This window comes from Pongo pygmaeus, chromosome 7, assembly GCF_028885625.2.
Source record: "Pongo pygmaeus isolate AG05252 chromosome 7, NHGRI_mPonPyg2-v2.0_pri, whole genome shotgun sequence".
NCBI lineage: Eukaryota > Metazoa > Chordata > Mammalia > Primates > Hominidae > Pongo > Pongo pygmaeus.
Window position 1 is genome coordinate 57746336 of NC_072380.2, and position 72089 is coordinate 57818424.

The following is a 72089-nucleotide window of genomic DNA, read 5'->3' on the forward strand; positions in this document are numbered from 1 at the left end:
ACAAAAATTAGCCGGGAGTAGTGGCTCACACCTGTAGTCCCAGCAACTAGGGAGGCTCAGTTGGGAGGACTGTTTGAGCCCAGAAGATCAAGGCTGCAGTGAGCCGAGATCATGCCACTGCATTCCAGCCTGGGTGACAGAGGGAAACCCTGTCTCAAAAAGAAAAGTAAAAAAGAAGTGTAAAATGCAATCTCATTGTACGTAATGTGCATACACGGCCCTGATACAGTTGAAAGCTTGTTTCATTTTCTTTATTGTGGTTTAATCCAATTTAAATTAAAATATGAAATGCTTAACAATCATAAAATCAACATACGCTGTGGTAAACAAAAGAGATCTATACTAGTATTTACAACTCTTTAATTTGTTTAAAAAGGAGGTAATATAACCTTTTTAACACACATTTAAATCTTTTGCCTCTGGGAGATGTATCAATTAACACACAATATTCAAGGAAATCAGTGCTGTATAGATATTTTTGGTCTATTAAGTTGCAATTTATAATACAGAACTGACAAAATACTGAAGCAGAAACCATAAGTTACAAAGTAGTAACTCTCACAGACAGTAATTAGAACCCCTGTCCTACATGCCTCTCCAGATATAGCAACTTACATTCTTCCAGAAAACAGGTTCTTTCCCTGACTAGGAAATTCACATGTCTTTCCAAACTAAACAAACACTTTTCCACTCAACCCTGGTTTTTAAAAACCATTAGAACTTTTGGTTTTACAAGTTACAACTAATTAGCGTTCCTTTAAAAAGAAACTATTTTCAAAAGATAATGCATTATACATGTTATATTAACTTACAGTGTATTTGATTTCAAGCAGAGAGATAGTTACTAAAGACATCAAATAAAATTTTTTTAAATATTTAATTCATTAAATAATTCCTACAGATCAATCTTCTAAAAGCCTTAAACTACACACTGAGGGGAAAAGAACATTGACCAAAGTATTAGCTTCACTCTTCAGGAGCTCACCTTAGGCAACAGTGTCCATCACTCTTACACAATTTACTGATACTCAGTTATTCTATCAACATTACAGAATAAGTTCAATTATTAAAATCTACATTCAAGCCAGGTGTGGTGGCTCACGCCTGCAATTCCAGCAATTTGAGAGGCCGAGGCAGGCAGATCACTTGAGGTCAGGAGTTTGAGTCCAGCCTGGCCAACATTGCAAAATCCCATCTCTACTAAAAATACAAAAATTAGCAGAGTGTCGTGGCATGTGCCTGTAATCCCAGCCACTCAAGAGGCTGAGGCAGGAGAATCCTTTGAACCCGGGAGGTGGAGGTTGCAGTCAGCCACGACCATGCCACTGTACTCCAGCCTTGGTGACAGTGTAAGACTCCATCCAAAAAAAAAAAAAACTACATCCAGAGGAAGAGAGATATAAGAAACAAATCATCAAAATCAAGGAAACTCAGGTAAACTTATGTCAGGAGGTGACAAAATTGTAGCATGTGTTCAAGTCTTAAATGTGGTTATTAAGTTAATGCTTAGTGTCCCTCCGATTGTATCAGAAAGGGCAAAAGAAACACCACTCTTATCCCCCACCAAAAACAAACAAAAATAAAAGATAATAGGTTAAAATTAAGATCAAGCTCCACCTGATAAAATTAAGAGACTGAGGGTCATGTATAAAAAGAAAAGTGAGTTTTGCCATGGAAATGGGTTGAAGGGTTTACGGACCCATTATATACTTATATGAGACTGAAGTAATTTTTTCCACAAATTGACAGAACAATGACCCACACAAAATTGCTTCCTGCTTTGCTGCCAAAACACCAGGCAAAAATGGGCAACATGTTCTTCATGTCTGAGGGCAGCTCTGACTGCACTGGTACTATGTCATATGTTAGTTTCAAACCATGTTAATGTCATAAACTGGCAGGCATTGCATCTTGTCAATTATTAGCCAGTTCATTATTAACATTACTGAGTGAATGTTATATATGGTATAATTCATTACAGTGTAAATAGCCATTTATATCCTGGGGAATTCCTCACCAAGACTATATGGAATATTGTTGATCAGTGGAGGAGACCCATTAAGTAGCTTTATCCCATTGCCCTTAACTCTTATATTGTTCATTTTATTCAAGGTATCATGCAATGAGAGTTAGCAATATAATCACTGCAAAAATTATCCTTATAGGAAAACATAACCTACTTTTTATGAATTGGAATAACAAAATATTAAGCAGAATCACTTGTTACAAAAAAAGCATCACAATCCTATCATTTGAGGTATAAGTTTCCACCTAACATCATTGAGAGCTGTGACTAATTCAGTCTCTATGGCAAGGTAAAATTTTTAATACATTCTAAAGTTTGCAATGTTAACTATATTTTCACACAGGTTGAAGTTGGCATATTTCATGGGTTTTAATATATGTCAAACAATGCTTACTGTGAATATCCATGAGTGCAAATAAGAGACAGATAAGTTAGCAAAGAGATCTGGGTCAGCTGGGCTTGATGGCCCATGCCTGAAATCCCAGCACTTTGAAAGGCCAAGGCAGGAGGCCTACTTTAGGGCAGGAGCTTGAGACCAGCCTGGGCAACATAGCAAGACCCCATTTCTTAAAAAAAAATCAATAAATAAAAATTAGCCAGGCATGCTGGTGCATGCCTGTGGTCCTACATACTCTGGAGGCTGAGGTGGGAGGATCACTTGAGTCCAGGAGATGGAGGCTGCAATTAGCCAAGATTGTACCACTGCACTCCAGCCTAGGTGACAGAGTGAGACTCTATCACTAGAAAAATAACAAAAATAAAAAAGAGAGAGAGAGATCTGGTTTTCTTTGTGACAATGAGGCTCATAGTAAAATGTTTCCTATAAATTAGAATTCCACAAAGGAGATGTTGGCAGATACTTTTGTGCTTTGATTTGTTTCATTGTCTCTCCACAGCCATGTTTGGGGGAGTTCACTGGTGACAATTTTTAATGGAAAGAGGCTCTCACTTTGCGGCCCTTCAGAGGCTGTGGTGGGCGGTGATTGCTCACTAGAAAAGCTGCTGCTTCACCCTCCGCTGTGCACAGGAGACTGCGAAATTTGGCCAGCTGTAGAAGAAGAAAAGAGTTAGCTTCAGCATAGAAATTCCCACCAATATTAACGAATTACCCTGCATAAAGAATTAAGATATATCTATAACCAGGAACAAAAAATACTGCAATGAAAATTTTCTGTTACATGTCATATATAATAAAACAACTCTTTTGCTAAATTCTCATCACTGTACAAATACCTACGGGTTCCAAAATTAAATGTATAAGCATTTTTAATTTAAGACCAGCCTGGCCAACAAGAGGAAACATCTAGAGTGTGGTTTATTTCTTATGTTCTTATTTTCTTATTCCTAAAGAGGAAATATTTAGAAATCAGAGAATGTTTTTCAATGTTTTTCAATGTTTTTCAATCTATAAACACACACACATACATACATTTTATGACAAAAATGAACTCAACTATATATGCTGTTTTGAAACCTAATTTTTTCACTTAGTATATATCCTAGCCATCTTTGCATGCCAATACATATCAACCTACATCACTACTTTTTGTTGCTGAAAACTTTTCTATAATAAATATGTTTTATAAATTTTTAACAATCCCTTGGTGGCTTAATATTATTTATTAAGATTTAGTACAGGTCTAAAGTGAAGTTGGAAAAATTAAAAATTTTATCTTCTCAAAAATATGCACCAAAATTATACTGTCAATTAATAAAAGAAAATCTTTGGTGTTTGTTTTATTTTGATGAAGACAAATTATTAGGAATGAGAACCTACATTCTCTAAATTTTGTTAACCATCTAATCTCAGAGTCAAGCAAATTCACATCCTTTCGGTTTTCATCAAATACCTGATGCCTAAAATGTTTCTTGTACAGTACTAACCAGGACAGGGGCAGAGGAGAGAGAGGTCCTTTATAAGAAATAGGCAACAGTTTATAACCATGCTCTATGGCAATAGGATCAACCATCATATATACAAGCAACCATGTTTTCCACATGTGATATTTTGAGGGTTTTGTTTGTTTGTTTGTTTTTTGAGACAGAGTCTCGCTGTGTCACCAGGCTAGAGTGCAATGGCAGGATCTCAGCTCACTGCAACCTCCACCTCCCAGGTTCAAGCAATTCTCCTGCCTCAGCCTCCCAAGTAGCTGGGACTGACTACAGGCACGTGCCACCATGCCCAGCTAATTTTTGTATTTTTAGTAGAGATGGGGTTTCACCATGTTGGCCAGGATGCTCTCGATCTCTTGACCTCATGATCCGCCCTCCTCAGCCTCCCAAAGTGCTAGGATTACAGGCGGGAGCCACCGCACCCGGCCATTTTGAGGTGTTTCTTTTTAAGTACAGATATGGGAAGGAGACAAATGTTTACAACGTACTATTACTCATGTTTCATTAGACCAGATCATTATAGCTAAAACCACATGAGGCTGAAGAGAATCTCTGGTCAAGTCAAATAGCAGAGGCTAATAAAATCTAACCTCTGAGACCATAGGAAAGATACCTAGCCTTCTGCAGATCATAACAATCCAGGTCTGTCTGAAGTGGTCATTCCAGGTGGCTGTGCAGGAATTCTGAGTCCTGAATTAAAGCATGGGTCCACAGGCCTCATCAAGCAACCTGCCTCCACAGTGATACCGCTGAGTCTTCTGAAGATGTTGGCTTTATTTTTCTCCCACAACCCTAGCTCCTGCCCCTCTGGGAGTTCAACCCCTCTGAAAGTTGATCATGGCTCCCTGTCCCAGCAGCACTTTCAGCTCACCAGTCTAGAATTGGATCTGACTTCAGCTCTTTCTCTGCCCAGCCTGTGTATTTTGGTAAGAGTCCCTAGACCTGTACTGATATCTCGCCAAACCCCTTCCCCTTATAACTGGGTCTCACAATCATTTAGCCCAGTTAGGTCGACCCTGTATTTGCCAGTCCCCATTCAGATTTGCTTCTGTTGGCTCTGGGTGTCCTCCAATACTGCCCTGGCCTTAAAATGCACATCTCTGGCTGGTTCCCACCAGTCTTGTCCCCTTATGTGGTTCCAGGCCTTATTCAGGCAGCAAAGCTGCACCTCTGTCACTAAAGCTGACTCAGTACCTACAGGTTCCCAGTAGAAATGTTCCCAGTTCAGCCTTGAGGCTGAAGCAGGTATGACCTGTTTTGCTGGTTTCCTTGACTCTAATGCTGAAACTGTAATTTCATTGTGTAGCAACTCCAATAAGCTAAAATACTCTTCTATGGTTCTGTAAACAGCTTTATGCCACTCTCATGCTCAAACCTCTTTGATAGCACTCCACTGCCTGCCAAAATTTAGTAATAATAAAAATAAGTTCTGTTATGGAACATAATGGACTAGGCACTGTGTTAAGTGCTTTACATTACCTCAGTCAAAATACCCCTGTCAATAATATATAATTATCCCCTTTTACAGATGAGAAACTTGAGGGGTAGCTGAGAAGTTTCAATAAATAAGCCATCTTGACAAGCCATGCACTAACCACAGAGAAACTTGTTTTCTGTTTCCTTATTTTCCCCTATCCTTTTAATTTACTTTTTATTATGTAAATGTTCAAAAGTACACAAAGGTAGAAAAAGCAACATCATAAATCACCAGGAATCCACGACCTAGCTTCAACACACAGCCAATTTTTCCATCCATTCTCCCACCAAAGCTCTTTTTCCATTTGCCATCCTACCCAAACTAGGCTATTTTTAAGCAAATTCCAAACATCGTATCATTTTAGTGTAAATATTTCCAAATACATCCCTATAATACATCACATTTCTAACATTTTTGTAGGCACCCAAAACAAATGTGTCAGCATGGCTTCCAAGCCCCTTGCCCACGCAGTTCTAACTAACCTTCCTAGATGGATCTATTACGTGCACACGCATGTCTCACTCTAAGCCAGTTTTGGGAGGGGTGGTCCCAAAGCACCTGAATGAAAATACTTTTGAGTTCATTCTTAAAAATTCAGATCCCTGGACCCTACCCCAAACTTGTGAACTGGAATTTCTAAAAAGGCCCAAGGAATCACTTTTTTTTTTTTTTTTGAGATAGAGTCTCGCTCTGTCACCCACGCTGGATTGCAGTGGCATAATCTCGACTCACTGCAACCTCCGCTTCCTGGGTTCAAGCTATTCTCATGCCTCAGCGTCTGGAGTAGCTGAGATTACAGGCAGGTGACACCACGCCCAGCTAATTTTTTTTTTTTTTTTTAAATGGAGACAGGGTTGCGCTATGTTGGCCAGACTGGTCTTGAACTCCTGGCCTCAAGTGATCCTCCCACCTTAGCCTTTCAAAGTGCTGGGTGAAAGATTCTCCCCGGGGCCTGAAAGTTTAAGGGAATGAATAACTTCTCCCTCCTCAGGCCCAGTCCCAAGGTGCAAGGCCACTTGCTCCAGCAGTGTGCATCAGCAAGATAGCAGAAGCAGGAAGAGAGCTGGCTGGGAGACACATACCCTCTGAAGACTGAGAGGGAGGCCGTCCAGGTACTATGCAGCAGTCATGTCAGACTGGGACACTCCTGTTTACAGAGGACTATAAAACCCCTGCCCCAACCTCACTTGCGGCTGACGCCATTTTAGGCCTCAGCCCGTCTCCACCCCGGCACTCATTAAAACCTCGTGTTGCTCCACACCACCTCGTGTTCTGTTGGCGTGCTCTCGGGGTTCGAAGTGCTACAAGAGCCTTGCATCTGGTATCAGTACCCGCCCTACTGTCCACAGCAGCCCCTCTGAGCTGCTGTGAGTGTTATTGTGTCTGGAATTGGCAGGTTCTTGGTCTCACTGACTTCAAGAATGAAGCTGCGGACCCTCGCCGTGAGTGTTACAGTTCTTAAATGCAGCGTGTGATGTTCGGATGTGCTCGGAGTTTCTTCCTTCTGGTGGGTTTGTGGTCTCGCTGGCTTCAGGAGTGAAGCTACAGACCTTTGCGGTGAGTGTTACAGCTCATAAAGGCAGTGTGGACCCAAAGATTGAGCAGCAGCAAGATTTATTGCAAAGAGCAAAAGAACAAAGCTTCCACAGTGTGGAAGGGGACGCCAGCGGGTTGCCACTGTGGGCTCCAGCAGCCTGCTTCTATTCTCTTATCTGGCCCCACACACATCCTGCTGAGTGGTCCATTTTACAGAGAGCTGAGTGGTCTATTTTGACAGGGCATTGATTGGTGCATTTACAATCCCTGAGCTAGACACAAATGTTCTCCAAGTCCCCACCAAAGTAGCTAGATACAGAGTGCCGATTTGTGCATTCACAAAGCCTGAGCTAGACACAGGGTGCTCATTGGTGTGTTTACAAACCTTGAGCTAGATACAGAGTGCCAATTGGTGTATTTACAATCCCTTAGCTAGACATAAATGCTCTCCAAGTCCCTACCAGACTCAGGAGCCCAGCTGGCTTCACCCAGTGGATGCCGCACCAGGGCCGCAGGTGGAGCTCCCTGCCAGTCCCAGAGCCATGCGCCAGCACTCCTCAGCCCTTGGGTGGTCGATGGGACCGGGCACCGTGGAGCAGGGGGCGGTGCTTCTCGGGGAGGCTCGGCCGCACAGGAGCCCACGGAGGTGGGGGGGAGGCTCAGGCATGGCGGGCTGCAGGTCCTGAGCCCTGCCCCGCGGGAAGGCAGCTAAGGCCCGGCGAGAAATTGAGCACAGCAGCTGCTGGCCCAGGTGCTAAGCCCCTCACTGCCCGGGGTAGGCGGGCCGGCCCACCGCTGCGGTGCCCACCGAGTCCACGCCCACCCGCAACTGGCGCTGGCCCGCAAGCACCGCCGGCAGCCCCAGTTACCGCCCACGCCTCTCCCTCCACACCTCCCAGCAAGCTGAGGGAGCCAGCTCTGGCCTTGGCCAGCCCAGAAAGGGGCCCCCACAGTGCAGCCACAGGCTGAAGGGCTCCTCAAGTGCTGCCAAAGTGGGAGCCCAGGCAGAGGAGGCGCGTAGAGCGAGCAAGGGCTGCGAGGACTGCCAGCACACTATCACCTCTCATTATCAGTCTTTCCACTATGGAGGAAAAATACGACAATCCTTTACTTACTATACTTATATAGAAAAATCCTGTTATGGAAACTTAATCAAGGAATGTGTTGAATCAGGGAAAAGTTAATATAAAGTAAAAAATCTAGGAGTATCTGGCAGTCGTAATGGGACTATTTGTCCAAAAGGTAAGCAGTGGCTTTGCTTCACCACAAATGGACAACGGGGAGTAAAAACTCAAGTGCTAGAGGATACAAGGAGAGAACAGATTATAGCCAAAACAAAAGCCAACAACTCCCCTCCAAAATCACCCGTGGCATTTCCATCCCTTTATACAAAACTACAAGCAGATGTATCACTTCCCAAGGCAGGAAAAAACTTGTTTGTAGATCTAGGAGAACGCATCGTCCTTACCATGAATGTGTCCAATTGCTAGGTATGCAGGGAAGCCCGTATGAGTCAACAGTGGCCACGGTATGGGATAGACATTCCCCCTTACTTACTAGCATCCCAAAACTCCAGCCTCACTTTCACTCCTCAGGAATGCGCACAGTCCTGGACACTTCCAGTAACAGGGACGGTGTGCATATCCCGCAAGTGGAATGATAAAACTCATCATGCCAGAGGTGAAAGCCCCTGTCACCAAACCCTAACAGTCAACGCCTCCACAGCAGAGGGGTGGCCAAAATTACCCCACGGAGCTTGGTCTCCTTCTAACTTAAGCTACCTCAATTATGTCTTGTCAAAAAAGGCCTGATACTGTACAAACACCACAACCCTTATGAGGCATACCCCAGCCTAAGTGCACTGTGGGACAATCCTATGAACACCAGCCTCCAATGGATTGCCCCTGACGGATTCCTTTGGATATGTGGAACCCAGGCATACTCATGGCTACCTTATCCCTAGCAAGGTACTTGCTTCCTAGGCACAATTAAACCTGGATTCTTTTTACTTTCAAAGCAGGCGGGCAACATCCTCGGAGTCCCTGTGTATGATAACCTAGCCAGAGAAAAACGATCCTTGGAGGTAGAAGGGAGCCAAAGATGGCAAGAGGACGAGTGGCCTCCGCAACGGATCATGGAATATTACGGTCCTGCCTCTTGGGCTGAGGATGGTTCATGGGGGTTATTGCACTTCCATATATATGCTAAATAGAACAATTAGACTACCAGCTGTTCTAAAGATAATCACTAACCAAACCGCCTCAGCCCTAGAAATGTTCTCGTAACAAAACAGGCTACCACTAGACTACTTACTAGCAGAAGAAGGTGGGGTCTATGGTAAGTTTAATATCTCTAATTGCTGTCTTAACATAGATGATAACGGAAAAGCGGTTCTAGAAATCGCTTCAAACATCAGAAAAGTAGCCCATGTATCAGTCCAAACCTGGGAGGGATGGGACCAAACAAACCTTCTAGGAGGGTGGTTCTCTAATTTAGGAGGATTTAAAATACTGGTAGGGACAGTAATCTTCATCACTGGGTTCCTCCTGCTTCTCCCCTGCGTTATCCCACTATCCACCAAACAATCCAGATGATGCTCCTGCTACAGCGACATGATGGATACCAACCCTTCACTCAAGAATACCCCAAAAATTAAGTTTTTCTTTTTCCAAGGTGCTCACGCCACCCCTGTGTCATGCCTGAAGTAGTTATTGAGAAAGTCATCGCTTTTCCTTTTTTCTATAACCAAATAGACAGGAATGAAAGATTCTCCCCGGGTCCTGAAAGCTGGGCAGGGGGTGAATAACTCCTCCCTCCTTAGGCTCAGTCCCAAGGCACAAGGCCACTGGTGTCAGCAGTGTGCATCAGCAAGATACCAGAAGCAGGAAGAGAGCTGGCCGGAAGACACATACCCTCTGAAGACCGAGACGGAGGCCATCCGGGTACTACGCAGCAGTTACATCAGACTGAGACACTTCTTGTTTACAGGAGACTATAAAACCCCTGCCTGCCCTGTCCTCACTTGGGGCTGACGCCATTTTAGACCTCAGCCCGTCTGCACCCAGGCATTCATTAAAACAGCCGGTTGCTCCACACCACCTCGTGTTGTCTGTTGGCGCGCTCTCGTGGTTCGAAACAATACAAGAGCCTTGCATCCCTGGGTGCAGACGGGCTGAGGCCTATGGCGTCAGCCCCAAGTGAGGACGGGGCAGGAGTTTTACAGTCCTCTGTAAACAGGAAGTGTCCCAGTCTGATCTGACTGCGACATAGTACCCAGACTGCCTCCCTGTAGATCTTCAGGGGGTATGTGTCTTCCCGCCAGCTCTCTTCCTGCTTCTGCTATCTTGCTGACACACGCTGCTGGAGCAAGTGGCCTTGCGCCTTGGGACTGGGCCTGAGGAAGGAAAAGTTATTCATTCCCTTAAGCTTTCAGGCCCCGGGGAGAATCTTTCAGTGGGATTACAGGAGTGAGCCACTGCGCCCAGCCTGAGAAAGAGCTGTTATCCAGACTATATAAAGAACTCTTGCACACAACCCAATGTAAAAATGGACAGATAATCTGAACAGATACTTAACAAAAGGAGATACATACATAGCCAATAAGCATATAAAAAATGTTCAAAATCATTGGTCACCAGATAAATGCAAATTAAAATCACACACATACCCACTAGAATACCTAAAGTTAGAAAAACTGACAATGCCAAATGCTTGCAGGGGTATGAAGCAACTAGAAATCTCATATGTTGTTGGTGGGAATTTAATATGACACAGCCACTTTAGAAAACAATATAGTAGTACTTTACTCAGCTGGGCACAGTGGCTCATGCCTGTAATCCCAGCATTTTGGGAGGCCAAGGTGGGCAAATCACTTGAAGTCGGGAGTTTGAGACCAGCATGGCTAACATGATGAAATCCTGTCTCTACTAAAAATACAAAAATTAGCTGGGTGTGGTGGCGAGTGCCTGTAATCCCAGCTACTCAGGAGGCTGAGGTAGGACAATCTCTTGAACCCGGGAGGTGGTGGTTACAGTGAACCAAGATCACACCACTGCACTCCAGCCTGGGCAACAAAGCGAGACTCCTTCAGAAAAAAAAAGGAAAAGAAAACAATATAATAGTACTTTACAAAATTAACCAAACATGACCTAGTAATTCCAGTCCTAGGTATTGACACAAGACATATACAAATGTGTCCACACAAAAGTGAGCAAATTACTCCTAATATCCATATATGGATTGCTATTATTCATAATGGCCAAAAATTGAAAGCAAGCCAAATGTCTATCAACTGTGAAATATATTTTTTAAAAATATAATATATCCATACCATGGAATATTACACAGTAATAAAAATTAATGAAATGGGTCAGGTACCATGGGTCACACCTGTAATCCCAGCACTTTGGGAGGCCGAGATGGGTAGATCAGTTGAGGCCAGGAGTTCAAGACCAGCCCAGCCAAGATGGTGAAACCCCATCTCTACTAAAAATACAAAAATTGGCCGGGCGTGGTGATGCATGCCTGCAGTTCCAGCTACTCAGGAGGCTGAGGCAGCAGAATCACTTGAACATGGGAGGCAGAGGTTGCAGTGAGCCAAGATCTCGCCACTCCACTCCAGCCTGGGCAACAGAGCCAGACTCTGTCTCAGGAAAAAAACAAAATAAAATGGGTGAATCTTAAAAAGATTATACCAGTAAAAGAACTCAAACACAAAAATCTACTGTATGACTCATTTAAATTCTAGTGACAGCACATCAGTAGTTGCCTAGGACTATGGTGAAGAAGGTAAAGGACTGCAAAAGAGCACCAGAAAATTTTTGGCTGAGATCTCTATCTTTTATTTATTTATTTTGAGATATAGTCTTGCTCTGTTACCCAGGCTGGAGTACAGCGGCACAATCTGGGCTCACTTCAACCTTGCCTCCCAGGTTCAAGCGATTCTCCTGCCTCGGCCTCCTGAGTAGCTGGGATTACAGGCACGCACCACCATGCATGGCTAATTTTTGTATTTTTAGTAGAGATGGGGTTTTACCATGTTCACCAGGCTGGTCTCGAACTCCAGACCTTAGGTGATCCACCCGCCTTGGCCTCCCAAAATGCTAGGATTAGAGGTATGAGCCACCGCGGTGGTTGAGAACTGTATCTTGATTGTAGTAGTTGTAGCATGTCTACATACAGTTACCAAAATCAGCAACCACACACTTAAAATTCATGAGTTTCACTGCATGCAAATAATATCATAATAAACAAAAGAGAGTTGTTTTTCTTTAAAAGGAGAGTAGAAACAAAGCCAAGTATTTTGCACATTGAATTTCAGCTAAGTAACCCAATTTTGATGATTTAGGATAACCCAAAGAGACTTGGCAAGAGAAGCTGTCCCTCCAGAGAAAATGACAGACTTGTCTTCAAAAGGATCAGAAAATAGTACATTTATCACTCACTGGCATGGCAGTTAAGAATTTAGTCCTCAATGAGTGACTCTGAGAGAGAAAAATGGACTTAAATCAAGAAAAAGAAAATGAAAAACATCTGATTTGCCCCTTAGGTCAAACTGTGACTTGGCAAGAAATTGTGGAGAAAACCCTAGGAAAAAATCCGGAAAACACTACACTTAGTATTCATATCTCCTTAGGCATTTCTTGATTGTGACAGTATCTCAGACTTACCTTGTTTTTGATGACCTTGGCAGTTTTAACGACCTTGAGAATACTGACTATTTTATAGAATGTCCCCTGACTGGGTGTTGCCTGGTATTTTTTCATGGTTAGATTGGGACTGAATTTTTTTTCTTTTGCTTTATTCTTTAACTTTTAAAACCACCACAATATCAGATTTTAATAAATTGAATTGTTACTCAAATAACTTTCTCAATTTGGTTAAAAACTAAAATACATGAAAGTGTTCCTACTATAGGAGATTTAAGTGAATGCTCCAAAGTGAATTAACAATCACTTCAGAACTCTAAAACACAGCTATTATTTTATATACTGCTCTGCATAAAAGCCACATTGATAATAGTAATCCATTGAGCCTCAAATAAGACAAAGTAGTGAATCCTCAGCTAGGCACTCACAATTCCTAAACTTGCAGGTAGATATTTTTAATAAGGTTAACTTTATTATTTTTAAGGAACTAAACTATATATTTTGATATATTCTCTTCCAAATCACTGGTGGATTGAAAACAAAAAACAAAACTAAACAAAAAGTTATTTTCCAAGTGGCTTTAAGAAATAACAGCGTCCTTGAGATAGAGGGAAAACATGATTCCCTTATTAACTACCCTGATGCTATAGTTTATTCATTCTTAATGTTATTCAGTTCAAATTTAATAAAGAAATATAAAAGTAAACCATTTAGCATGTGACAGGGAGAAAAATGAATTTCCTTATTAAGGACTCTGAATCAGTAACAGGTCATTTTTCTCATGATACAATGATAGAAAAAATTCACAGGAGTTTTCATGTCAGTCAAGCTCTGGATTTCTATATAGACCTTTGTAAAATGTTTTAAAAAAGTATACACTAGGTTATTATTTGCCTTTAATCCTAAAGACAAGGTCAACAAGGAGAAACACCCAACAAAAGGAAGGATGTGTTCAGTGTCCCAAGGGGAAATGCTGCCTGAAATGATCTCGGTAAAGGTGGGCCAGCTCTGGTATCATTAGGAGGAAAAATAAACAGGTAGGCAGGTGGGCAAGCCCAGTACATGTGTACTTTATTAGCTGCAAAAATTACTAGACTATGTTCATGCTAAGATACTGCACCTAATTCAAAAAGAACAATAAAAACAAAACCAGTGAAGAAGCACAGCATCCAAGAACACACAGCATCCACCCACCAGACTGGCCAGCCCCATGGTTCAGCACTCCAAGCACAGTTTCTGAACATTAAAGACTGGATATCCTGGCTAGGTGCAGCGGCTCATTCCTGTAATCCTAGCACTTTGGGAGGCTGAAGCAGAAGGATCATTTGAGGCCAGAAGTGGGTCCCTTCAAGACCAGCCAGAGCAATAATGCAAGACCCTGTCTACACAAAATTTTTCAAAAAAAAATAAGCCAGGCATGGTGGCATGCACCTGTAGTTCCAGCTACGTGGGAGGCTGAGGCAGGAAGATGAATGGCTTGAGCCCAGGAGTTCAAGGTTGGGGTGAGGTATGGTTGCACCGACTCCACACCAGCCTGGCTGACAAACTGGATATCCTGAGTCTAGCAGACTCTTGGCCTACAGGGGAAGCTCCATAAGTATTTAACAGAAGAATGAGTGAGTAGATGTCTACACAGAAAGAGCCTCCCCACAGCCTCTCTGCAAACGCTTAAGCATTAAGCCCCTCAGACAGCCCAACAAAAGTTTTTGTCAACAAATGCCAAAAGATCAACAATTCCTCCACTCCCTCTCATTCCCCTCCCCTTTCTCTCTCTTTTCTCTTCTTATAATTTTAGTAAGAACACTTAAATGAGATCCACCCTCTTAACAAAAAAAAATTTTTTGAGACAAAGTCTTGCTCTGGAATGCAGCAGCATGATCCTGACTCACTGCAGCATCCACCTCTTGGGTTCGAGCAATCCTATCACCTCAACCCCTTGAGTAGCTGGGACTATAGGCACACATCACCACACCTGGCTACTTTTTGTATTTTTCATAGAGACAGGGTTTTACCGTGTTGCCCAGGCTGGTCTCGAACTCCAGGGCTCAAGCCATCCACCCACCTCAGCCTCCCAAAGTGCTGAGATTACAGGCAGGATCCATTGTGCCCAGCCTACCCACTTAACTAGCTTTTCAGTGTACAAAACAACAACTTATTACACTTAGCAGGCACACATTTCTTAGGGCACTGCACCAATCACTGTCCTCAAGTTTCACTTGGAAATTTGTAGAAGCAGGTGTGGGGACTAAGGTCAGAAAGAAAAATGTCGCCTTCTATAAGTAGCCTCTCTCTGATTTTTTTGTTTGTATCTCAGCCTGTTTATATCCCCGTTTTTTGTTTGTATCTCAGCCTGTTTATATCCACATATCAAACAAACAGCAACAAAACCAAAGCAAATGATTATAGTGCTCAAAATGATGCTTCACTTTCATCAGTGTTGCTATGTACATTTCTAAGAAGTGGCAAATAAATCATCTAATCACAGGTCAAATACGAAAGGGACATAGATCTCATCTAGCCCAACCACCCATCTGATGAATAAAGGGAAAACACAGACTTCAAAACACAGCAGAAATTAAGGGCAGGGTTGAAAAAAAAAGAAAAAAAAGCCCAGTTTCCTCTGAGGGAATCAGTATCAACCTGGAAGAGATGATGTACCTGTTGAGAGCTGATGTCTATAGGTTGCTTTAAAACAATCCATGTGACACTCTCAAGAAGAGGTGGAACTGTAAGAGAACCAGGATATGTCCAGTAGTCCCAGGATGGTGGAAGCAGAGACAATGGGTCAAAATTTGTGAATCGAGTTTGTTTACCCTGGGGGAACATACAGAATTCCCACAAATTACAATGGGATGGCTTTACATAGACTTCAAAAAACATACATCCATGCACATCCATTATAATTCCATAAACAATATAGAATATCTGCATCTAGAATTATCTAGTATCTTCCTTTAGTATCTTTAAAAAAGTATCTATCCTCATCTTAAAAATTTTAGATAAAGTAACACATAGATTTATTTAAGAAGCATAAGGTTTGTTTTAATATAAGTGGTCCCTTAAATGTGTTACAATTAAAGGCTTACTCTAATATAATACCAGAGACTAATTATGTATAAGTATATTTACTCATGCTTATTTTAGGTAATTTAAGACCTTTACATTCAAAAGATAAATGGTAATAGGTTACTTCTGCTTTTTTTCATCAAGTAGGTTGCAAACTTCAAAGCAGGCAGCGTATGTCTAAGTCTTTCAAGGGAGATAAGAGACTGTGGGAGAGAACAAGAAATGTGTTAATTATTAACAAATAGTAATTCATTTTACCTTTTCTTTAATGGAATCCAAAATGTCAGTAATCTTTTGCAGTTGGGAATTAGGTTCACCAATCTAAAAACATGAAATTTCAAAGGAAATGGTTACTGTAGCAGATCAAGTCTGAATCACTCAATTTCAGCCACTATTTTAAAATTATTTTTTAAAAAAATACCTTAGCCAGCACAGAACATACAGTGATTGTTCTATAACAAAGCTTCTCTTTTACCTGCCGGCCGTATCATACCAGAAGGATCTGAACAACAAGATAATATTACAGGGTTCCTGTACTGAACTTTCAGCTTAGTCCCAAAACTAATAGTAACAGCTTAATATTTGTTAAGTTTTATCAGTGTTTAAGATGTAGGTTAACTTGAGAGAAACTTTGCATAAGACAGTCTAACAAATAACCTGTACTACTAAGCTAGATGTAACAGTCAGCCCCTCAATTCAAATGGACAATGGTGGCATCAAAATACTAGATGCAAACATGTCACACTTGCAGCCTAAAATTATTTGAGGTCCCAAATCAAGGGAATATATCATCATAAGCAAACTCATCATAAATTATAGATACACAAATGACCCTTTTTTCATTATTACAGGTATTCTGAATCTACCTGAAGGTTTTAAAGCACGCGGATCCTGCTGCAACCACCCCTACTTGGTGTCCAAAGGCAAGGAATTGTTACCATCCATGAAGCATTCTCTGTTCATGAGTTACAAGACATGGAGGGTATGGGGTGTGACAAAGGGGCATGCCTACAAGAATGTGGAGGCAGAGGGAGGTGAGAAGCCCAACCTGTTCCCAGGTATGATGACAATAATTGTCTAACCACATGTGAATATTAGATTAAAGGAAATACAATAAAATTTTCTTAAAAACCAGTGAGCACATTGGGACAATATGTCATTGTGGTGAGATGAGTGTTTCAAGAATCAGGAGCTTGAACTTTATTCTGTCCTCAATAGTATACAATTAGGAAGAGCCCAGAATAAATGTTTTCTTCCAGTATCTCAGTTGTTATTTCTGCTGCTATTCTTGATGTTGATGCTGGTATTGTTATTCACATAAAAATGATCAATGGACAATAAGAAGACTTATAAGACAATACTCCTAAATGAATATATAATTTTTAAATATTCATTTCAAAAGGAAAATGCTACACCTAAAATGAGTTTACTATTAAACAAGATGGTTGAATGTCTACATCGTGACTGAAGCTCTTTCTTCAACAAGGCTGATCATTTAAAATGAAAACAGTAGATTCTTACCTGTAAAAACACTCCCAAGACAGCCAGTCCATCTGGTTCATGAGCTGCCTCAACAAAGCTGGGGTATTTGTCTGAATTCCAATGAACAACATGGAGCTGAAAGGGAGATATACAACATAGTAGGAATATTTTGTTAGACATCCTGAAAAACATAAATGCAAATAAAACATTTACAAATTTTCTGGTGCGGTACACTTATGTATAATGTATTTATCACAAGAATCTTGGACAGAATCCTCTTATTTATTTTTGTCCAAAAGTGAAAGTTCATGCAGTGAAGGATCACAGTCACTTAACTAGCCTGTGGTGCACTATATTAAAGACTCTATAGAATGCCTTGAGCATCCTAGCCGGAAATGGTAGTACATGACTGTAGTCCCAGCTACTTAGGAGGCTGAGGCAGGAGAGTCACTTGAACCCAGGAGGTGGAGGTTGCAGTGAGCTGAGATTGTGCCACTGCACTCCAGCCTGAGCGACAGAGCGAGACTTCGTCTCAGAAAATAAATAAATTTTTTAAAAAGCCTTGAACATCCTTCACAGCCCCTCCAGCCCTAACAAACTCCAGCCATTGCTCCCAAGTAACTGGAGACTCCTCCATGTCTTCCACAGATGAGACTGCAATGGAGCAGCCTCAGATCAGATCCCAGCTGGCAGTAAAGTCCATGGAAGAGGCCTGAGCTCACAGGTGGGTGGAGAAGTCAACCTCCTACACAGTAGGTTTTCCAGGACAATCCCGCTACCAAGGACAGTGAGGCTGTTTCTAAAACTGCCCAGTTAAATGTTTACTACCTGTCATATTAAGACTATTTATGGCTTGAAAACACAAAGTCTCCTTATCATCTTAAGTAGCATTCAAACTTTTTTATTAAGAGCATTTTAAATTGGCAAATCATAACTGTATACATTTATGGGGCACAATGTAATGTTTTAATATATGTGTAAATGTGGAATGATTAAATCAAACTAATTAACATATTTGTCATCTCACACATAAAAATGCTTATCATTTTGATACATTTACCACGTTCTATGAATATGTTTAGATACTTTGCTGAGAGCAAGTTTCAATGGGGGAAAAAGAGGTAGAAAACAGGAGGGTAGCTGGTGCTACTAAGGAGGGGGATAAAACAAGGGGGAAGGGAAAGAGGTGGGGGGCCTGGAACTCTGGAAAACAGACTTCACCCACCCCTCACAACTCTACTCTTATGCAAGTGGCCTTATGCAACACCAAAAGGTATCCTAAATGTTTTACCATTGCAAGCAATACAGTATCTCGAACACACCCACAAGTGTGAAAGATTTCAGAATAATGATAAAGGAGAAAACACTTTTGGGGAGTCTTCCCCAAAAGGACAAACTGAGACAGAAGCCAAAGGGCAATACGACATGCCCAAAAGATTTAGCTACGGTCATAAATGGTGATCAAGCCATGGTGTCCAAGGACCTGATATGAGGGAATGCTTCAGACAAGATCTCCTTCTAATGAATCCCTTTTGTTTATCAGGGAGGAAATTCTCATGTGAGCCTTCATGCCCAAATCATCTTTCTAGCTGACTGTTACAGAGAGGATTTAGCATATTCAAATACATGTTTATCCCATCCTTTAAATATAACTCTATGTCTTACAGGCAATTTATAGGAGATAATTTCTGGATAGATAACAATTATCATAAACAGTCAACTATAAAACAGTGCACCATCCACAAACGATCAAGGAAGACTGTGCAATATCAGGCTAGTAATATAAAAGTGGATTCCTGTAGTGCCATGTTCCAAGTTGGTGTGAGATAGTTGGGGGAGGAAAGAAACCTGAAAACACCGAGTGATGAAACAGAATTCATTTGGCTCACATGAGACAGATGACATTCACTGTCAGGGAAGGGCTGATAAGGATGTTAAAATTGTTTTAAGTGGCTCCGTGCCAATGCACCAGTTCTCTCAGTAAGAGATGAGACCAAAGAGAGAAAGATATAGAATGACTTCGTTAGGATCACAACCAGAACTGATCAAAAAATGAATGTGTAACTAAAGAGAGATGAATGGACATATATATATCCTATATATAACCACCCTTCTGCTAGTTAAAAGTACAACTATTTAAACTATGATGGGAAACTAGGCCAAGAAAATATTTTTCTTTCTCTCCTACACACCTTACTTAACTGGCAACAATACCTTCACAGAGGAATTGATACCACTTCTATTAGCATTTATATTGTAATTGAAACTTTAAAAAAATAGCAAACTCACATTTCCTGACTAACAATAACAAGAGCAGTGATTTGAGCTGAATGACAAGAAATTGTAACCACTACAAAAATGAAAATTAGATTCTTCCCTACTGGCAACTAATTTCTAAATAATAATATTAAAATTTAGCAGTTTCAAATTGCATATTAGTGGTATGCAGAATATACTGCCAAATACTATGTCAAAAATCCATGATGAATGTTGAAATCAGTTTATTAGCTGCATATTTAAAATGCTTGCTATATAGTCTGCCTAAACTTCCATTAGATAAAGTTCCAAACACAGAATGGACGATTAGCCTAGTTTTGTAGATGCCTAACGTTTGGGATAAAACTTTTCTTGATTCAGATCACTTTAATTTCTCTGTAATATTATAAACCATCATATAAGGCCTAAAATTAAAGTTGTATATGTTGCAACTTTAAATGTCTTTTTTCTTTCTTTCACTTCTTCTTTTTACTCACAAGGGAACATAACTTGATGATGATCATGAACTTCGTACAAAAGTGGCTGGAAAAACTAATCAACTCCTTGGAATCACGGAGCTGAGCACAAAGGGGTTCTTTTGAACGTGAAACCAAATGCAAGGACTCCGAAATGCCCCCATCTCCAGCCTTGACCTTTTCTTAAACTGGAAGCTTTTATCCAATAGCCTACTTGAACATGAGCCTAGAATGCCTAACAGACATCTCAAACTTAACCTGTCTAAAACAGAGAGTGAATTCCTCTCTGCAACCTTCTCCTTCCCAGACTTGCACATTTCAGTAAATGGCACCACCAGCCTCTGATATGCTTACACCGAAACCTTAAGAGTGTTTCTAAACTCCTCTTTTTCCTTCCTTCAATCATGACATCCTTCTCATCAGCAAACCCTATTGACTTTATCTCCCAAACATCATAGATTTGTCCAGCTCTCTTGGTCTCCACCACCCCCCGAGTCCAAATTACTGTCACTGCTCACTTGAATGACTTCCATAACCTAGTTTTTCTCCCTACATCAACATTTGCCTGACAACAGCCTCCTCTCCACCCAGCAGCTAGTTATATTTTGTAAAATATAAAGCAGAACATGTCATTCCCCGATCAAAACCTTTCATTGTCTTCTTCCCACTGCGTTACAGATAAACTTCAGACTGCTTACAATCCCCAACAGCACCCGATGTGGCATGGTCCCTGCCTGCCTCTCTGGGACAGAGCACATAACTTTTCCTTTCTCATTAATTCCAATCCTAATAGGCCAATGACTTTCTCTTCTTGAACATGCCAGCCTCACTCCCTGCCTTAGAGCACTTGTGCTTGCTGCTCCACTTCCTGGAAAGCTCTCTCTAGATTTTTGTCATAGTGCTTTCTTCTTATCATTCAGTCTCAATTCATGTATCACCTCAAAGAAGCTTTTCCTAAGCCCTCAGCCCCTCTACCAGATCACATGGTATTGTTCCCATCAAAGAACTTACCATGCACCATTTATTTATTTGTTTATTGTCTACCTCTCCCACCCCACCAATCCTGAGGTTTGACCCAGACTTTCTCTATCTGCATTTCCTATCTCAACCCAGAAACATGGATCCTGCCCTCCCTCACTCTCAAACCCACCAAACGACAAATGCCACTAAAGCTGCCACTGCCAGCCAGCCAGCCTCCACCTGCACTCTCATTTATTGCCTGGAACTTTCCCCAAAAGTTTCCTCCAAAGCTCCCCTTAGCCACTCCTGCTTCCATCCAATCTGTTCTCAAACACTAGTTGAATTATTTTTGAAATGCAAATATCACCACTTCCCAATGCAAAGCCTTTCAGTGGCTTCCCATTGCACTTAGAATCACCTTCATAAACCTTACCAGGACTTACCTCAGTAAGATCAGGCCCTTCCCAGCCTCTCCAACTTTGCCTCTGACAACTCTCCCCTTCATTCTCCATGCTCTAACTACACTGTTAAAGGCCATACTGTTTTTCAAATGTGTGAGCCTCCTTCCCAACCCACATCCTCACACATGATTTTATGCAAAACCACTGCTGTCTCCCCACTTGACCTGGTTCCCTCCCCTTCATCCAAACCAGGTTTTAAGTTAAACCAGGTTTAACTTAAAACGGATGCCTATCCCACAGGGCAGCATTTTCTGACCTCAAATATGTGTGAGGCTGCACTCCTTTCAGGGTAAGCATCAGTAAGCTGTGTAAAGATTAGGAGCATGGTTGATTCTCAATGAATTCTTACTGAGTGAAAGAATGAATGAATATATAAGCCAATGAAATAAGAAGCAATCATCCCTCCTTGGCCTCCTGAAGTGCTGGGATTACAGGCACGAGCCACTGCACCCAACCTTGGAATTGTACACTGTTCTTTAATATGCATTCCAGACTATTTCTTATTTCATTGACAGAGTCTGGCCATCTTGCCTAGGCTGGTCTGAAACTCCTGGGCTGGGAATACAGGCATGAGCCACTGCACCCACCCTTGGAATTGTATACTGTTCTTTAATATGCATTCAAGGAGTTTCAGACCAGCCTAGGCAAGATGGCCAGACTCTGTCTCTACAAAAAATAAAAAATAATTACCCAGATGTGGTGGTGCCCACCTGTGGTCCCAGTTGCTCTGGAGGCTAAGGTGGGAGGATCCCTTGAACCCAGGGGGTCAAAGCTAGAGTGAGCCATGTTTGTACCATGGCACTCTAGACTGGGCAACAGATCGAGAGCCGATCTCAAAGAAAAAGAAAGAAAAAAGAAAATCTATTCCAAGCTTTATCCACAAAGCTTTATCTTTCAATGCTGGTGCTGGTCATAGTTTCTTTGTTAGATTCTCTCATTTAAAAAAAAAAAAAAAAAAAATATATATATATATATATATATATATATATATATATACACACACTGTCCGGGCACGGTGGCTCACGCCTGTAATCCTAGCACTTTGGGAGTCCGAGGCAGACAGATCACCTGAGGTTGGGAGTTCGAGACCAGCCTGACCAACATGGAGAAACCCTGTCTCTACTAAAAATACAAAATTAGCCAGGCATGGTGGCGCATGCCTGTAATCCCAGCTACTCGGGAGGCTGAGGCAGGAGAAGCACTTGAACCCAGGAGGCGGAGGTTGCAGTGAGCTGAGATCACACCATCGCACTGTAGCCTGTGCAACAAGAGCAAAACTCTGTCTCAAAAAAAAAAAAAAATACTGTTTGTTTAAAGCATGCATAAAAATATATGTCTTGAAATATACTTAAAAATTCCAAGATACTTCCGATTTGTGTAATATTCACCTGGAGGACTCATACTTAGGTGTCTTAACATGAATTGAGTCTCCAAGGTCTCCATGTGAAACAAAAGAAGGGAAAATAATTATCTGGAATGTTGTAAGTTGTACCTAAGTTTTTTAATAAGTGAAATTTGCATTACAAATTTTTTCCATTCATAAATACATAAGTGAACCAAAGGTTTTGGTCCTTTCCTTCACTGGTTTGCTTTAAAATAAATAAAAAAATAAAAGATAATGATTTATTGCATAACAACAACAAAAAAAGTCTTTATCTACAAAAATGGCCCTTGATCTGCAGGTAAGGACTCTGAGCCTCTGACATATGTCAGGATGACCCTTTTCAGGAAACGACTTGCCAGCTGGCAGAAAACCTAAGCCTCTCTGAGGATGTAGTACTTTCAAGTTTATTAAAGTACACGGTGTAACCACACACAGCATTGACCAATTTTCCTGAGTTGCTAAGGAAAATGAGAGACCAGTGATCCAAAGCAACCAGTAATTAGTCCCGAGGGCACTTTTGACATTTAGAACATGTTATATTCAAAACATAAAACTTTATACAAATTCAGCAGTCCCACTTTCAACTTTCTTGACATAGTTTGTCCACCATCATAAAAAACTTTGTCACATAATTGTACATTTAATTAACAGTTTTATTATCTTGACTCATTTTAAAAGAGTATGGGACCATAGTATTAGAGTGGGTGTGGGGGAGTGGGCACTGGATTTGCAGATCATTTGGTAATATCCTCATTATTTGGATGAAGAAACTGAAGTCAAGACAAGTAAAGTGATTGTCCCAAACTCACAAAAATGGCTCTTACAAGTAGAACTCCTACTTTTTTCTAAGATAAATTTGTAACTAATTAAAAATAATATATATTCAAAAAAAAAAAAAACCTTTGTATGTACATTTTATTTCTCTACCCTGAGGACAGAGAAGGTTCCATACCCTAAAGCTACTTGGCTTCAAACACAAGTGATTTAGTGGCAAAGCAAATGTTTTGGAGGATAACCTTAAAGGGCAGAGGTACATGTCAATGGAAGAGTGAAACTGGAAAAAAGTTCTGATTGTTGGATTTCTCTGAACAGCAGGGCTTTATGGGGCATCTAAACTCTACAGCTCAGTAACCATGAGAACATGAAGAAAAATTGCACTTGCCTGATAACTTAGCTCTGTCTTGCCTAGGCAACTCAGAAACCAAATTATTTTCACGTGAATAGTATTGATTGAGTCATATAATTCACTTTCATCTCATGGTAAATTAGGTGTTAGTAATATTTAATCATATTAAACTTGAAGCTTATTATGCTTTGTTCTTTAACCAGAGGATTAAAAGAAGTAGAGCATTTTTTTAATCCAGATCCTCCACAGAGTATTATTAGTGAATACAATTATAAGGAAAAAGGAGTAGGAACAACTCAATGAATGCTTTATTGTGTTATGATTTACCAATAAGCTGAATAAGAGATTTTTATTTTATACCTGTAAGTATAGAGTTTAGAAGAGTTTGTCTTTTTTTTTCCTCAGTGAAACTTTGCCATTTACCTATTTAAATATTACCTATTTAATGTGGTCTTTACATATTAGTGGATATTTGTATCTGGATGAAATATGACCACATTTGGACATAAGACAAATGTTTCTTTCTCTCTCTTCTCACTGGCCTTTCAGTAGAGAGAAGCAATTTGTAATTTGCTATCAGACAGATCTAGATTTAAACCTGTCTCAATGCTTCCTAGCTGGATAAATTACTTAATCTCTCCAGCAACCAGTTTACTCATTTCTAAAATGGGAACATATAACCCTAAGCTCTCAGGGTTGGTTTAAGGCTTAGGAGGGCAACATTTGAAGCTCTCATATTCATAAACTCTCATATTGAATGATTAAAGCAATTTCAGACACTAAGATACCTAATTGGCTCAGGATCTATTTGGAATCAGTAAAGTTGTCTCTGTACCCCTTAAATCCCACCATGCAGGAAAACGGTGAATCACAGATATGTCTGATGGCTTACCTCTGCAGCATAGCTCACTCCATCTACTATGTGCTCGGAGCCATGATCATCAGCAGACCCACAGTGAAGATGAAACTGCCGTAACCTGTAGCTTCCAGTGAGAGGACCACCACGCAGAACTAAACAACAACATGTTTTATATTGTTAGCCAGAAAAAAATATTTACATAAGCTGCTCAAACCACAACATCTCCCTGAATTACTCCATACATTCATGTCCTCCAAGGAATTTTTTACAAATGTGTCATTTGCTTTGCTGTCAAGAATACCACTTTTAAATATCTGTAGATTGAAAATAGAACATTTTTAAAAGCTTAAAGCATCCACAATACAGATTTTTATGGAACACTTGGGAAATCATAACAGACATACTGGTTAGAAAGGCATAGAAATTAGGACTTCTGAAAGGTAAAGAATGCTTGTGTTTACCTGAGGATACGTCAGCCTGTCTGAATAAGGATGTGACACGCAGAGCGGTCCAGTTTGAGCTTGGTAGAGCAGTGCAGCATTGTGGTTAGGGCACAGGCTTCAGCAATTAGAAGGCCTACACTCATGCTCTCTTTCCCTAATTATGTGATCTTGAACAAACTCTAACTTCTTTTTTTTTTTCTTGAGACAAGGTCTTGCCCTGTTGCCCAAGCTGATGCAATCACGGCTCATTGCAACCTCTAACTTCTGGGTTCAAGTTATCCTCCCACTTTAGCCTCCCAAGTAGCTAGAACTACAGGTGTGCACCACTACACCCAGCTAATATGTTTTTTTTTTTTTTTTTTTTTTGTAGAGAAAGGGTCTCACTATGTTATCCAGGCTGGTCTCAAACTCCTGGTCTCAAGCGATCCTCCCAAAGTGCTAAGATTACAGGCATGAGCTACCACACCTGGCCACAAACCCTAACTTCTAGGCTTTATCTTCCAAGTGTAAAAACAAGATAGTAATAGGATCTCATCCTAATGCTGTCATTAAAAAAGAAGAAAAATTGAACACAAAGCACTTATTACTACCCGACACACAGTCATCACAATCAACACAGTTTTTTACTGTAAAAACAGGCAAAGCAAGCACACCTTTTGTCCTTAAATTCTATATTCTTGGGGAAATGTGAAATATAGGACAAAAATAATTTTTCAAAAATCTGTCATATCTTTGTCACTTTGACAAAGTACATTTGAGTAATTTCCTCAGTAAATATGATCTCTAAAACTATGACAATAAATCATATCTTAAGTATATAGAAAAGCTTCTTAATAGAAAACATAGTCCTAAATTGTCTCATCCTAATTAATCTTTATTGGGCATGTTTAAAGCATATGGGAGAATCAGGAAGCACTGGAAGCTAAATATACCATAAGCATTATTAAATTTCCATGAACAGTCCTGGCATGGTGGCTCACACCTGTAATCCCAGTAATTTGGGAAGCCAAGGAGGGAGGATCGCTTGAGCCCAGGAGTTCAAGACCAGCCTGGGCAACATAGCAAGACCCCATCTTATTATTTACATATGTATTTATATTTATATACATTTAATATGTATACATTTAATATAAATATATTTTATATATTTGATATTTAATATCTGTATATAGAGATATTATATATACATATTTTGGCTGGGTGTGGTGGTTCACACCTGTAATCCCAGCACTTTGGGAGGCTGAGGCAGGTGGATCACTTGAGGTCAGGAGTCTGAGACCAGCCTGGCCAACACAGTGAAACCCTGTCTCTACAAAAAGAAAAAAAAAATACAAAAATTAGCCAAAAGTGCTCACTTGAACCCAGAAAGCAGAGGTTGCAGTGTTTTGGGGTTTGGTTTTTTTTTTTTTTTGAGACAAGGTCTCTCTCTGTTGCCCAGGCTAGAGTACAGTGGGGCTCAAACTCGCAGCCTCAATTAATCCTCCCACATCAGCCTCCCCAGCAGCTGGGACTACGGGCGCACACAGCTACGTCCAGCTAGTTGTATTTTTTTTTGCAGTGATGGGGTTTCATCATATTGCCCAGGCTGGTCTCAAACTCCTGGTCTCAAGTGATCCTCCTGCCTCAGCCTCGCAAATTGCTGGGATTACAGGTGTGAGCCACCATACCAGCCTTAAATTTGACTGTTTAAAAATTTTGGTAATTTGCTAACCCTAGCCATTTTCCTAAACTACACTGTAGTCAGCTGTCTTGAATGACAAGCAAGCTGGCAACAGGATCTGTTTGCTCACGCATTTACTCTCTGCCAATTAGGATACAAATTCCTCTAAGGCAGAAACTGTTTTGGTCCCCTGTATCTCCAGTGCCCAGAGAGTACTTGAATCAATTAATATTACCAAGATAAAATAAGAGACATCACCTGTTAAAGCACTCTTACACAAATTTTAGTTTGTAGGGATGCTACTGAAGTTACCTGGGAATCACTAAAAACTAAGTTCTTAGGACTAGTGGACCTGAGAATAATCACTTTATGGTAAACTTGTTCTCTGAAGTAAAGATACATGAACAGCACATCTGCAATTTGCTTGGAATCTAGAGAAACAAGAGCCAAGAGCACAAATCTGCCAGGATTATACCGAGAGAAAGACAGAGAGGGAGAGAGAGAGAGAGAAACCAAAGGACATAGATGTTCCCACTCAGTAGGACCATGCATTATTTAGGGAGCCAGAAGAACCTTCATTAAATCTGGCTTATTTTACTCAGAGCATATACACACCAAGCTACTCTCTCATTCAACAATTATTAAGAGCTTACGATGGGCTAGCAATTATTCAATACTAAATATTCAATGATAAACAAGTTTCTCCTTATCCTTAAGAAACTTAGTCTAGTGAAGGAAACAAATAATCATAATAGAGCTTTATATAATTGTCACATTGTCATAGGTTACCAATTCATTTCCTAGCTATCTTGGCTCCTGGGGGGATTATACACCTATGGTATGTCCACCTACTAAATCTTTTTCTGTTTGTTGTTTGTTTTTGTTTTTGTTTTAAGAATATATAGCGTAAGATCTTTTGAATAATTTGTTTGACTTCAGGCAGTTACCTAGAACTAGATAATGGAAGCATGACTGAGAAATTGGCATTTTCTAGAGATAAAAATTAAAGAACAATCACTGAATTCATCAAGTTACTGCTCTTCCTAGCAGGACTTTCTTAATCAGAATACAACTTTCTTTTTGATATCTTTTTAAAATTTCAGCACACGTGTTTTATCCACAAAAAGAACACACACCATTATTGTTAGTAGTAGTAGTTACTCATTGTTATTGAGCGCCTACTATAATCCAAGAACTATTTCATTTATAAAATACAAAAATTAGTACCACATATTTTTTAAAAATAAACGTTCCAGCAATGAATAATGCTTAACTATTTAAGTGGTAAATGGTAAATATTAATTGATTTCTGGTGGTTTGTAATTTTATTGAGAGTTAATCTATGTATGCTAAGGTACCCTAATGCTATGTCATGGTATTTTCCATGTCTTTCCATCATACAAGTGTTGTTTTTTTTTTTTTTTTTTTTTTTTGTAACTTAAACACACATGTATTGAGCACCTACCATGTGCCAGGCACCATGCTAGGTAGGTAAGTAAGACATAGTTGTTGCTCATAGAGAGCTTTAGCTAAATGGAAAGACAGAGAAGCCAACTAGCAGTTACAACATAATTTGGAGAGTTCTGTGTTAGGAAAACTCCAGGATGCCCTGGGAGCCATAGCAAGGGTGGTAGGGCCTCAGGTGAGGTTCCCAAAGCAGCGAGATACTGTTTGAGTCCAGAAAGACCAGAAGCTCAGGTGAGAACAGCCTTGTCTTTCTTCTTCAAACTACTATTTCCCCTGTATATTACAGCCAACTGGAAGTCTTCCTGAAGAATTTCATGAGCCAGGCATGGCACAGTGACTCATGCCTATAATCCCAGCACTTTGGAAGGCCAAGGCAGGTGGATTACTTGAGGCCAGGAGTTCGAGACCAACTTGACCAACATGGCGAAACCCTGTCTCTACTAAAAATGCCAGGAGTTCGAGACCAGCTTGACCAACATGGTGAAACCCTGTCTCTACTAAAAATACAAAAAATTAGTTGGGCATGGTGACATGCGCCTGTAATCCCAGCTACTCAGGAGGCTGAGGTGGGAGAATCACTTGAACCCAGGAGGCAGAGGTTGTAGTGAGCTGAGATTGCACCACTGCACTCTAGCCTGGGTGACAGAGTGAGACCTTGTCTTAAAAAAAAAAAAAAAAAAAAAATTCATGAGCTAGGCATGGTAGTGTGCGACCGAGTGGGGAGAAGCAGTGGAGCCCAGGAGTTCTGGGCTTCAGTGAGTTATGGCTGGGCAGCTGCATTCCAGCCTGGGAACAAAGCAAGTGAAGAAAAGAAAGAGAGAGAGAGAGAAGCAGAAGGAGGAGGAAGGAGGGAAGGAGGAAGGAAGGGAAAAATTTCACATCCACCTCCTCCCTTTTGCTCCCTTTTGAAAGGATTTTTGGGTAGTACTCTAAAGGTTTAACTACGGAGCATGGATGTGTCCAGCCAAACACTCCCTCCAAGGACTATGAGGAAGATTTCATGCCTGTGGTTTATTGACATGCCTGAGGTGGGATTCAGGGTTAATCCTGGTCAAAAATGGCTTCTTTACAAAATGGAAACTGTTTTATTCAAATTAATGTGGTTTGCTACAGAAAGTATCTTTGTGTTTTTTATAGTTTACCAAAAATCAAAAAAAAAAAAAAAAAACCAGCAAAAACTTGTTTAACTATGGTGATTTCTTCTTTTTAACTGATTTAATCTCCCAAGTCACCATGAAACAATCTCTTTTGGTTTATCTTGAGAAAAAAAGAATAAGAATCATGACCCATATTTACATAGCTACTGTCTTAGAGGACTACAAACTACTTTATGGATATTTTCAATTAATCCTGGTAATTTTATTGTGAACTAGATAGGAAAAGGATCTTCATTTAAAAGAAAGAGCACACACTACTGATGACTAAGTGTCAAATCCGGAAACATAAATTGATTTCACTGATTAACCCGAAGTAGAAGGAAAATGACAGGAAGAGAAAAACAGAAGAGAGAGAGAGAAACCTGGGTTCTCACAAAGCAAAGTAGAGTAGAAAATTTTTACACTATGAATGTCTGCATTTATAAAAAATATACTTAAGGTTTTAGATGAAGTAAAATGTCATCATTTCTCATTCTTCAATGAGGAATGAGTAGCTTTACTTTTTTTTTTTTGAGATGGAATCTTGCTCTGTTGCCCAGGCTGGAGTGCAGTGGTATGATCTTGGCTCACTGCAATCTGCACCTCCTGGGTTCCAGCCATTCTCCTACCTCAGCCTCCTGAGTACCTGGGATTACAGGTGTGTGTCACCACTCCTGGCTAATTTTTGTATTTTAGTAGAGACAGGGTTTCACCATGTTGGCCAGGCTGGTCTCGAACTCTTGACCTCAGGTGATCTGCCCACCTCGGCCTCCGAAAGTGCTGGGATTACAGATGTGAGCCACCACACGAGGCCTTATTTTTTTATTTATTTATCTTTTTATTTTCTGAGACAGCTTCACTTTTTAAATGTTTGACATATTGTAAACAGTAACAAACTACACTTATGGGTGGTATAAACTTTGTATTTAGAAGACTTGGACACCTTCACAATATATCTATTACATTAACCACAAGAGATGGGGTCTCCCTATGTTGCCCAGCTGCCCTCAAACTCCTGGGCTTAACTAATCATCCTCCTTCCTCAGTAGTGGGGTCTACCAGTGTGTGTCAGCATGCCTGACTTAACCATTTTTATTAACATAGATTCACAAAACCGAGGGGTTGAAAGAAATATAGTTGAACATGTATATAAAAGGCCAGGTCCCTCCTTACTTGGCATTTCCTCCAAAAAGTTGAAAATACCATCTATTTATTTGTCTTTATGCATTTTTTACAATGCTTTGATGAAAATGTACTACTTAGGCCAGTGTGGTGGCTCCCAGCACTTTGAGAGACCGAGGCAGGTGGATCCGTTGAGCCCAGGAGGTCAAGATCAGCCTGGGCAATATGGCAAAACCTTTTCTCTATGAAAAATACAAAAATTAGCTGGGCACGGGAGCACTTGCCTGTGGTCTCAACTACTCAGGAGGCTGAGGCAGGAGGATTGCTTGAGCCCAGGAGGTCAAGGCTGCAGTGAGCCATGATTGCACCACTGCACTCCAGCCTAGGCAGCAGAGTGAGACCTTGTCTCAAAAAAAAAAATAAACAAATAAATAAATAAATAAGAAAAAAAAAAGCCGGGCGCAGTGGCTCACACCTGTAATCCCAGCACTTTGGGAGGCCGAGGCGGGCGAATTACCTGAGGTCAGGAGTTCGAGACCAGCCTGATTAACATGGAGAAACCCCGTCTCTACTAAAAATACAAAATTAGCTGGACATGGTGGCGCATGCCTGTAATCCCAGCTACTTGGGGGGCGAAGGCAGGAGAATTGCTTGAACCCGGAAGGCACAGGTTGCGATGAGCCAAGATTGTGCCATTGCACTCCAGCCTGGGCAACAAGAGTGAAACTCCGTCTCAAAAAAAAAGAAAAAAATCTTACCACTTTTATGAATTTGACAAATATGAAGAAGAAATGTGGTTGGGCTTATAATTTTTACTAACAATAAGGCTTTACATAAATACAAGATATTACTACTAATCTAAATCTAGGCTCAATTAATAAGTAAAAACTTTCTTTCAATTAAGGAGTTTTAAAAATTAACTATATTTTTTCATTAATATAGCAAATACAGCATCATCCTGATCTTAGATTAAAAATAAAAACAATCTGTCAGAGGCCCGAAAAAGTGTTTCCAAACATGATTCTCTCTAATATTTTATCTCATCTTACATTTAAACTTGATACCTTGGGCAGAATCTCTGCTTGGGCAGTAGATAGTCTGAAGAAGGATTAAACATTCATTTCAAGGAAATGTTTTTTCATCACTTACTTAATAAATTAACAAATAATCTATGAGTCCATTATTTATTCACGGTGTGAAAGACACTATCCCAAGAACTAATCATTAAATGAAATGATTACATGTTCTAGAAAAAAGTACTAATAGGGAATATACAGTAAAAAAGTTTCATGCATTTATTTTTTTTAAAAAATTAAGCTTCTACTTTCCCTCCCTTCAACATCCATTGTTAGCAGAATGGTACATAAATTACGATACAAGCATAGCTAATACAATTCAACTTTTAAAATTATTTTATTTTTATTTTTATCTTTGGAGACAGGATCTTGCTCTGTCACCCAGGCTGAGTCCAGTGGTGCTATCATGGCTCATTGCAGGCTTGACCTTCTGAAGTCAAGCAATCCTCCTGCCTCAGCCTCCAGAGTAGCTGGGACTACAGGCACACCCCACCATGCCTGATTAATGTTTTATTTTTTGTAGAGATAAGTTCTCACTATGTTGCCCAAGCTGGTCTTGAACTCCTGGACATAAGCAATCCTCCCACCTCAGCCTCTCAAAGTGCTGGGATTATACATGTGAGCCACCACACCCGGCTGCAGTTTAGCTTTTTAAACAAGATATATTTTAATCTGGAAAGATGTCTATAAAATATTTTTAAACGGGAAAAAATTTCAGAGTAATATAGCATTATTCCAAATGTATTTTTAATAAGAAAATGCAAAACAAGGATGATACACATGTATGTATACATAACTAAGCACCGAAATATTATGGAAGAAATAACATTAGTTACTTCAGGAGAGATTGTGGGAAGAAAGAGACATTAATATTTGTCATATGTTCCCATATTGTTTTATTTACTATGAGTGGATATTACTTTGGCAATTAAAGTAACAGAATAAGATTTTTTTTAAACTAACCTTTTTCTATTAAAGCATGTACTAAATGGCATTATAGGTTTGCAAATAATGCTAAAATAATTATGGCTAAAACTTTGCAGAAACAAATCATGAAATATCTATAAAAACTATTAAACTTCAATATTTTTATAATGGTAAATGCTAAGTGAAGTTATCATAACAAGCTAAGGTCAATTTTAAATTATCATGCAACATATCCTTTTCCAAATACTCTTTATTATTTTAAGTTAAGATTATCTGAAGGTTCAAATATATAACAAGATATCTTAATTCACACGAAGAAAAAATATGCTTCAATTTGACAAATTCCAGGTCTAGCAAAAGCAAAACATGAAAGATTAGAGAGTGTATTCTGGGCGCGGTGGCTCACGCCTGTAATCCCAGCACTTTGGGAGGCCGAGGCAGGCACATCACGAGGTCAGGAGATCAAGACCATCCTGGCCAACATGGTGAAACCCTGTCTCTACTAAAAATACAAAAAAAGTAGCTGGGCATAGTGGCGTGCGCCTGTAATCCCAGTTACTCGGGAGGCTGAGGCAGGAGAATCGCTTGAACTTAGGAGGAGGAGGTTGCAATAAGCCGAGATCGCGCCACTACACTTCAGCCTGGCGACAGAGCGAGCCTCCGTCTCAAAAAAAGAAAAAAAGAAAAAAAAAAAAAGAGTGTAGTCTAATCATTCAAATCCTTCACCCACCACCACACACACAAAAAAAGAAAAGCCAACCTGATTTGTTCTCTGTGTCATCAAAGTCAATATTGAAGGAATGGCCGCTGTTGCTGATGATTTTAGCTGACCTTGGGTCATACTTGATACTAAGTGGTCGGAGGGAAGAGTCATATTCCACTTCTTTGGTTTTAATCTCAATCGGAGATTGCTGATCACCATCAGCAGTAGGGAAAAATTCCTTCCAGTGAATACGACCTTCAATACATAGGACCAAAAGAAAAGGATTAAATAAGTTCTTTCTTCAACAAACATACATTGAGTATAACGCACTGTGCTTGAAATTGAAGAAAACACAAAGATTAATAAAATGAGATTCTTGTCTTCAGGACCTTGGCATCTAATTGTTTTTTTTACAAGATTAGTTGTTTTTATTATAGATGTGGGAAACTCTTGGTGTGCCTTAAGTCATGTTCAGAATTAAAGTAACGCTTGTAGACAAAAGAGTCTGTAAATTTTATAAAGTACTCTCCAAAGGTAACCTTCTACCAAACTAAAAACAATAATACAATTTATCATTGAAAACAATGACATTCAGTCTCAGCTCCAAGAATGAGCTGTTGCTCCAGAGTTCAAGTTTGCAGACTGGAAGAGTCAAAAAAAGCTGGGAAAGCCATAAAGCAAAGAAAGGGTGTCATTCTTAAAGATGCTGTGCTTACTTCTTTATTCTTCCTTCTATCACTCAGTGCTATCTTCTAGTGTCACTCAGGCCTCCACTCAATTACTTGTGATGTGCAACAGGCATACCAAGGAAACATACAAATTTTTCACCTGGGATAATCCAAATAAAATGGCTGCACTGTGTCAGGAAACGTAATATTGTTGATTATCTGCAGTGGAGTCAGATTGTAATTTATTTCTCTGTTTCTTCATTTCAGAAGGTTCTTCTATGGTTATTTTGCCAATGTTACATTTGAATTTCAACACAAGAGAAAGGTGTCATCCTGGTCCTCTATTCAAAACGTCAAAATCGTATCAATTTCACAAATCAGACATGTTAGGGAAATTGAAACGAGCCAATCAGCTGACAGTTCCCTTTTCAATCCTCTTCACTTCTTTGGAAGACTCTATAAAGTCTTGCCTCTCAAAATCAGCAGCAAAGCTGTAGTTTCATGTAAGTTCCACGTCATTCTACAGATGTGAGTCACTTTATAGGTTATAGGTTCTTATTCTCTCTACTATTCCTGAAATTTATACAGCTATCACCACCTACACTGGGCTACTGACTAAGGTTTACCCACCTACTTTGCTAACCAATCTTTCACTAAAAATTAAGTACTAATTAAAACATCATAGCATGACAATTAATTAAACATGGTACTAATGCAACCAAAAACATTTTAAAATGATAAAATTTAGAGTGATATTTAAAGAAATGCAATATATCACAATCATCAACAAACATTAAAGCATAAAATTCTAAATGTTTTTTATTTTTTTTGAGACAGGTTCTTGCTCTGTTGCCCAGGCTGGAATGCAGAGGTGTGATCTCAGCTCACTGCAGCCTCAACTTCCCAAACTCAAACAATCCTTCCACCTCAGCCTCCCAAGAAGCTAAGAGTACAGGTGTGCACCACCACACCCAGCTACTTTTATAAAAAAATTTTTTTTTTTGTTGAAAGGCTCACTATAGGCTGGTCTCAAACTCATGGGCTCAAGTGACCTGCATGTCTCAGCTTCCTGAACTGTTGGGATTACAGGCATGAGCCACCATGCCTGGCCCAAACTCTAAATCTAATACTGCTTACTATGCCTCATTTTTGCAAAAGAGAACTCACACATACATACATTCTTTCATATATCCTTCAGGCACAAAAAGTCATAGCATAAATATATAACTACACACTCAGCTTAAAAGATGTCATCTGACAAACTGGACTTCAAAGCCACTTGAGCATCAAAAGTCCTTGCTTAGAATGTATTACAGAAAAAGCCTTGTTTATTCAATACTTTTACCATCTTTCTGAGTACTTTTTCTATATATAACCTAGATCTTTTTTCCCCCTTAATTCAGAAAAAGCCTTCTATTTCACTGCCACCAAGTAAGAGTTAACCTAACAAAAATTCAATTTCAAATACGCAATGCATGTGTCACAACATGCAGGTGACATTCTTCCAATCAATAGAGTTGCTTTCTTCTCCTAATTGCTTTGCTCTCCTATTTCCAGTCATTTATAAACAGAACTATTTTTAAAAGAAGTCAAACCAAAATAAAATAAAAGTAATAATACTTTGTATCACATTCCCAATATTATCTAGTAACTACCATAGTCAGTTCAGTACCCTGCCTCTTAAAGAGGTCCCCTTTTTCAATCTTTCCAAAAAAAATTTCCTCCTCCTCCTCCTCCTCCTTGTCCCCCCCATGACCCTGCAGGCTAGTCTGGAACTCCTGGCCTCAGGCAGTCCTCCCATCTCAGTCTTTTGAGTAGCTAGGATTACAGGTGGAAGCCACCAGAATTCTTTTATTTATTTATTTTTTTTTGAGACGGAGTTTCGCTCTTGTTGCCCAGGCTGGAGCGCAATGGCGTGATCTCGGCTCACTGCAACCTCTGCCTCCCAGGTTCAAGCAATTCTCCTGCCTCAGCCCCCCAAGTAGCTGGGATTACAGGCACGTGCCACCACGCCCAGCTAATTTTGTATTTTTAGTAGAAACGAGATTTCTCCATGTTGGTCAGGCTAGTCTTGGATTTCCAATCTCAGGTGATCCACCCACCTTGGCCTCCCAAAGTGCTGGGATTACAGGCATGAGCCACCGCACCCGGCCAGCATAATTCTTAATTAGAGATATGTGGTGGTTGCTCAACTGATTTAGGAACTTTTAAATACCTACAGTGATATACACTTTTCAGTGATGTCACATTCCCTAAACTAAACATAATAAAGTAGTCAAAGGTTAGGGGAAGAATCCTAAGTTATTTGTGAAGGCAGTACCCTTTCAGGGCTTCAAGTCTTGATGTTTCGTTTTATCAGTGTTGCTATTCCCAGCTTAAGTTTCCTTTTATCTGCTCAGTCACCGGTTTTACCAATGTTTGTGGCTCACGCCTGTAATTCCAGTACTTTGGGAGGCCAAGGCAGGTGGATCACTTGAAGTCTGGAGTTCTAGACCAGCCAGGCCAACATGACGAAACCTTGTCTCTACTAAAAAGTCAAAAATTAGCCAGGCATGGTGGCTCGTGCCTATAATCCCAGCTACTTGGTGGGGCTGAGGCTGGAGAATCGCTTGAACCCAAGAGATGGAGATGGCAGTGAGCCAAGATAGTGCCACTGCACTCCAGCCTGGGCAACAGGGCAAGACTCATCTCAAAAACAATAAAGAAACAAACAAAAAACTTGCCTGGTTAGTAGATAATACATTTCCAATAGGATTTTCCCAATCTTTCTCTGAAGACCAGACCTTTAAGTAAGGATGTTGTATTCAGAGAGAGATTGCATCTAAAAGAAGGGAATGGCTAATTCCTAACAGAACAATTCCTAACAGAAATACAAAATCACTCCTTATTAATGGCTTTGCTAAGATGAATTTTTAAAATTCCTGAAATAAGCTTCATTCAGGCGAATAATTTCTAACCTACTAAAGAGTAATCAATATCCATTGATTGAAATACCCTTCTTCTTCCTAACTACCATAAAGGTGCAGTTGGGACTCAATGACTATTAAATAACTCTAATAAAAACGACTTCAGCAGAGAGGGAAATGAAAAAAGATTTGTCATATTTTCCCCCTAAACATTCACTGGAAATTAGCAAAATGTAAGATTATAATTATGGCCTTAATCAAGAAGAAATCTGACTATATACCTTTTATTATTAAAGTTATAAATGTCACCTGCTCCCATTTTTAAACTAGCATGTTTAAAAACAGGCTACAATTAGAAATTAAACAGGTTACAATTAGAAATGGAATTTTTCTGTTAGTTTGTGAAATTAAACTTTCTATAAAATTTGACCATTCTATACTGTTTAATCATGTACATGCTAATAGAAGGAAAGTATTATTATTCACAGCCTTAATTTTTTTCTTTATTATGTATTTACTTCTTAAATTGACAAAAATTGTATATATTTATGTGTACAACATGATGTTTTGAAATATATGCACATTGAGGAATGGCTAAACCAAGCCTTAATTTTGACAGTTATTCACTATAAGGCTTTTTGGTGTCACTGCGATTATTTCAAATAATGATTATTTAAACAATCAGTTCAGTTTAACGTAGGAACAAGAAAAAATGTTTTACTTTTGATGATGTGTGATATACAAGAAGAAAAGTGTATGTCATTATTATTTATCCTATTAATACATTTCTATCAATGAATTATAATTTCAGTAATCCTTTGCTCACCCTGCAAGGATGAGCGTGGAAAGAGAAGAAGAGTGGAGAAGTGGCCCACAATGTAACTTCATTTCCCAGCGAGAACCTGAACCCTTACTAAAGTCCCCATTAGTAGTCAGCCAACTGCAAATTACTGTGGGAATATTTACAGTAACAGCTATTAGGAAACATGCAGTATTTTGTTTGCCACGAAGCCAACTTAATCTTCAGTGTCACAATGCAAGCTAAGATTTCCTAAATATATTTTCAAAGATTTTCTATGATTTGTTTCTCCTAAGTGAATAGTGAGCTTAAAAGACTGAAAGCGAACTTGTCCTTATTTCATTAAAGTGTGTCATCAGACTTCTAATCTCCAAGCCTGTAATTGATAAGTGGCTGTTACTAGGCAAAGTCCTTGGCTTTTCAGATGAAGGTGAACGCACACGTATGAACACTTGGGAGTTTGGGGAATCCTGATAGAGATAACACACACCATCGCTCACATCCACTACCAACAACCCGTCTACCCTGACAAGACTGCTCTCTGCTGCCTGCACTGGGCTCCGAGTTGTGCTGCTTAGTTTAAAGAGGAACCGAAAAGTTTCTCAATGTGCGAGCCCAGTGTGTGGTCGGCGAGCGCAGGGGCGTCGCGCTAGTCCTCTCGCCCCCCGCACAAAGCCCGCCTTGGATCAGGAAAAGGCTCTCACCGTTGTGCTCGCGGTATCCCCAGCTGAGCCTCAACATCGTCCCTCGGGGTGGAAGGCAGGGGAAGATGTGACTGAGCAGCGAGAGAGCGGAGGGAGCGGGGAGGGGCCCGGGAGGGAGCCTGCTGGGGCGGGACCGCGGGGCGCCGGCTGCCGGAGTGCGAGACCGTGAACCCGGCCCGGGGCGCTCCCGCCTGCGTCCTCCAGGCGGCAGAGGGGTGCGGGGAAGGCGCCCGCGCCGCTGGCTGAGTCCTAGGCGCGAGTCGTTCATAGTTTGGACTCGGTAATGAGATATTTGAGTTAGAGAGAGAGAGAGACGGAGAGAGAAAGGTTTCCGGGGGGAATCTCCTGCCTTCTGAGAAGGAGTCACTCGGGAGAGGAAAGTGTCGCCTAGAGGGCTTCCAGGAAGTAAATGAGTCACCAGAGCCTGGAACTGCCAGGCTGGGAGGTGGGGATCCCCGTGGAGGCGCAGAAGAGGTCGGTGATGGTCCTGGCAGTGGTGATTACAAATACAAAACAATAATGACGATGGTAATCACCACCATTGAAAAATAACTACTTATTAAGGGCTTATCGTGGGCGAGGGTCTTAGCTAAGACTTTTACCCACGTCTTCTCATTAGATCCTCTCAGCATTTCCTCGAGAAACACGTGGCTAAAGAGACACTAGGTAACCTGCCCCAGGTCGCACAGCTAAAGCGGGCGGGGTCGCTGTTAGAGAGGACCGGCTCCCCGTCCTGGGCTGCCTCCATTACCCATTCATCCTTTCCTTGCCTCTTCCTCTCACTCTGCAGGCTTGTGGCTTGGTGAGTGAGGAAACCAAAACCAGCTGTTGAGATTTGGTCCCAAAATTGTGCTGACTTCCTGACCCCGCAAGAAAGGTTTTCAGGACATCTTTTCTGGATGCTTGGTGGGCTTGTTACCCAAGGACTGGAATCAGAACTAGCCGCAGAGCCTTGAATTTCTGGCCTGGAGTCGTGAGTGTTCTGGGTTCAAAGTGAAAAATAAAAATCATGTACATGAACCACTTTCTACCTCCTTGTCTCGGGTCAACTACCTCATATTTTATAAATCCAAGCAACCTCTTTGTAAGGAACCTAGTAAACCCATTTTCAGTAACTTGGATGATTTGGTATGTCAAGATGAATAATGTTCTTAACGTTCTAAGTAAATATTAGTTCTCGATACCCAATAATAGTGGTTACATGAATGGATGAATGACTGAATAGATCAAAATTGTTAAAGAAATTTGGGTCGGTGGTTTTCAAATACTTCCCAAATTGTTACTTTTATTGCTTGGGTACACAGTTTGTAACCACCCAATGGGTTTACCTTGCCCGCTGTCAAGACACAGCTGATTTATCAAGACAGGGGAATTGCAATACATAAAGGGTAATTCATGTAGAGCCGGCTGTGCAGAAGACTGGAGTTTTATTATTACACAAATCAGTCTCTGCAAGCATTGGGGATCAAAGTTTTTAAGGACAATTTGGTGGGTGGGGGAGAGCCAGCAAGTCAGGAGACCTGATTGTTTGGGTCAGAGGTGAAATCACAGGGACGCAAAGCAGTCTTGCACTAAGTCAGTTCCTGGGGGGGGCCATGGGATCAGATGAGCCAGTTTATCGAGCTGGGTGGTGCCTGCTGATCCATCAAGTGCAGGGTCTGCAACATATCTCAAGCACTGGTCTTAGGCTTTACAATAGTGATGTTATTCCCAGGAGCAATTTGGGGAGGGTCAGAATCATACAGCCTTCAGCTGTGTAACTCCTAAACCATAATTTCTAATCTTTTGACTAATTTTTTAGTCCTACAAAGGCGGTCTAGTCCCCTGGCAAGAAGGTTTGTTTTGGGAAAGGGCTGTTATTGTCTTTGTTCTAAACTATAAACTATGTTCCTCCTCAAAGTTAGTTCAGCCTATGCCTAGGAATGAATAAGGACAGCTTGGAAGTTAGAAATAAGATGGAATTGGTTAGGTCTGATCTCTTTCACTGTCTCAATTATAATTTTGCAGTAGTGGTTTCAAGTTCCTTCTTGTTTAAATTCATAGCGCAGTCTATATAATTTTCTAAAACAGCAACCTAAGTATTGGCACAATCAAATTACCTTTCATAGGAAACTAGTTAGATCATCTGTAGAGCATCCATCATTCAATGGACTTCTTTTTTTTTTTGAGATGGAATTTCACTCTTGTTGCCCAGGCTGGAGTGCAATGGTGCAAACTCGGCTTACTGCAACCTCCACCTCCTGGGTTCAAGCGATTCTCCTGCCTCAGCCTCCAGAGAAGCTGGGATTACAAGCATGCGTTACTACTCCTGGCTAATTTTTGTATTTTTAGTAGAGATGGGGTTTCACCATGTTGGTCAGGCTGGTCTCCAACTCCTGACCTGAGGTGATCCACCGGCCTTGACCTCCCAAAGTGCTGGGATTACAGATGTGAGCCACCGCACCCAGCGGTGCGCACTATTGTCCATTTATAAAAAGAATGAAGATCTCCATGAGCAGAGCAGATGTAAAGTGAGTCCTGGGATGTATTGAGGTTGTGGGGGTGGGGGAAGCAAAAGAACAAAAGAATGTATATAATAGACTGCATGTTTAAGAAAAAAATAGAAATAAGAACCTGCACACATATTTTCAGATTTTTACCAAAAAAGTAGAGAATAAGCCATAAATTAATAAAAATAGTTCCTTGTAGAGGATGAGTGTGAATGGACTGGAAGTGTCAGAGGCAATGGAACCACAGCAACTCCATTCAAACCTTATTATATGCTAATTATAATGCATTCACATGCTAAAAGACACTCCCACCAGCCCTATGACAGTTTACAAATACCATGACAACATTTGGAAATTACCCTATATGATCTAAAAGTGGGAGGAGCCCTCAGTTCTAGGAAATCCCCACCCATTTCCCAGAAAACTCATGAATAATCCACCCCTTGTTTAGCATGTAATCAAGAAATAACCATAAAAGTAGACAACCAGTTGCCCTTAGGGCCACTCTGTCGATGGAATAGCCATTCTTTTGTTTCTTTTTTTTTTTTTTTTTGAGATGGAGTCTCTGGAGAGGAGTGGCATGATCTCAGCTCACTGCAACCTCCGCCTCCTAGGTTCAAGCGATTTTTCTGCCTCAGCCTCCTGAGTAGCTGGGACTATAGGTGCACACCACCACGCCCGGCTAATTTTTGTATTTTTAGTAGAGATGGGGTTTCACCATGTTGGCCAGGCTGGTCTCGAACTCTTGACCTTGTGATGTGCCCACCTCGGCCTCCCAAAATGCTGGGATTACAGGTGTGAGCCACCGGCCCCTTTTGTTTCTTTACTTCTCTAATAAACCTGCCTTTACTTTATTCTTTGGAATCGACCCAAATTCTTTCTTGCATGAGATCCAAGAACCCTCTCTTGGGGTCTGGATTGGGACCTCTTTCCAATAACAGAGGGATAGGGATGAGTGAAACTTCTCAGTGTATCTTTTTGACTTTTAATCATAAATGCTGTTAAATTAACTTTAGCCTAAAGCTGCCTCCTTACATATTTTAGTTCAGCTTAAAGTTTTCTCTGTATATAGTGAACTCTAACCTAATTAGATGTGTAAATAGACTGCAGCCCACTCTTGTGCCAATCACTGAGTGTTGGCCAATCAAAGGCAGCCAACTGTTCAAACCCTGTTCAACTGAGGAAAACTTTAAGCTGTAACCAAACCAGCTGTCTGTACCTGACTTCCATTTTCTGTCCATCACTTTCCTTTCTCTGTCCATCAATCTAACCACACAGAAGGGCAGGAGTCTCTCTGAACCTATTCTGATTGGAGATGCTGCCCAATTTGCAAATTGTTCTTTGCACAATTAAACTCTTTTCAATTTAATTTGGCTAAGATTTTTCTTTTAACATTGTTCTGCATTTTAAAAAAATAAAATTAAATCAAAGAGAATAAAAAATCAAACCCTGAAATTGAATTCAAACAGAAACAATTAAAATCAATTGTATATTGAATTGATAATGTAACCATAAAGAAAAAGTTAAATAGCATTCGAAGATAGTACTTTTGCTGTATATCCTTACTAGGACATATAACATATTAAGAAGAAATGCAAGAAAATCTTGAACATTACTAGTAGGTTTATTTTTGGTAGGATATTGGTGTTATGCTTCTGAAACCATTTTTTATTGGTTTGTTTGTTTGTTTGTTGAGATGTTGTTTCGCTCTGCCACCCAGGCTGGTGTGCAATGGTGTGACCTTGGCTCACTGCAAACTCCACCTCCCAGTTCAAGCGATTCTCCTGCCTCAGCCTCCCAAATAGCTGGGATTACAGGCGCCCGCCCTCCTGCCCTGGTAATTTTGTGTTTTTAGTGGAGATGGGGCTTAACCATGTTGGCCAGGCTGGTCTGGAACTCCTGACAAGTGATCCACCAACTTCAGCCTCCCAAAGTGCTGGGATTACAGGCATGAGCCATTGTGCCTGGCTGGAAACCACTTGTGTGAAAATCGTAAGATAGAGCAAATGAACAAATATATTGATAATCTCTGGAAGCATGATTTTCATTCTGGTTTATACAAAAATAGGAAATGACAGAAGCTAAGTAATAAACCTGTGGTGTTGCATTTGAACACTCTCTTCACTGAAAGATCCCCAAAACAATAATATCCCAATAATAATGAAGCTAATAAACCTTAAAATCTATTGCCCTTCACTGAGGAACCACTTCTAAAGCCATATACTAATTTTATATTTGTAACTTTACGTTCCTTTTCTTTAAAAAAAAAAAAGTCCCAAAATTATAGTAGCTTCAGGCTCTACAAATCTGAATCTACCCCTTGCTATGAGACACTGAAACTGCCCAATGGGTTCATCTTGCCCATTGCCTAGGCAGAACTAATTATTGATCAAGACAGGGGAATTGCAAGAGAGCCAGCTAAATGAGTGACTGGAGATTTTTTGTTTGGTTGGTTTTTTGAGACAGGGTCTTATTCTGTCACCTAGGCTGGAGTGGAGTGGTGCAATCATGGCTCACTGCAGCCTCCACCTCTCAGGCTCAAGCATCCTCCTGCCTCAGCCTCCCACATAGCTGGGATTGCAGGCATGTGCCATCATGTCTGGCTAACTTTTTTTTTTGTAGCAGGGAGAGACAGGGTCTCACTGTGTTGCCCAGGCTGGTGTCAAACTCCTGGGCTCAAGCAATCCTCCTTCCTTAGCCTCCTCCCAAAGTGCTGAAATTATAGGTGTGAGCCACCATGCCCTACTCAAAGTTTTATTATTACACAAATCAGCCTCCCACCAAATTCCAAGGTTAGGGTTTTTCAAGAATAGTTTGGCAGGCAGGGGGCTAGGGAATTGGTGATGCTGATTGGTTGGAAATGCAATTATAGGGGTGTAGAAAATGGTCCTCATGAGCTGAGTCCACTTTGGGTGGGGGCCACAGAGGAGTTGCTGGTCTGGGTGGGGCCATCTGGTCATCCTAAATGCAAATGCCTGAAAAAACATCTCAAAAGGTCAATCTTAGGTTCTACAATAGTGATGTTATTTATGGGAGTAATTGGGGAAGTTGCAAATGTTGTGAGCTCCAGAGCAAATAGCTTTGGGAAGGGTTATTACCATTGAAATTATAAACTAAATTTCTCCCAAAGTTAGCTTGGTTCACACACAGAAATGATCAAGGACAGTTTGGAGATGAAAGGCAAGATGAAGTTGGTTAGGTCAGACCTCTTTCACTGTTATAATTTTCTCACTATTATGATTTTTGCAAAGGTAATTTAAACACTAGCACTCAGATCTTGTTTCCTAAACACCATTCCCCATTCGAAGGAACCAGAGCTACTTGGAGAAGTGACTAGTTTTGTTAGCAGCTGCAAACCTGTACAGGTCTACAGCAACCTCAATTCTTGCCTCCTCAGAAGAAAGAATTTGACCAAGGGGCATAGGGCAGAATGAAACACCAAGACAAGTTTTAGAGCAGGAATGAAAGTTCACTAACAAGTTTAGAGGGAAAAAAGGAAGTAAAGTACACCTGGAAGATGGCCAAGCCAGCAACTTGAGAGATTGAAGTGCACTGTTTGACCTTTGACTTGGGGTCTTATACATTGGCATGCTTCTGGGGTCTTGCAATCCTTCTTCCCTGATTCTTCTTTGAGGTGGCTGTCCATAGGCATAGTGGACTGCCAGCACTTGAAAGGGGCTGTATGCCCAGTGTGTTTACCAAAATTGTGCACATGCTCACTTGAGGGGTTTTTCCCTTACCAGTTGAGTGTTCCTAGAGGAAGGTCATATACCAGTTAAACTCTGCCATTTGCCTCTTAGTGTGCATGCTTGAGACCACTCAACCAACTCCTGAGATCCTATTGCGAAGCTGCTGATCACCAACTTTAAGTGTTTCTATCTATTGGGAGACTGCCTTTTCCTGATGCCAGCTGCAACCAATTATTATTTTAGAGAAGCAGGTTAATAACCACCTGACCATCACCTGATGGTTGTCTGACATTCTTGGTTGGGGGGCAGTAGGGGCTCTCCTGCCCTGCTTATGTGTTCCTGACTACCTACATAACAGTTTTAAGTCTAGAGCAGAGAAAGACTAAGATGAGCCTGGAACATATTTCTTATGCCAGAAAGCTAGAAAGCATTCAAACACACACACACACAGACATATTCACACACACACACATACACAGATATGCACCAATAAGGTAGCTTGAAGGAGGAACTGCTGACAAATTTGGGATAATTTGACCCTCAAAAGAAATAATGATAGTAATAGATTATAACTCCCTACCCACCAAATATCCATCAGTGCATAGTGATGCTGAGAGAGAATGAGAGATCTTCTTTATGTCCACTAATAAATACAGATGAAATGATAAAATTTTAAAACCACCATTTTTGCAAGGCCCATATAATCTCTGTATAATATCTGATTCAGGCAAGGATCAGTAATGGGTACTAAAACTTCTGGATGAAAGGTTTTTGGGGAATAGGATATTCACACAGTCTAGGATTAAAAGAGACAAAAGATATGTAGCAACCAAATGCAATGTATGACACTTAGTTAGATTCTAGGTTACATAAAAGCTGTAATAAATGTTTGGGGGACATTTGGAGAAATTTAAATATGGACAGCATCTATGTGATATTATTAATTGATACTAATTCTCTCAGGTGTGATAATGGTACTGAGAATGATTTAAGAGTTCAACACTAAAGCTACAGGGCTGAAATACTTTTTTTTTTTTTTTTTTGAGACTGAGTCTTGCTCTGTTGCCCAGGCTGGAATGCAGTGGCGCAATCTTGGCTCACTGCAACGTCCGCCTTCCTGGTTCAAGCAATTCTCCTGTCTCAGCCCCCTGAGTAGCCAGGACTACCGGCACACACCACCACACCCCGCTAATTTTTCTATGTTTAGTAGAGACGGGTTTCACCATATTGGTCAGGATGGTCTTGAACACCTGACCTTAGGTGATCCACCTGCTTCGGCCTCCTAAACTGCTGGGGCTGAATATCTTGATGTCTGAAACTGACTTCCAAATGTCTCAGTAAATAATTGATTAATCTAGCTGAAGGATCTTTGGGAACTCATGATAATATTCTTACTTTTTTTCCGTAGGTTTGAATTTTTTTCAAAAAAAAAACCAGGAAACAAAAATCTTTTACTTCTTCAAATCAATGAATCCATTAACTTACTAAATAATCTTTCATAACTATTTGTGTGGTTTCTCCTTAACAAGGAGTCTCTGTCTCCAGGCTCACAACGATTAAGTGTAACCAAGTAAAAGAAGACTAACACTGGTTGGGCACAACCTGTAATCCCAGCACTTTGAGAGGCTAAGGCAGGAGGATTGCTTGAACCCAGGAGTCCAAGACCAGACTGGGCAACACAGTGAGACCCTGTCTCTGCCAAAAAAAAAAAAAAAAAAAAAAATTAGCCAAGTATGGTGGCACCCACCTGTGGTCCCAGCTACTTGGGAGGCTGAGATAGAAGAATCACTTGAGTCTGGGAGGTGGAGGTTGCAGTGAATTCTTGAGCCCAGGAGACGGAGGTTGCAGTGAGCTGTTATCATGCCACTGCACTTCAGCCTGGGTGAGATAGTGAGACCCTGTCTCAAACAGAAAACAAAAACAAAAAGACTAACACTAACCAAATAACCCAGAAATGTGGACCCACGATATGGTCATCATCTCCACCTCATTCTTTTTTTGGTTGGTGGAGATGTGTGTTTTTTTTTCACTTCACTTTTGAACTGTTTAGATCCAATTTAAGCACCCTTAAGGAACAAAATGTGCTGAAGTCCACTCTCCTCTTCAGTGACACTGTGTGTCATAATAAAGCAGCACTTGTAAATTACAAATCTAGCCATGAAAATATTTAATTAACACAGTAACATATTAAGGAAATATCAGAGTATAAGTTCATATTGTTTTATTATGGCATGTATACAGACTGTCCCTGAGATGCACATTTTTCCAGGTATTCTTTTTATTTATTTATTTATTTATTTATTTATTTATTTATTTATTTTTTGAGACAGAGTCTTGCTCTGTTGGCCAGGCTGAAGTGCTGGAGTGCACCCTCTTGGCTCACTGCAACCTCCGTCTCCTGGGCTCAAGCAATTTTCCTGCCTCAGCCTCCCGAATAGCTGGAATTACAGGCATGTGCCACCACGCCCTGCTAATTTTTGTATTTTTAGCAGAGATGGGGTTTCTCCATGTTGGCCAGGCTGGTCTGAAACTCCTGACCTCAGGCAATCTGCCTGCATCAGCCTCCCAAAGTGCTGGATTACAGGCGTGAGCCACCGCACCCAGCCCCCAGGTATTATTTTGAAAAACTCTAAATGTGAGCCAAAGTAGCTATTATCATCTGATTTTTACCAAGCACGAAACTTAGATGAGCAAGGTTCCCCAATCCCCTAGAGAGGCAAGCCAGATGGTCAGGGACGTAGCACCAGTCTGCAGAGTCCCAAGTCCAAGGTGCTCTCCAATTTCTGCCCAGCTTCCTTTATTCATTGAGTCCTGTGATTTGTACAACCAGGAAGTATTACCCACAAGAACGTCTTATCACTTGATATCTTGTGGAGATTGTTGACTTTATGGAGTTGATACTATATGGGGTTTCGATTTCTTTATTTTCTTATTCCTAAGGTTATCCTATGGTTAGGCTTGCATAATGCAATCTCCCAAAGAGGAATTTGAGACTCAAAAGGGTTAAAGGACTTTCTCAGGTGACCAAGTTTTCATGCCAAGATGAGGATTCTCAGACCAAAATTGAAAGGATAACTTCAATAAATCTCTTCTCCAGTCACCTCTCCAATGATAGCTTTCAGAAACTAGAGCCAAACATTCTTTGTCGTCTATTCTCAGAAAAGAACATATTGCTAAAACTCAATTTCTACATTTTTGTTTTGTTTAATTTTATACAGTTTTCTAATCGAAATTTATCTACACCCTATTTTGTAGTGTTTCACATCTTATTTGTGCATATTACAAAAGTAGGTAAAGTGTGAAAGAGAAAAAGGAAGCATCAAGACTATTTGAAAGGAAATACGCTTGTATAAACATCAGATCAGTGTTGAAAAGTCCAGATAATTCATGCTAAAGTAATTCAGCTGTTAAAGAATTTCGTAGTTCCTTGGCCTAGAATGAATAAGTCAATGTCATTCTATTGCTGTCAGCTCTTTGAAATGTAACCACAGAGTGATATTAGGGGTGTGACGGCATTCTGTCATCAGCTCTTGTAAGGTTTGTCTATTCCTTTCTGTCCTCTAGAACAGGAAGGTTTGTTCCTCTTTTTTTTTTTTTTTTTTTTTGAGACAGAGTTTCACTCTGTTGCCCAGGCTGGAGTATAGTGGCACAATCTCAGCTCACCACAACCCCTGCCTCCTGGGTTCAAGCAATTCTCCTGCTTCAGCCTCCTGAGTAGCTGGGACTACAGGCATGGACCACCACACCTAGCTAATTTTTGTATTTTTAGTAGAGACGGGGTTTCACCACATTGGCTTTGAACTCCTGACCTCAGGTGATCCGCCTGCCTTGGCCTCTAAAAGTGCTGTGGTTAAAGGTGTGAGCCACCGTGCCCCTGGCCGAACAGTTTGTTCTATGAAAAGCAGTACCCATATGCCCGTCTCACCACCTAGGAAGGTGTGATTTACCCTCATTCCAAGAAGTTCTGACCTGGATGCCACAATTTCATTACTGAAAGCTTGCTGCACTAGCCCTATGTGCCTAGCAAAACCTTGCACTCTTGCCGAACATATACTATTTTATCCCTTATAGCCTCCATTGCCACCTCCATTCACTCTTCTCCATTATTGCCAACAGCATACTAACATGTTCTGGAATTTCTTCTCATTAGAAGGAAACTTTCTTCCTGAATTTACATTTTCCATTTGCTACCCACCTATGCTCTCTGGAATTCCTTTGGTCCTTCTTTCTATACTCAACTGTATTATGTGTTAGTTAGGGGTCTCCAAAACCATGTATATTTACTGAGGGAGAAAATGAGATTTATTATTAAAAACGGCTCACTTCATTATGAAGCCTGACAAGACCCAAGATCTTCAGAGTGAGTAGGCGAGCTGGAGGCTAGAGACCCAGGAGAGCTGATGGTGTAGTTTCAGTCCAGAGCCCAGCAGGCTCAAGACCCCAGGAAAAGCCATTGTTTCAGTTTGAATCCTAGAGTAGGATAAAGCCAATGCCCTATCCCAAAGACAATCAGGCAGAAGGAAGTTTCCCTTACTTGGAAGAGGGTCAGCTTTTTTTTTCTATTCAGGCTTTCACTGATTACATGAGGCCCAGCTCCTTAGGGAGACAGTCTGCCTTAGTCCATCTGCTGGTTGAAATGTTAATGTCCTCCAAAAACACCCTCATGTAAACATCCAGAATACTGTTCTACCAAATATCCAAGCACCTCATGGTCCAAATTGACACATACAATTAATCATCACACCAACCTTTAAATTTGGGGGTTTGGGGCTTTCTACTATAATCTCTCCTCTCTCTACACTCTCCTCCTAGGCCCTTCCATCAGTTCTTATGGAAGTAATCTACCTAGCTTAGACATCTATTCCAGAACTGTCTAAGTGCTAAGCATATATGTTACTTAAATTTTTGACTAGGTACACTTTAAAAACTAAAAAGGAAAGTGAAATTATACTTAATTATATATATTATTTAACATAATACATCAAAAATATCATTTCAACATTAGTCAATAAAAAAAATTAATGAACTCATGCTTGTAATCCCAGCATTTTGGGAGGCCAAGGCAGGTGGATTGCCTGAGCTCAGGAGTTCGAAACCAGCCTGGGCAACATGGTGAAACCCCGTCTCTATTAAAAATACAAAAAATTAGCTGGCCATGGTGGTGGGTGCCTGTAATCCCAGCAACTCAGGAGGCTGAGGCAGGAGAATCACCTGAACCCAGGAAATGAAGGTTGCAGTGAGCTGAGATCACGCCACTGCACTCCAGCCTGGGTGACAGAGTGAGACTCTGTCTCAAAAAAAAAAATAAAAATTAATGAGTGTTTCAGTTATCAATTTATTGTCTTTCACGTCTAATTTTACCCTGCATTACCAGCTCTGTGATAATGAAGCTTTAAGCATTTCTTTTTTGCAGCAAGCATAATGTTAAGCTTTCTTCAGTGGAAGGTCATTGCCGGAGAAAGGAACTTCTCTTCCTGGTTCCTGAATGCTGTGTTTTTTGTTTTATTCTTGTTCCTGCTGGGCTGCTCTCAGTAGCCACATGTGGCCATGTATGGAGACATCCAGGCACTCCGGCCTAGCAGCACACTCAGAGTATGCAGTCTCTCAGCAAGCTGACAATCCTAGTCCCAACCCAGTGACCACCTCACTGCCCCTCCCAAAACAAACCCCACATAATCCAGGCCTCATGCCACCCTATTGGCAAGCAGATGCCCCAACTCCCTCTGCATACCTGCCCACCAGCCTTAGTCTGCCTGCACCCCAAAGAGTGTTTCCCATGGCCTCCTGACATGGACACTGTCCACTCTGGGCTATGCATCTGTCAGCCAGAGTTGTTCCCAATGCTTTGAGTCCCTCTGCACACCTGTAGTCTTGCACACCAGTCTTAGCCCACCTTTACCCTGTTTCTTGCTTGTCTAGTAACTGTGGACCAGCTCAGACCTGGACAACACAGCAAACTTCTCTGTCATCCACTGGGTTGCAACCGTATCTTCTCCAGTGACCTGAATCCCTTTGGAACGGAGGCTGACATCCAAGTTTGTCCCTCATTAGAAACTTCCTTAGCCTTGGGATATTGTTTAGAGTTATCTTTTACATCTTTATAGTTGCCCCATTATACTTAATAATTCTTTACAGTAATCTTTCCCTGTTCAAATTACTGTGTGATTTGTCTCCTGATTGGCTCTTAACTGATACTATCATATGTCTTTTATCTTCTTTGTTCTTACAAAGAGTTCCAAATCTGTGTATATTTTATTCTGACAGCACATCTCAATTTAGGGTAGCCACATTGCAAGAGCTCAAAAGCCACATGAGGCTAGTGGCTACTATGCTGGCGGCACAGCTCTAGATCTACTGAATTAGATCCAATGACTTCAACTTAAATTGTTCACATGGAATTATGTAGTATTTCCCTGTCCCAACTTCCCTGTCACATTTCTATCTCATCCAATGGTACCACCATCCACCAGATGCACAAACCAGAAACTTCATAGTCACATTAATTTCTGATTTTCTCTTTTTCTCTTCACCTCTAAGTTTTGTCAGTTTTAACTCCTAAGCAATCTTCACACACACAAAAAAACACTCCACTATACTATAAGCCTAAAACAAAATTCAAAAGATGTACAATTTTAAAACAATCTGTATGCCCTTTCTTCCTAATCAAATTTTTTCTGCTTCTAAAAAAGTATCAGGGTGGGCACGGTGGCTCATGCCTGTAATCCCAGCACTTTGGGAGGCCGAGGTTGGTGGATCACTTGAGCCTGGGCATTTGTGAACAGCCTGGGCAACATGGTGAAACCCTGTCTGTAAAAAAAAAAAGAAACAAAAATTAGTTGGGTGTGATGGCACAATCCTGTGGCCCCAGCTACTCACTGAGGCGTGAGGATTGTTTGAGCCCAGGAGATGGAGGCTTCAGTAAGCAGTGATCTCACCAGTGCACTCCAGCGTGGGCAACAAAGCGAGCAAGATCCTGTCTCAAAAAAGAAAAAAAAAAAGAGTGGCCAGGCGCGGTGGCTCACATCTGTAATCTCAGCACTTTGGGAGGCCCAGGCAAGTGGATTACCTGAGGTCAGGCATTCGAAACCAGCCTGGCCAACAAGGTGAAACCCCATCTCTACTAAAAATACAAAAATTAGCCTGGCGTGCTGGTACATGCCTGTAGTCCCAGTTACTCGGGAGGCTGAGGCAGGAGAATAGTTTGAACCCAGGAGGCGGAGGTTGCAGTAAGCTGAGATTGCACCACTGCACTCCAGACTGGGTGACAGAGCAAGACTCCGTCTCAAAAAAAAAAAAAAAAAACAAACAAACAAGAAAACCCACCAAAAATGTATAAACAATTTGTGTTAATAAGAATATGGCAAAACAGGCATGTTGATACACTATTGGTAGAAATGTAGAATATATGATCTTTTGGAAAAAAATTGGTAATTTAAATCAAGAATTTTTAGTGTATTCATAACTTTATATCTTATTGATAGACACGCTGCCTGAGAAAATATTAAGAGATTCTGTCAAAGATTATTCAAAAGGATGTTAATTACAGTGTATTTATAACAGAAAAAAGCTCTAGAAACAACAGAAGTGATAATGACAAGAAAAGGGTTGAAACAACTTATGTATATCAAAATGATATAATTTTTGAAAGACATTAAATGCCATATTTCCAAACTACTTATTAAACTGTATATATATAGATATATATAGATTATAAAATTGTATCTACACAGAAATTTTAATAAGCAATATAGTATATATGCCTAGAAAAAAAAGATTGTAAAGAAATATATCAAAAAAGCTGGGTGCAGCGGCTCACACCTGTAATCTCAGCACTTTGGGAGGCCAAGGCAGGTGGATCACCCGAGGTCTGGAGTTCGAGACCAACCTGGCCAACATGAAGGAATTCCATCTCTACTAAAAATACAAAGTTAGTAGACATGGTGGTGCATGCCTGTAGTCCCAGCTACACAGGAGGCTGAGGCAGGAGAATCACTTGAACCTGGGAGGTGGAGGTTGCAGTGGGTCAAGATCGCACCACTGCACTCCAGCCTGGGCTACAGAGTGAGACTCTGTCTCAAAAATTAATAATAATAATAATAATTAAAGAAAGAAATAATGGGCCTGGTGCAGTGGCTCATGCCTGTAATCTCAGCACTTTGGGAGGCCAAGGCGTGGGGATCATGAGGTCAGGAGATCGAGACCTTCCTGGCTAACATGGTGAAACCTGTCTCTACTAAAATACAAAAAAATTAGCCGGGTGTGGTGGCAGGCGCCTGTAGTCCCAGCTACTCTGGAGGCTGAGGCAGAAGAATGGCATGAACCCAGGAGGCGGAGCTTGCAGTGAGCCTAGATTGCACCACTGCACTCCAACCTGGGCGATAGAGCAACACTCCATCTCAAAAACAAAAACAAAAAGAAAATAAAAGAAAAGAAATAATGAATTAATGAAAGCAAAGTACTTGCAATGACCTGCAGAACCCTATGTGACCCCCTTCAGCCATGTGCTCTCTGTTCATTAATCATGCATGCTCTCTCCTGCTCTTGGCCTTTCTGCCTGGAGCATCCTCCCCCTAAATATCTGCAAGACACTCTCCTTCACCTCTTTCAAGCATTCTCTCAGTTTTTGACTGTCTGCTTTGGTCTGCGGAAACTCTGAAAATAACACTTTAAACTGAAACACAAAATCATAGTTGAGACTTAGATAGCTGAGAGTTTACATTATCAATTAAACTTGATAATTACAAAGCAGTGCATCCTTTCATTTTTTTAAATTTAATAGCACACTGCCTTCTTTGCCTTTGCCAACTTTCTGCGTTTTAAATATGCACCTGCTAAATATTTCACAGTTCCTCTAATTTTTAACCATTACTTGCATTTTAACCAAGTATCATAAAGTGTGAAAAAGTACGACGCATGCCCTTGGAATATTTTTATTGTGTTTGTGACATGTATTTGACCATTCTTAACCCTCGAGTATTTCAACTGCAAGCCCTTCTTTGTGACTATAATTAGTTCAGGTTCAAGATCCCTAGGCATTTGGCCAGGAGATTATTCTAAATCAAATTTGCTTAATTAAATTAATAGTATATTTGTGGAGCACCTATCACATCCAAGAAGCAGTGCTACAGGAAGACAAAAAGTGTTCTAAGTATGTCTTGGCCGTGCTAACAGTGATAGTGCTTTACAATAATTTTTAGTGTAGGGCTACAAACCCTTGCCTATTTTTACATTTCAGGCAGTTTTATTTCATTCAGCAAATGCTTCTTTCACTCCTATGTCACAGAAGTATGTATTCATGAATGGAAATCCAAGGTGACTTTTTTTTCTGGGCCCTGAAAAGAGCATGAGAGAAAAGCGTGCATAAAAGTAACATGGTATTTGAATACAGAAACCATACCATGAAAAGCTAAAGCCTGTGACTCACCTCTTGCAGCTTCAAAGTAATCTACTGATGCGAGTCACTTTTCCTTCACTGCAAAGCATTAACCATCTCTTTTCATTAACTGGTTCTTACCGTCCAGATATTTCCAGGAATATGACCTAGACAGTTCATATCTAGGATCCTGTTTATTCTGATGCATTTTCTTATATAGGCTGTGTCACAAATTTTCATTTATAGTCTAGAAATAAATGCTCCTGTCAATAGGGGGTTAAAAAAAAAGATTCTCTATTTCCACAGTCAATCATGAAAATGTTCATCTGATTGGTTCCTCATAAGAAATGTAGACTTCTTTTCCTTCTCTCCTTCCTTCCTTCTCTCCTTCCTTCCTTCCTTCCTTCCCTCCCTCCCTTTCTTCCTTTTTTTCCTTTCATTATTTTGAGGCAGGGTCTTGCTCTGTCACCCACATTGGAGTGCAGTGACACAATCATGGCTTGCTGCTGCCTTGACCTCCCAAGCTCAGCTTCCTCCCACCTCAGCTTCCTGAGGAGCTGAGACTACAGGTGCACACTACCGTGTCCAACTAATTTTGTATTTTTGGTAGAAACAAGGTGTTGATATGTTGCCCAGGCTGGTCTCAAACTCCTGGGCTCAAGTGATCCTCCTGCCTTGGCCTCCAAAATTGCTGGGAATACAGGCATGAGCCACTCTTCCTGGCCAAGAAATAAAAATTTCATTGGAAAGTAGCTCTAATATTTATTTGACCCATGAAGAAACTACACAGAAATGCAGACTGCATATAATTTTTATTGACTGTTTTTCATGCATTGGCTGCTCAGAGGAGCCATAGTGGCTGCACAGTCATCTAAGGATCTCTATCTGCTCGTTAGGCTTCATCACTTATTTCCTGAACCACTGCTCCCCTGCCTGCAACCATTCCTTCTTCTAAGCTACTTTCATGCAGCTAACAAAATTATTCCCTATAATAAGCAATCTCCTGTGTGTTTTGGGGGGGGTGGGGTGTGGAGAGGCGAACAAGTCCTTCATTGCCTATAGAATAAAATTTCAAACTCTGCTATCTGCTTGTCTGCCTCCCTCCCTCTCTCTATTCCTTTTTCCTTCCTTCCTTCTTCAGTCTAAAAGACATTAGGTCTTATAAGGAGGAGAGAGTAGTGCTGTGATCTCTTTCTCCCCATCACCCAAAATAGTGTATACTAAATCTAATCATGAGGAAACAATAGAAAGAGAAACATTCTAAAACATTTCAAAAAATGATTGAACAGTTATTTTCAAAAGCATCAAGCCAGGAAAGCCAAGGAAAGATTGAGGTTCTATTCAGGTAAGAGGTACCTAAAGAGACATGACAACCTGATGCAACACTTTATCCTGAATAGGATTCTTTTGTTATAAAAGATGTTATTGGGATAACTGATGGAATCCGAATGACAATTATGGATTAGATAGCAGTAATGTGTCAGTATCCATTTTTTTGAGTTTTGATGGCTGCATTGTGTTTATGAGGGAGAATATCCTTATTTTTTGGAAATACTAAAGTATTTTAAAATACTAAAGTGAAATGAACCCTTCCTGGTTAAGGCCCTTCATTAGTTTATCTTACAGTCTCATCTTCAATAGCATCTCCACAACCCCATCCTCCACCCATATTAGACCTTTCCCACAATCATAGTATGTCCATCTCTGGGTCTAGGGCTTGCTTATGTTATGCTGTATGTATATGTGTATGTACACAGATATATGTATATATCATTTTATTTTTATTTATTTATTGAGATAGAGTTTTGCTCTTGTTGCCCAGGTTGGAGTGCAATGGCATGATCTCAGCTCACTGCAGCCTCTGTCTCCCGGATTCAAGTAATTCTCCTGCCTCAGCCTCCTGAGTAGCTGGGATTACAGTCATGCGCCACCAAGCCTGGCTAATTTTGTATTTTTAGTAGAGATGGAGTTTCTCCATGTTGGTCAGGCTGGTCTTGAACTCCTGACCTCAGGTGATCCGACCGCCTCGGCCTCGGCCTCCCAAGATACTGGGATTACAGGTGTGAGCCACCATGCCCGGCCATATGTATGTGTATATACAAAGCCTTACAGCTCCATTTTTGCCAGTTAAAATGCTTGAGTTTAAGAAACATCATTGTGGGGCATGATGTCATGTAATCTCAGCACTTTGGGAGATCAAGGCAGGAGGATTGCTTGAGCCCAGAAGTTCCAGGCCAGCCTGGGCAACATAGTGAGACCTCATCTCTCAAAAAATAAAATTAGCTGGGCATGGTGGCATGCGCCTATAATCTGAGCTACTCAGGAGGAGGGGTGGGAGGATCGCCTGAGCCCAGGAGGCGGAGGTTGCAGTAAGCCTTTGTGTCTCCAAAAAGAGGATCACCATAACACTTCAATACTTGAGTATAAGTATGCTAGAAACATCATAAAACTTAAAATTTTACATAAAATTAAATCTGACTTCGACTTTCCCTTCTTAATTTGGCATAAAAATGTGATCTCAGTCTCAAGTATATGGAAGTGGGTGGCTTACCCATTGCCCAGAAAATAGGAAACTTTCTCTCGTCTCCAATTCATCACAGTGGCTGCTGAGATGCTCAATGCCAAAGTCCAGATTACATTTAAAGGCAGAAAGCTCCATCCCTTCTGTGACATTTATTGGTGCAAGGATCTTATGCTATTGTTCCTAGGGCTGTGGTAGGGGGTGCCACAGGGATAGTCTCAAGCACTTGCAGAAAGCCCTTAACTGCCCTTTCCCCGATAATTTCTCCAGTCTTATCTTCTCCTCTAGGATTAAGCCATTTCCTGTTTCCACTTTCTAAGACGGATCCAGGTGGAAGTATCTTCTACATAACTGGGAGCTTCCATTTTTAGCCCGGAAGAATGAAAATTATTGATAACCATCAGATGAAAGGGAACCCAAAGTCATGACATTAAGATTTTTCTACCTTCTTGAAATGCCGGGAGGAAATATTCATTTAAGCTGCCTGTGTATTTGAGTATAAAACAGCAATATTCTGAATAACACCACCATGCTGCTCAACTCTAATATAGGGATTGGCAATGTTTTAAAGTTTTAAATTGGTGGCTGGGTGCAGTGGCTTACACCTGTAACCCCAGAATCTGGGATGCGAAGGAGGGTGGATCACATGAGCTCAGGAATGCAAGGCCAGCCTGGGCAACATGGCGAAACCATGTCTCTGCAAAAAATACAAAAATTAGCCAAGCATGGTGGTGTGCACCTGTAGTCCCAGCTACTTGGGGGGTTGAGGTGGGAGGATCGCTTGAGTCCGGGAGGTGGAGGCTGCAGTGATCAGTGTTCGCACCATTGCACTCTAGCATAGGCAACAGAATGAGACCCTGTTTAAAAAAAAGAAAAAAATTAGGGCTGGGCGCGGTGGCTCACGCCTGTAATCCCAGCACTTTGGGAGGCTGAGGCGGGTGGATCACCTGGGATCGGGAGTTCGAGACCAGCCTGACCAACATGGAGAAACCCCATCTCTACTAAAAATACAAAATTAGCTGGGCATGGTGGTGCAAGCCTGTAATCCCAGCTACTCAGGAGGCTGAGGCAGGAGAATCGCTTGATCCAGGGAGGCACAGGTTGTGGTGAGCCAAGATTGAGCCACTGCACTCCAGCCTGGGCAACAAGAGCAAAATTCCATCTCAAAAAAAAAAAAAAAAATTAAATTGGTCAAGGCCTAGTAATAAATGTTTTAGGCTTTCCAGGCTATGCGGTTTCTGTCGCAAGTACTCAGCATTATCGTTACAACATGACAGCAGACAGACAAGATGTAAACAAATGAGCATGGCTGTGCTGCAGTGACACTTTGTGGATATAGAAACATGAATTTAATAGAATATGCATGTGTTGCTATGTATCATTCTTATGTTGAGTTTCTCCCCATCTTAAGATGTAACTTCATTCTTAGCTCGTGGGCTATACAAAAATAAGTCGTGGGCTGGATCTGGCCTTTGGACTGAAGTCTGCTGATTTCTGCTCTGAGACAATCAAATAAGAGCTTTAACATGAATGTTTCCAGAATTCGGAATTATCTCCACCCATAAATAGCATATTTTGTGCATTTATCATAGTTCTTACCACTTTCTGTCAAGAATCATTGTTCCCTGTGCATTTACAATCCAGACGATTGTGCCCAGAGAGATAGAAATGTGGTATGTGCTTCCTTTGAGCACCTACAGAGCCTAGGTGTCCAAACTATTTTGACTTAATGAAACTGTGTGGTGGAGAGAAGAGACGGAGGTTGACTAAGTAAGAGAAATTATGGAGTATCATCTATACAAGGCTGGCTGTGTTCCCTTAGAGGACTATGAGTTTTGTTATAGGTGGTTTGTAATTTATGTGGTGTTCTCATTTTCTTCTTCTCCTTAATTATCTTTGTTTACTTGTTGAATTGCCTCCAAGACAATTATTTGAGGTCCAGGTCTGTATAAAGAACTCTGCATTGCTGAGTCTATCACAGGAAAACCAAGGTTTCTGAAAGATTAGTTTTCTATTTATGATTTTATTCATCTTTAAGATTGTTAGAAAAACTGGAAATTTAATTTTTGCATGTACTTTTAAAGATGAAAAATCTTTAAGCTATTTTCTTTATATATGATTCATTTGGAACATGTGTAAATATGGCTCTTAGAAAATTAACATAATCCTTTATTTTGTTTTAGTAATACTTTATGCTTTCATGTTTTATATTTCACTAACTCTGCACAATAATCCTGTGAAGTAGGTAGGACAGGAGTGGAGTCAAGACTCTTTCAGGTAAAAGTGACTAAAAAATAAAATAAAAACAACCCAAAGTAGTTTAAGCTCAAAGAAGGTAATATTTTAGCTCAGGTACTTGAAAAATGAAGGGATGGATCTTTCTTCCATCTATGGCTGAATCCAAGGACTCAAATGATCGCATCAGCGTCCTCTGGTCTGTTCAAGTCTGTCTTCTTGTGTGTGTTGCTCTCATTGTAGGAAGACTTCTTCCAAGTTGCTGGAGGAGATGGCCACTAGTAGCTTTGATTTTATATCATCCCAGCACAAAGACACCAAATGCAAGAGACAGCATTTTCCACCAGCTCTAGCTGGAAAATTCTTAGAGGAGGACTTAGCTATCAGCCCAACCAGGACCACTTGATGGGAGAAGAGTGGTTATCCAGAAAGGGATGCTGAGCAGATAATCAATGTTCTCTGAAGTGGGTATAATGACCATCTACATGCATATGGGAAAGGGAGGCACAGAGAAATGAAGTAATTTTTCCAAGGTCACACTGTTTGTTGGTGGCAGAGGTAAACCAAAAACCGAGGCCTCCTCACTCAGACCTCTGCTTTTGCCTGAATAACCATGTTATTTCGCCACTTCAAAATAAAAGTGAGACCTACCAGTTTTCATAAACACTGTAATGTCATTCCGTTACATCTATTTCTTTGCCTTCTATATATACATCAATAGCCTCACATTCAAAGAACCAAATAATTATACCCAACTTATTCACCTCAGTATTTGTGAATAACTCTGGCCTATAAAAAAGTCTAACGGTTTTCTGTTTTTGTTTTGCTCTTACATTTTATGGGAATTTTATACCAGCATTTTTAGGTGTTTTTAACAGGTGGATCTTCAGAAAGAATGTAAAAGTTTGAATAAACATACATTGGCAAGCAATTATTCCTCTTCCCTTAGTATATTCTATTCCTTAATTTTGTGTGTGTGATGGGCATAAACATAATTAAGTGATTTATTGCAAAAATTGCTAATCTTTCTGTAAGCAGGCAAGTGCCTGGTTTGTTGGAAAGAGGACTTGACCAAGTGCTAACCAATGTGGATTTGCGAATTATTAAGTTTACAAAAACTTTTTAAAAACTGTTTTAAAAAAATGCTTAGTTTTACAAAACTGTCTGGCTTTGTCAATTTCTAGTTAGTTGTGTGGCTGCCAGCAAATGGCTTAAACTTTGAACCTTAGTAGTATCATCATTTGCAAAAGAGGAGTGGTTTTATCACCCTATTTTGAGCATAGTATAGGCTGAAATCTTTTGTAAGCTACAAAATGGCATATAAATGACAGTTTTACTGACAGAGCAGGAGCACCGTCATCTCGGACAAACACTGCCACTTTTAATTTCCAGCTCCCTTTCTAGCCTCATGAATCTCAAGGAAATCACTTCTCTTCTAATTACAAGCAGATAGAAAGAGCAGTCAGTAAAACACAGATAAGACAGCTCAGGCACAGTGTGAAGTAGGGGGAAAGTCTCTTGGGTAACTACCAAACCTCACCCTCATACAATGGGCCCCAGTGAAACAGTGGGCCTTAATAAGCACATTCCTTTCCCTTCAGGTGTACTAAGATAGGGAAGCTAAAAGCAGACTTTTAGCTGCTGGTATGCCTGCAGCTGCAGAAAGATGTATGGGAATAGACACACAACTCTCCCTCCCAGATAAGCACAGCAAAGAGACACAGAAGCAGTCCAAGCCTCTGTTAAACTCTCCCACCCTGAATCCTTAAAAACTCTTAGTCTGTAAGAGAGTGTGGCTCTGACCTAACTTGGCCAGCCACCAGTCTCAGGTTTATTTAAAATAAACCTGTCCCTGTTTACTATAAAACCACCCTTCGTGCTTCTCTCCTCTATTTAATTCTTACATCTATGTTTGTTTGAAATCCAGTTTTTCCTATGACCTCAACAAAATAAATAGAGGTGAAGGGGTGGGTCGCCCCTCCACACCTGTGGTTGTTTCTCGTTAGGTGGAACGAGAGACTTGGAAAAGAAAAAGACACAGAGACAAAGTATAGAGAAAGAAATAAGGGGACCCAGGGGACCAGCATTCAGCATATGGAGGATCCCTCTGGCTTCTGAGTTCCCTTAGTATTTATTGATTATTTGTCGGTGTTTCTCAGAGAGGGGGATGTGTCATGGTCACAAGACAATAGTGGGGAGAGGGTCAGCAGACAAACACATGAACAAAGGTCTTTGCATCATAGACAAGGTAAAGAATCAAGTGCTGTGCTTTAGATATGCATACACATAAACATCTCAATGTTTTGCTAAGCAGTATTGCTGCCCGCATGTCTCACCTCTAGCCCTAAGGCGGTTTTTCCCTTTCTCAGTAGATGGAACATACAATCGGGTTTTATACCAAGACATTCCATTGTCCAGGGACAGGCAGGAGACAGATGCCTTCCTCTTGTCTCAACTGCAAGAGGCATGCCTTCCTCTTATACTAATCCTCCTCAGCACAGACCCTTTACGGGTGTTGGGCTGGGGGACGGTCAGGTCTTTCCCTTCCCACGAGGCCATATTTCAGACTATCACATGGGGAGAAACCTTGGACAATACCTGGCTTTCCTAGGCAGAGATCCCTGTGGCCTTCACAGTTTTTGTGTCCCTGGGTACTTGAGATTAGGGAGTGGTGATGACTCTTAAGGAGCATGCTGCCTTCAAGCATTTGTTTAACAAAGCACATCTTGCACAACCCTTAATCCATTTAACCCTGAGTTTGACACAGCACATGTTTCAGAGAGCATGGGGTCAGGGGTAAGGTCACAGATTAACAGCATCTCGAGGCAGAAGAATTTTTCTTAGTACAGAACAAAATGGAGTCTCTTATGTCCACTTCTTTCTACACAGACATATTAACAATCTGATCTCTCTTGCTTTTCACCACATTTCCCCCTTCATCTGGTGCCCAACGTGGAGGCTTTTCTCTAGGGTGAAGGTACGCTCAAGCGTGGTCATTGAGGACAAGTCGACGAGAGATCCCGAGTGTGTCTACAGTCAGCCTTACGTCTCTCATTCCACCTAATGAGAAACACCCACAGGTGTGGAGGGGCGACCCACCGCTTCACAGAGGCGCATGTGAAAATTTAGCTTTAATAGGGTTATTCTCTTGGAAGAATTGAGTCAATTTTCTTAAAGCAGAAAAACCTAGATGATGTTATGGGTTGAATGTTTTAAGTTCCTGGTACCTGTTTTATTTGTATGTTTTATACTGTGCCTGGTTTCTTGTGCCTTTGCAGTGCTGTCAAAAATTCTCTTTTTGAAACAAGGAAGCTGCAATGAGAAAAGCATTTCTAACTCGCAGTGCATTACAAATCTTCCTTTCGGAGATTATAGCTCTAGATCTTTTCCAACCTCAAGGTTCCCTCTACCACCAGCCGAGCCCAGGAAACCACCCAGAGGTGCACAGCGCCTCCTCCTGGGAGAGTAGCAGAGTTAACCGGGAGTCCGCGGCGGAGCGCTGACCTCCAGTGCCGCGGTCTTCACTGTGCAGTCTCAGAAGCACCTCGGGCAGTTTCTGCACAAGTACCCACGCCAGGAAGGAGAGACTTGGCTGGCTCTATAGCCCCAAACTCGCTTGAGCTGAGGATAAGTCTGCAACACCGCGGAAGACAAGGGATGCTAATGAGACTGAACTTCCGAACCTCGCTCTATGGGTTGGGCTTTGCTTTCTCACTGCACCTTGCTCCTTAGAGTTGGCTCTATGGGCGGGACAATGCCAGGTGGGTGGGAACTCGCTCTGTGGGCGGGACTTCCGCCTGTGGACGGGGCTCCATTCAGTGGGTGGAGCTACGGCTCGTGAGCGGAATCCTGACTGGTTCATTCTCCCCGGAACTTCCTAGACGGCGTACGTGCCAGATGGTGTCACCTAGAGCTTAAAAAGCTGCACGCAAGTATTAAATTGCTGGTGAGAGTTTAATAAATTAAGTTTTCTGGAGGGCTGGCGTGAAGTTTGCAGGGGTCGGGGTTGGATTGGGCCGGTCTCGTACCGCTGTGGCCTGTAGGCACGGTTCCATCGCGCTCTACCTCGGGCAGCCCTACTGGGTAGCAGGCCGGAAACCCCGGTGCTTGTTGGCCTTTCATCTCCTGACGCGGTCCCAGTTTCGGACTGTGTCTTTCATGATCAGTTTCTACGTGGTTTTCAGAGAATTTCCTTCCACTCGCACACCGCCACTGGTGTATTATTTTCTCCACGAACCTTGCTCAGGTCTACAGCCCTAGTAAACCTCTCCTCCACTTGTAGACTGTCTGTTCATGGTCCATGTGTATATATTATAGGTAGTGTCATGTACAATATACCTATCAAGTCTGTGTATGTTCCGTATATATACTGTCATTATTTATGTTGCATATATATTTTTTGTGTATACCAGGTTTGTGACTACCACACCTGGCATATAGCAATTGATTAATATATACTAGATGAATGATTGGATTTTGGTTACTATTGTAATAATTTTATTTTAATTTTTATTTTTATTGAGACTGAGTCTCAGTCTGTCGCCCAGGCTGGTGTGCAGTGGCGCGGTCTCGGCTCACTGAAACCTCCTCCTCCTCGTGTCTCAGCCTCCCGAGTAGCTGGGATTACAGGCGCGTGTCACCACGCCCGGGTAATTTTTATTTTTTTCGTGGAAACGGGGTTTCATCATGTTGGCCAGGGTGGTCTCGAACTCCTGACCTCAAGTGATCCATCCTCCTCGGCCTCCGAAAGTGCTGGGATTACAGGTATCAGCCACCGCTCCCGGCCTGGAATGATTTTAGATTACTGCATTTGAGGGGTTTTATTATGCATATTTTATTTTTTGCATCTTCTGTAATAACCATGTATTTTCTACTGCATTCTTTTTTAAGTAGGAGGAATACTGTTGGGGTTCAAAAGCATTGCTGTTTCGGTTAAGTAGTTCCTTAATTACTTAAAATGTAGTAAGGCTACATTGAAGGAAGATATAAATTTCAGTCAAGGCTACGACCGAGCAAAGGAAAAAAAGGAAGAATGTTCAAGGTGTCTGTGCAGGAGTACAGTTAGACCAGGCTGGCTAGAGCAGAGTTTATAGAGACGTAACAGGAGATATATGTGGCAGATTTAGGGTAGATTCAGCGTGCCAGTAATATGCCAAGCCAAGGCACGTTGCCCCTTATACATTGGGAAAACTGTTGGTTTTTAACAATGGGAAGGTCGATCGCATAGCTTGGTGCCAGATAGCCACTGTGCAGATGGCTTAAGCCAGGGGTTGGCAGATTTTCTGTTAAAGGTCGGACACTAAATATTTTGGACTTTGTGGGTCATAGTTATAGCAGGAAAGCAGCCATATCAGCACATGATTGAATGGACATAACTGTATTCCAATTAAACTTTATTTTTTAATTAATTTTTTTGAGACAGAGTCTTGCTCTGTCACTCAGGCTGGAGTGCACTGGTGCAATCTTGGCTCACTGCAACCTCCGCCTTCTGGATTCAAGTGATTCTCCTTCCTCAGTCTCCCAAGTAGCTGGGATCACAGGCATGTGCCACTACGCCCAGCTAATTTTTGTATTTGTAGTAGAGACAGGGTTTCGCCATGGTGAGGCTGGTCTCTGCCTTCGCCTCCCAAAGTGCTAGGGTTATAGGTGTGAGCCACCGCGCCTGCACTTGGCTTCCAATTAAACTTTACTTACAAGGACAGGTGCTTGGCCTGATTTGGTCCATGGGCATAGTTTGACAAACAGTGGTTTGAACAAATGGACCTAGGGACTTCAACAAGAACCCAGTCCTGAACTAAGCAATATTACACCATGTTTTTGTATAGCTTTTATATTTATACATGAAGTGCAATACCACATAACGTTAGCTCTGATCTAGTCTGCCTAGCTGTAAGTCCTGGCATCTCCTGGTTAATGACAGTGTGACATTGGGCAAATTAACTTCTCTTTGTGTCAGTTTTTTTATTTTAATCTTTAAAATGGGGATAATAGTACTTATTACAAAGGGTTGTTGTAAGGAGTAAATGAGTTAAAGCACATTAGTGTAGTGCTTGTACATACAATAAAAGCTCAATACATGTTAATATTTTAAAAATTATTCCTCATATACATTATTAAAGACAGATCTGAGAGATGTTTTAAGGTAGAATTTACTGGCTTAATTCATCTCTATCTACGGAGGAAAGACAATATCCAGCATTTCAAGGCAAGGGCCATTGACGTAGAGGTAATATGGAAGTCATAAAAGTAAATTAAGAGAGAGAGGGAGGTAGGAAATGGAGGATTAAGGACTGATTTTGATGGGATGCACAGGAGAGAAAGTGGGGAGAGTAAAAAGGAATAAAAAAGAAGTCAAGAAGGAGGCAGAATCAGTCTCTAAAGTATGATAGGAACCAGAATAGCATAGTAGTATATAGACTAACAGAAGGATGGGTGGTGAGGTACTGCTGAGAATAACAGTTATTGTGTTGATGATATTAGTGAATTCAACCAGCAGATATTAATTGGATGCCTCCTATGGGCCCATTACTGGGGATACAGGGAAGAATTAGCTACTCTGTACTCAAAGAGCAGAAAATCTACTAGGAGTGAAAGACATGGAAATAATATATGCACCAACTTTAAAAATAATCAAGAGTAAGATGGAATTTTTTAGATTTAATTGGTACCTTTAAAAAGTTAAAATTGACTTACAGTTCATAAATGTGGGCAATTTAATTGAATTTATTTTCTTTTCTAGACAATGGCCAAGAACAAATTAAGACGGCTGAAGTCCAGGAATGTATTTCACATAGCCAGCCAAAAAAACTTTAAGGCTAAAAACAAATCAAAACCAGTTACCACTAATCTTAAGAAGGTGAGTATTAGTTAAGTACTCTGACTTTATTGTTTACAAGCAAAGTGTCATTTTAAGCTACTGAACAACTGTGGGCTATGACTTTTTAAAAAGGTTCTTCATTTTTCCTAGAAAGGTAAGGATGGTTTCAAGCATTTGTCTAAAAAAATATATAAAAAAAGGAAGAAAAACAACCTCCCTTTCTTGAAAACAAATGTTGAAAAGAAATAAACATTTTAACTACAAATGTGTGAAGCTTCAATTTAATAATTTACTGAAGCATAGAACTCATTTAAAAACCATAGTATGGGAAACAGTTCTTATCTCTGAACTCAAATACAAGAATGTATTAATAGAGGCAAGACATGGGATGTCAGTGAGCACCCATTCTTTTTCTCCTCAGTAATTCTTGTCTCTTTGAAGACATCTGCAATTCAAACAAAAACTTGTAAAATGAAGATAAAAAATATTTATTGAAATGCACAGTTTGAAAGGGGTTTCTTTCTTTTCTTTGTTTATATTTCAAAATACCTGAGACATTTCTTCAAGATTAACTAGATTCTTTTAAGAAAAATTTTTAAGAAAATATTTTCAAGTTTCAGTAGTAGATGGAGTCAGCTCTCCAGGACTCAGTTTAATTATAATAATCCTTAAAATTCTAACATTTCATCTTTCAACTTTCATGAGCTAGCTGAGTTAAGCTTTTTGGTTGAATAGTTTTATGATTTTATAAATGCTAGGAATGAAATTAAGCAGATGGTGGGGGTTTTGGGGATGACAGTTTATATAGGACAGTCTTCATAGTTGAAACATTGAAACCAAGACTAGAATGATAAAGAGCTAGCAATGCAAAGAGCCAGGAAGTGTTGGGAGTGGTAGGTTCGAGGCAAAGAAAAATAGCCAGTGCAGAGGCCCTGAGCTAGGGAAAAGCTTGGTGTATTTGAGGAAGATTATTTTATTTGGACAGGAGGTACTAGAACTTTTATGTATGCCACCAGGTAGGATCTAAGAGAGAGATCTATGGGTAGGCAGCATAAAGTGCAAAGGAGGTAAGGGTTTTGAAGGAGAAATTGTTTGGCGGCAGCAGCAGTGAAGAACAAGAGCACCACCCCTACCTCTGTTACACTCAAAAGAGGAGGACTGCAAGGGAAGCTGTCATCAGGGGTCTTCCATTAAGACAAGAAGGTCCAGGAAGGATTCAGAGATGTACTGTTATGTTAGAAGGGACTAAAAGTATTTGATCCAGGTTTCTTGTATAGATGCGGGATGACAGCACTGTAGCCTAGAAAGATTTTGGTCACTATAAGGATACAGGAAAAAAGCAACTCAGTTTTTCTTATTGTCACTCTCATATGGTCACTCAACACTTCTAATACTAGATTTGTGGGGTGGTTTCCCCCACACCTAACAATTCAGCAGATGAATCTTCAGCAGGCAGCAGCTGGGTGTCCTTTAATTAAAATCTGACACTGCTGACCTGGAGATAGCGTCAGATTCCTTGAGTCCTAAGCCTCTCCCCAACTTCCAGTGACAATCACAAGTCCCAGATGTTTTACCTGTGCTTCTCACCAACCAGCTATAAATAAAGGTTCCCATGACCCCCTCCTTGGGTTTGATTAATTTTCTAGAGCAGCTTGCAGAACCCAGGAAAATACTTTTACCAGTTTATTATAAAGGATATTACAAAGGAGACAGATGCGTAGCCAGATGGAAGAGGTGCAGAGAGCAAGGTACATGGGAAGGGGCATGGAGATTCCCTGCTCTCTCTGGGCATGCCACTTTCTAGGAGCCCTCATGTGTTCAGCTATCCAGAAGCTCTTTGAACCCAGTTCTTCTGTAGATTTACGGAGGCTTCATTATGTAGGCATAATTCATTAAATCATTGGCCATTAGTGATGGGCTTAACCTTTATCCCGACTCCTCTCTCTGGAGCAGAAAGTCCTAATCCTCTAACCCTGGTTTTTATCTGACTAGCCCTCCTCCTGAGGCTATCTAGAGACTCCCAGCTGCCAGCCGTCTCATTAGCATTAAAAAGACACTGTTATGCCTCTTAATACAGTGATTTAAAAAGCTGTATGACGGGAAATGAGGACAAAGACCAAATATATGTATATATCTTATTATGAATCACAATATCACAGTCACATATCTTGGCCTTCTGTAACATAAGTGTGAGGCATATCCACATAGATCCCATTTTTTAAAAATCAAAACTTTTGGTCTATAATTTCCCAGTAAGACTATAAGAATTTTTGAGTGAATTATTCCTAATTTGTTGGTGAGAGTTTTTAGATTTTAGATTTAATGGGTTAAGGTTGAATATATCTTATCTTTAATGGTTATGAGATCATAGATTAATGCTTTTTTTTCTTTTTTAAAAGATAAACATTATGAATGAGGAAAAAGTTAAGAGAGTAAATAAAGCTTTTGTAAATGTACAAAAGGAACTTGCACATTTCTCAAAAAGCACTTCACTTGAACCTCTGCAGAAAGAACTGGTAAGCAGAAATCATTTGCTTTTTTTTATGGCTAACAAATTGAGGCTAATAAATTAAACTCCAAGTTTTCAAAGCCTGTAAGTTGAGTGTATTTCTTGGTACTGGCTCTCTAGTACTAGGCTCTATAGTATAAATAGCATATTCAGACTCTAAAACATTGTCTGAATATACAGATTTATTGTTCTACTTCCAAAGATATGACTAGAAAAATTAAATTGAATAACAGCTTATATAAGTCATTTGTCTGCTATTGTTGTCTACGTTTTTAAATACAATACTTTCTCCTTTCAGATTCCTCAGCAGCGTCATGAAAGCAAACCCGTTAATGTTGATGAAGCTACAAGATTAATGGCTCTGTTGTAATATAGTGGTGATGCATCTAATTCTTCACAAAGACCAATAAATTAAATGTTTTATACAATTTTATTTTTAAAAATCTTGTTAATGTACAGGCATTGGCACATTTTCAAAACAAACTACATAAACAGGTCTTTCCTATAACCTAGGAAAGTGGAATGTCAGAAGTCAACAAAATGTGATAAAGTGCTAAAACAGAAGGCACTTCACAAAATCTGTTCACTGAAACAGTTATATATCCTCGTTTACATCCTTTACTTTACAAGTGGCAGTGAATGTCTGTCTGGATAGAAGGACATACAGAAATACAGGCAGTTTAGTGGCAGTAAAAATATAAGACAAACAAGTAATGAGTCCTTGGCCAACTTGTTTTTGATGACCTGTAGTGTCCTTTAACTTTCCTCTTGTAAGAAGAAAAAACAGAAGGATTCACAATTAGAAGTTGAAATCCAGAATCTAGTTACTTTTGGGAGTGGGGAGGTTTGTGGATATTAAATCACTTATCCCCTAAAGCAATCAGAGCCCTTTGTTTTTATGGTTGAAGTTTTGTGAAGTAAAGAAAGTATTAGGGAAGAACACTTCAGAATCAGTGAACTAAAAGAAGTGTTACATTCATTATTTTAAATACTTAGGTTATTAAGAAGTCTAAAATGTTACACAGTTAGAGGTAGATAACAGTCCCAAGTTTCCATGGAATCTAATAATTTAGTATCTGGACATCAAACAGATCACAAACTCCTTCATTATCATCTAAATTAAAGTTGTAGTCATCTGCCGGGGTAGGAGAAAGCCTTAAGAGAGGAAACACTGCAAACAAAAAACAAATTCAGTGTTAAAGATGGTTTCTACACACAGTTAATGATCTTTAACAAAATACTCTCAAATACATCATTCCAAATTAAAGACTTGTGTAATGTGTATTTTGAAAGATTCTCATTTAGTAACAATTTATACATTGATTATTGATACTAGATTGAGAAATGGAAGTTAAATTTTTCTTTTTTCTTTCTTTTTTTTTTTTTTTTTTAAGATGGAGTCTCCCTGTGTCATCCAGGCTGGAGTGCAGTGGCTTGATCTCGGCTCACTGCAAGCTCCACCTCCCGGGTTCATGCCATTCTCCTGCCTCAGCCTCCCGAGTAGCTGGGACTACAGGTGCCCGCCACCATGCCTGGCTCATTTTTTGTATTTTTTAATAGAGATGAGGTTTCACCATGTTAGCCAGGATGGTCTCTATCTCCTGACCTCGTGATGTGCCCACCTTGGCCTCCCAAAATGCTGGGATTACAGGCGTGAGCCACCGCGCCCGGCCTAGAAGTTAAATTTTTTATTGGTTGAACTTATCACTAAGGTAATATAACTAAAAGGCACTAATGAGGCCAGGTGCAGTGGCTCAGGCCTGTAATCCCAACACTTTGGGAGGCTGAGGCAGGTGGATCACTTGAGGCCAGGAGTTCGAGACTAGCCTGGCCAACATGGTGAAACCCCGTCTCTACTAAAAATACAAAAAGTAGCCAGGTGTGGTGGCAGGCGCCTGTCATACCAGCTACTCAGGAGACTGAGCCAGGAGAATCACTTGAACCTGCGAGGTGGAGGTTTCAGTGAGCTGAGATCATGCCACTGCACTCAGCCTAGATGACACTCCAGCCTGGATGACAGAGGGAGACTCTGCCTAAAAAAAAAAAAAAGAAACACAACAGAACACTAATGAAAGTGTTCTGTTTGCCACTTTGCAAACAGAAGAATGATTTGGTCTTACAAAGTTTGCTGATGTTCTCTGCTTCTACATATATGTTTAGTACATCTCTGGTTACTATAACATTTGCTAACTTAACTGCTACCACTTCGTAGGTTTCTACTATATTTGTTAGGAACTAGGACTCTGATCCAAGAACTTACAGAAGGAGAGAAATTATTAAAGTAATTAGCATATTGTAGCTAACTGATATTTAATAATTTTTCAGGTTAGATGACAAGGTGGTTAATATTAATACTAATTCAGTGACTTCACATTGGCAGCTTGAAATTGGCCCGGGTAGGGGTATTTACAAAAGCAGGTGTTCAGATCACTTGCTGATTTAGACAAGTTATTTTACTCTTCTTGGACCAGATCCTTCAGGAGTGGAAAGGGCTAACAGTTTATTTTCAATGAAAGTGAGAAGTATCCCCATATGAATTCCTTTCCCTCAAAATGCAAGCAAAGAGAAATAAATTCTGAATGATGCCTATTACTTACTGTAAGTGTTAAGGGAGAATTTTCATGAATCTTCATAGTAAAGCAGGTGGCAAATATATGTTCATTTCTTTTAAATTATGTTTCACTTATAAATTCCACAAAAGCATTACTGATATATGAGTTAGTAAAATTTTAACCTATTTACCATCAGAAGACATTAACTCATCAATGATATCTCCACTAATAGATCCTGCTGGAAACAGTAATAAAGTTTTGTTACATTTCTGTTAACAGTAAAAGATACTTATATTTAAACACAAGTAGTCACAGCAGCAGCTTGACTGATGCGCACATTTATATAAAGTACTAGTACTTTGTGGACAGGTTGTTTTCATGAGCACCTACTCTATGCCTGGCATTACTTTTAAACTTCCAAACTCAAGACGAAGACCAAAAGGCTCATTATCTGCCAGGCATGGTGGCTCATTCTTATAATTCTAGCACTTTGGGAGGCTGAGTGAGGCGGACGGATTGCTTGAGCTCAGGAGTTCAGACCAGCCTGGGCAACATAGTGAAACCCGTCTTTACAAAAAATACAAAAAAAATTAGCCAGACATTGGTGGCACGTACCTATGGTCCCAAATACTTGGGAGACTGAGGTGGGAAGGATCACTTGAGCCCAGGAGGTTGAGGCTGCAGTGAGCTGAGATCACGCCACTGCATTCCAGCCTGGCTGACAAAGTGAGACCCTGTCAAAAAAAAACAAAAAACAACAACAAAAAAAATCACCTCAACATCATTCTACCAAAACTGGCTCAGTTTTGGTCAGTAGTTTCATAATTCTCCCAGTTATTGAACCTTAAAACTTCAACATCACTTTCCATTCCTCCTGTTAACTTTATCTCCAGATCTCACACATCAAATGTTATTTTGCCTACAGTGTTTCTCAGATCTGTTCATTATTTCTCTTCCCAATCTCACTGTAATCACTGTTTTAGCCTTTTTATTTATTTATTTATTTTGAGACAGGATCTCTGTCTGTCACTCAGGCTGGTGTACATTACGTGCTGTCATGGCTCACTGCGGCCTTGACCTCCCAGGCTTGCAATCCTCCCACTATGGCCTCCCTCCCCAGTAGCTGGGACCACAGGCACACGTCACAATGCCTAGCTAATTTTTAATTTTTTTTTTTTTTTTAGAGATAGGGTCTCACTGTGTTGCCCAGGTTGGTCTCAAATTCCTGGGCTCAAGCAGTGTACCTGCCTCGGCCTCCCAAAGTGTTGGGATTACAGGCATGAGCCCCACCACACTTGGCCCTTGTTTTAGCCCTAATGTTCTCTCAATTGCATAACTGCAAACGTCTAGTTTCCATTGCCTCTGAATTCTGCTTCCCAGGGCCAAAAGCATCTTTCCTAATCATATTACTCCTGTGTGCACCATTATAGCTAATTATGCTATTTCCTTGGTCACAGATCTTCACTGGTTTATTGGATAAATGTCCTAACTACTCTGAAATTCAAGGCCCACTCTAATGTGGCCCAAAATTACTTTCCTTAGTTAGGATTTCCAAATATGAAACCATAAAAACAGAATACTCACTTTTTAAAAACACTTTGTTGAAGCCAATGTGTTAATTGTGTCTAAGCTTACCCATGTAA

At 40.6% G+C, this 72089-nt stretch overlaps 3 protein-coding genes across 3 annotated transcripts in view; 1 reads left to right on the top strand and 2 right to left on the bottom strand.

Annotated features, from left to right (window-relative positions):
- Positions 1 to 232: 232 nt before the first annotated feature.
- On the bottom strand, positions 233 to 38672 carry LOC129042606 (carbonic anhydrase 13-like). Its single transcript, XM_063668748.1, has 7 exons — positions 38262 to 38672; positions 33242 to 33439; positions 24684 to 24802; positions 17168 to 17263; positions 15905 to 15967; positions 15239 to 15394; positions 233 to 3074 (listed from the first exon to the last, which is right to left on the bottom strand). Exons 1-7 carry the CDS (start codon positions 38527 to 38529, stop codon positions 2955 to 2957), a joined length of 1020 nt encoding a protein of 339 aa, XP_063524818.1. The 5' UTR covers positions 38530 to 38672; the 3' UTR covers positions 233 to 2954.
- A 23723-nt stretch (positions 38673 to 62395) lies between these two features.
- LOC129042512 (ribosomal biogenesis factor) lies at positions 62396 to 68322 on the top strand. The gene is made up of 4 exons (XM_054498658.2): positions 62396 to 62514; positions 65308 to 65424; positions 67785 to 67901; positions 68193 to 68322. The coding sequence occupies exons 2-4, from the start codon at positions 65311 to 65313 to the stop codon at positions 68262 to 68264; spliced, it is 303 nt and encodes a 100-aa protein (XP_054354633.2). The 5' UTR covers positions 62396 to 62514; positions 65308 to 65310; the 3' UTR covers positions 68265 to 68322.
- A 219-nt stretch (positions 68323 to 68541) lies between these two features.
- LOC129042068 (transcription factor E2F5-like) overlaps positions 68542 to 72089 on the bottom strand; it is an 8109-nt gene continuing 4561 nt past the window's right edge. Inside the window, exons 4-5 of the mRNA XM_054497668.2 lie at positions 70637 to 70684; positions 68542 to 69065 (exon numbers count right to left, since the gene is read on the bottom strand). Of these exons, the coding sequence (XP_054353643.1) occupies positions 68956 to 69065; positions 70637 to 70684 (158 nt within the window). The 3' untranslated portion in view covers positions 68542 to 68955. The remainder of the gene's footprint in view (positions 69066 to 70636; positions 70685 to 72089) is intronic.

Excerpts from the sequence above, each read along its gene's own strand:
- LOC129042606 (XM_063668748.1), bottom strand. The coding sequence starts at position 38,529 with ATGAACGACTCGCGCCTAGGACTCAGCCAGCGGCGCGGGCGCCTTCCC. Across the intron at positions 33,440-38,261 it reads GGGATACCGCGAGCACAACG|GTCGTATTCACTGGAAGGAA; the intron begins GTGAGAGCCTTT and ends TATGTATTGAAG. Across the intron at positions 24,803-33,241 it reads TGACACAGAGAACAAATCAG|TTCTGCGTGGTGGTCCTCTC; the intron begins GTTGGCTTTTCT and ends GTTGTTGTTTAG.
- LOC129042512 (XM_054498658.2), top strand. The coding sequence starts at position 65,311 with ATGGCCAAGAACAAATTAAGACGGCTGAAGTCCAGGAATGTATTTCAC. Across the intron at positions 65,425-67,784 it reads TTACCACTAATCTTAAGAAG|ATAAACATTATGAATGAGGA; the intron begins GTGAGTATTAGT and ends CTTTTTTAAAAG. Across the intron at positions 67,902-68,192 it reads AACCTCTGCAGAAAGAACTG|ATTCCTCAGCAGCGTCATGA; the intron begins GTAAGCAGAAAT and ends TTCTCCTTTCAG.